This window comes from Salmo trutta, chromosome 16 (genome assembly GCF_901001165.1).
Source record: "Salmo trutta chromosome 16, fSalTru1.1, whole genome shotgun sequence".
NCBI classification, from domain to species: Eukaryota; Metazoa; Chordata; class Actinopteri; order Salmoniformes; family Salmonidae; genus Salmo; species Salmo trutta.
In genome coordinates this window covers 17042713-17114801 of record NC_042972.1, presented here as the reverse complement: position 1 = coordinate 17114801, position 72089 = coordinate 17042713, and the positions used below count along the sequence as shown (strand labels likewise).

General features: G+C 43.0%; 2 protein-coding genes and 1 pseudogene across 4 annotated transcripts; all 3 read left to right on the top strand.

The window, feature by feature from the left end:
• Nucleotides 1-15133: 15133 nt before the first annotated feature.
• LOC115151176 (uncharacterized) lies at nt 15134-34329 on the top strand (annotated as a pseudogene).
• An 8826-nt stretch (nt 34330-43155) lies between these two features.
• Nucleotides 43156-49769, top strand: LOC115150187 (major intrinsically disordered Notch2-binding receptor 1-like). The gene is made up of 4 exons (XM_029693195.1): nt 43156-43507; nt 44711-46856; nt 48401-48634; nt 49107-49769. Exons 2-4 carry the CDS (start codon nt 44724-44726, stop codon nt 49299-49301), a joined length of 2562 nt encoding a protein of 853 aa, XP_029549055.1. The 5' UTR covers nt 43156-43507; nt 44711-44723; the 3' UTR covers nt 49302-49769.
• A 5282-nt stretch (nt 49770-55051) lies between these two features.
• Nucleotides 55052-65917, top strand: LOC115150186 (rac GTPase-activating protein 1). Of its 3 annotated transcripts, XM_029693193.1 has the most exons (18): nt 55052-55226; nt 55581-55668; nt 56158-56360; nt 56617-56777; nt 57014-57083; nt 57268-57321; nt 57505-57582; nt 58224-58344; nt 58492-58637; nt 59042-59209; nt 59419-59517; nt 59701-59899; nt 59993-60098; nt 60384-60519; nt 60786-60909; nt 61286-61391; nt 63106-63183; nt 65719-65917. In XM_029693193.1, exons 2-17 carry the CDS (start codon nt 55584-55586, stop codon nt 63179-63181), a joined length of 1932 nt encoding a protein of 643 aa, XP_029549053.1. In that variant the 5' UTR covers nt 55052-55226; nt 55581-55583; the 3' UTR covers nt 63182-63183; nt 65719-65917. The 3 variants fall into 3 exon arrangements, with proteins under 3 accessions (XP_029549053.1, XP_029549052.1, XP_029549054.1); XM_029693192.1 differs by lacking the exon at nt 65719-65917 and having other exon boundaries at nt 63106-64778; XM_029693194.1 differs by lacking the exons at nt 55052-55226; nt 65719-65917 and adding an exon at nt 55233-55340 and having other exon boundaries at nt 63106-64778.
• Nucleotides 65918-72089: the final 6172 nt, after the last annotated feature.

Here is a 72089-nt window from a genome sequence, read left to right as displayed (position 1 = left end):
TCATTTCACTGCCAAAAATAAAATTAAACCATCAGCGAAATAACAACAATGTCAAATACAGTTTGCCAAGTCAAATAATTAACATCCAATCACATTAAGCGTTACTCTCTCGCAGGAAACCTTCAATCTTGTGCAGACATTTAGAAATGAACTGTGTCCATTTTAAAAATAAGTCATGGGAGTTTTTTGAGTGAGAATAAAGACGACTTTCGAGTAGTAAGACATGTATAAAAGCAACAGATAGCATTAATAAGAAGGGGCTAGAAGCGTCTTAATCAATCAATCAAATGTATTTATAAAGCCCTTCTTACATCAGCTGATGTTACAAAGTGCTGTACAGAAACCCAGCCTAAAACCCCAAACAGCAAGCAATGCAGGTGTAGAAGCATGGTGGCTAGGAAAAACTCCCTAGAAAGGCCGGAACCTAGGAAGAAACCTAGAGAGGAACCAGGCTATGAGGGGTGGCCAATCCTCTTCTGGCTGTGCCGAGTGGAGATTATAACAGAACATGGCCAAGATGTTCAAATGTTCATAGATGACCCGCAGGGTCAGATAATAATAATCACAGTGGCTGTAGAAGGTGCAACAGGTCAGCACCTCAGGAGTAAATGTCAGTTGGCTTTTCATAGCCGATCATGCAGAGTATCTCTACCGCACCTGCTGTCTCTAGAAAGTTGAAAACAGCAGGTCTGGGACAAGGTAGCATGTCCGGTGAACAGGTCAGGGTTCCATAGCTGCAGGCAGGACAGTTGGAACTGGAGCAGCAGCACGACCAGGTGGACTGGGGACAGCAAGGAGTCATCAGGCCAGGTAGTCCTGAGGTATGGTCCTAGGGCTCAGGTCCTCCGAGAGAAAGAAAGAGAGAGAGAATTAGAGAGAGCATACTTAAATTCACACAGGACACCGGATAAGACAGGAGAAATACTTCAGACATAACAGACTGACCCTAGCCCCCTGACACAAACTATTGCAGCATAAATACTGGAGGCTGGGACAATGCTGGCCAAAAAAACTATTCAGATAATGCCTTCATCAAACAACACTGTTTCACGACGCATCAGTGACATGGCAGGAGATGTTTTGAAGCAATTACTGCTTCGCATACAAGGCAGTGAATTATATATGCATTACAGCTGGATGAGTAAACAGACGTGGTCGGCCTGGCACAGCTCCTGCTATATGTCCATTACATTTATGGGGGGTCAATTAAGGAAGACATCCTCATCTGCAAACCACTGGAAACCAGGACAACATTAGAGGATATTTTTAAGTACGAAACAGCTTTGTGATATCAAATGGACTTTGGTGGTCAAGATGTGTTGATATCTGTACTGATGGAGCAAAAGCCATGACTGGGAGACATAGTGGAGTGGTAATGCGCGTGCGAGCAGTTGCTCCCGACGCTACTTGGGTACACTGCAGCATCCACCAAGAGGCTCTTGCTGCCAAGGGAATGCCTGACAGCTTGAAATACGTTTTGGACACTACAGTGAAAATGGTTAACTTTGTTAAAGCAAGGCCCCTTAACTCTCGTGTATTTTCTGCATTACTCACTGATATGGGCAGCAACCTTGTAATGCTTTTACAACATACAGAAGTGCGCTGGTTATCAAGGGGCAAAGTATTGTCACGTTTTATTGAATTGAGAGACGAGCTTAAAGTTTTCTTTACTTACCATAATTTTCACTTGTCTGACCACTTGCATGATGATGAGTTTCTCACACGACTGGCCTATCTGGGTGATGTTTTTTTTTAATCTCCTGAATGATTTGAATCTAGGATTACAGGGACTCTTCGCAACTATATTCAATGTGTGGGACAAAATTTAGGCTATGATTAAGAAGTTGGAGATCTTTTCTGGCTGCATTATTAAGACAGACTCTTTTCAATACAATCCAACATTGCAGAGTTATGTGCATCCTTTCAAGCACACCCTTCTCATTAACCTGTGGTGAGTTATTGATAAAGGAATTGATATGTTTAAAGTAATGACAAAAAAATTCCACCCTGAAACGTATAAGACTATGTGAAATGTATTAGAATTATAAGACTATAATCCAATAATGTATGTGTGAGACAAGTTAAAGGTGAGAAATGTATGGTTGAGAAAACAAAGGACAATTGAACTACACATTACCTGGTTGTAACTCTGAAAACCTACGACAGGAAAGAGGCCCTTTCCAAGGCCCCTCTAATCTAGGGAGGAGAGACACGGCTAGAAACTGCCAGGCTGGTAGAAAAGTGATAAACTGTGGGTGGGTGTGTGTGGGGGGGGGGGGGGGAGTTAGAAAATGACTGTGTATGCATTTTTGACTTCAGAACTCTCGTGAATAAAGAATAATGAACCTTTTTCAGAATCTGAGACTTTGCCTAATTATTATTAAACCCAGGGTCTTACAAACATTGAGAATTGGTCAAAGATTAAATGATTGTTTAGTTATCATCATTGGGATTGAAAATTCTCGTGATGACTTGGTCCTTCAAGCCGGATCTCAATACCTGCCTCTGTCGTCCCAAGGAACTGCTGAAAACCGTGCACGGGTGGATCAGCAATCCGTAAGATTAAGACCTGACCTCTGAAATTGGGGGTCTACTTCAGGCCAGTGGTGAAGTGGTACACGACAGAGGCAGTGATGAGATCTAACCTACATTGAATTCTCAGCTGCAAGGATAAGGTCAGTGGTCTTTATTCACAGATTTTGGGGAAAAGTACCTGGGCTAAATTCTGAGAATTCTTTTTATGGATTCTTGTGTAGTTTAGGCATTGATCTCTAATATCCGAAGGGTGTTTTTATCTGGTGACCTATCTTGAGAAATTTGTGAAGAGAAAAGTTTTAAAGGTAACGAAGTGTTCTGTGCAAATGGAAGATAGGAATTGGGTGTAGAGCCAACCTGTAATGGCCGTTGTAGGAAGTGGACCAAAATGCAGCGGGTACGTGAAGGCTCATATTTATTTTATGACGAACATTACACAAAAACAACAAAACGAAAAAACTAACGACAGCTAGACAGTCTTGCAGGCTAAACATAACAATGCAAAAACAACCTCCCACAATTCCCACAACAAACACACCCCTATACATAGGACCTTCAAATCAGAGGCAACGAGGAACAGCTGCCTCCAATTGAAGGCCCAATCCCAATTAACTAAACACCCTAGATCTAACATAGAAATACACAACATAGAACCTAACCAAAAACCCCAGACAAATCTAAACAAACACCCCTCTACAAAACACATATACCAACAAACCCTGTACCACATAAAACAAACACCCCCTGCCACGTCCTGACCAAACAATAATAACAAATAACCCTGGTCATGACGTGACAGTACCCCCCCCAAAGGTGCAGACCCCGGATGCACCTCACAAAAAAAATATCTACAAAAATAAACCCCTCAAACTAAAGGGAGGGAAGGGAGGGTGGCTGCCATCTCCAACGGTTCCTGTGCTACACCCCCCCTCCCCAAACCTCCTACTGTGGAGATGGCTCAGGCTCTGGCCTTAGTCCCCCACCTAACCAGTCCACCCCTGCTGAATACCTCGGCCTGAAGCGCGTCACTGTAGACCTCGGACTGTAGGGCGACTCTGGGAGCTCCGGACTGTAGGCCGTCTCACTCGGTTCCGGACTGTGAGCCATCTCTAGACGGGGCATTGTCGCCGGACACTCTGGACGGGGCACTGTTGCCGGACACTCTTGCCAGAAGTTCTGGACGAGGCACTGTTGCCGGACGCTCTGGACGAGGCACTGTTGCCGGACGCTCTGGACGAGGCACTGTTGCCGGAAGGCCTGATGCGTGGGGCTGGCTTAGGACACGCCGGACTAAGGACACGCACCACAGGGCTAGTACGAGGAGCAGGGACAGGACGAGCTGGACTGGGCTGACGCACTGGAGGCCTGGTGCGTGGGGTGGTAGTGGAGGTACCAGACTGAAGACACGCACCTTAGGGATAGTGCGAGGAGCAGGAACAGGATGAGTTGAACTGGGCTGATGCACTGGAAGCCTGGTGTGTGGTGCTGGCTTTGGATGTGCCAGACTGGAAACACGCACCTCAGGGCTAGTGCGAGGAAAAGGAACAGGACGAGTTGGACTGGGCTGAGGCACTGGAAGCCTGGTGCGTGGGACTGGTACTGGAGGTATCAGACTGGAGACACGCACCCCAAGGCTAGTGCGAGGAGCGGGAACAGGACGTACTGGACTGGGCTGATGCACTGGAAGCCTAGTGCGTGGGGCTGGTACTGGAGGTATCAGACTGGGGACACGCACCCCAAGGCTAGTGCGAGGAGCGGGAACAGGACGTACTGGACTGGGCTGATGCACTGGAAGCCTAGTGCGTGGGGCTTGTACTGGGAGGTATCAGACTGGAGACACGCACCTCAAGGTTAGTGCGAGGAGCAGGAATAGGGCATACTGGACTGGGTTGACGCACTGGAAGCCTAGTGTGTGGTGCTGGCTTTGGATGTGCCAGACTGGAATGAAATAACACATAGAAACATGTAGAAGCGGAAAAAAAAGTGTTAAACAAATCTAAATATATTTTATATTTGAGATTCTTCAAAGTAACCACCCTTTGCCTTGATGACAGCTTTGCACACTCTTAGCATTCTCTCAACCAGCTATGAGTTAGTCACCTGGAATGCATTTCAATTAACATGTGTGTCTTGTTAACCTCTACGGGCTAGGGGGCAGCATTGAGAATTTTGGAAAAAATATGTTCCCATTTTTAACTGCCTCCTACACCAACTCAGAAGCTAGAATATGCATATTATTGTTCAGGTTTGGATAGAAAACACTCTGAATTTTCTAAAACTGTTTGAATGGTGTCTGTGAGTATAACAGAACTCCTATGGCAGGCAAAAACCTGACAAGGTTTCAAGCAGGAAGTACCCTGTCTGACAAGGAGTCGTGCGTCTTGCATCTTTTTATTGAAAAGTAAGGATCTTAGCTGTAACGTGACAATTCCCAGGGCTCCAATAGGCTCTCAGAGCCCGGGAAATAACTGAAGGTTTACGAGGGAGCCTCAGGCTGAAACACATTATCACCTTTTGTAAGTGTCGACTCAGAGGACCTTTGAATGAGGCGCGTGCACGAGTCGCTCCTGAGGAGAAATTTTATTCGGCTGTTTAGGCTCAATGCATACTCCCGGTCGGAATATTATCACTTATCTACGAGATAAATGGCATAAAAATTGGTTTTAAACAGCGGTTGACATGCTTCGAAGTACGGTAATGGAATATTTAGACATTTTTGACACGCCAATGCGCCATGCGCGGGACCGTGAAGAAGCATTCTGATAGTGTCTAGAACTCACGAACAAAACGTCGCTGTTTGGATATAACGATGGATTATTTGGGACCAAACCAACATTTGTTATTGAAGTAGAAGTCCTGGCAGTGTATTCTGATGAAGAACAAGCAAGGTAAGAACATTTTTCTTATAGGAAATGTGATTTTGGTGGAGGCTGACCTGGGTGGGTATCTAAATAGCTAGCCCTGTAATGCCGGGCTATGTACTTAGATTATTGCAAAATGTGCTTCATCCGAAAAGCTATTTTAAAATCGGACATATCGAGTGCATAGAGGAGTAATGTATCTATAATTCTTAAAATAATTGTTATGCTTTTCGTGAACGTTTATCGTGAGTAATTTAGCAAACTGTTAGTAAATTCCCCGGAAGTTTGCGGGGGTTATGCTTTTTCTGAACGTCACATGCTAATGTAAAAAGCTGGTTTTTGATATAAATATGAACTTGATTGAACAGACATGCATGTATTGTATAACACAATGTCCTAGGTGTGTCATCTGATGAAGATCATCAAAGGTTAGTGCTGCATTTAGCTGTGGTTTGGGTTTATGTGACATGATATGCTAGCTTGAAAAATGGGTGTCTGATTTTTTCTGGCTGGGCACTCTCCTGACATAATCTAATGTTTTGCTTTCGTTGTAAAGCCTTTTTGAAATCGGACAGTGGGGTTAGATTAACGAGATTCTTGTCTTTAAATAGCTGTAAAATAGTCATATGTTTGAGAAATTGAAGTAATAGTATTTCTAACGATTCAAAAATCGCGCCACTGGATTTCAGTGGCTGTTACGTAGGTGGGACGAGTTCGTCCCACATACCCTAGAGAGGTTAAAAGTTCATTTGTGGAATTTATTTCCTTCTTAATGCATTTGAGACAATCAGTTGAGTTGTGACATGGTAGGGGTGGTATACAGAAAATGCATTTGAGACATTTGGCAAAAGACCAAGTCCATATTATGGCAGGAACAGCTCAAATAAGTAAAGAGAAATGACAGTCCATCCTTACTTTAAGACATGAAAGTCAGTTAATCTGGAAAATGTCAAAAACTTTGAAAGTTTCTTCATAGGCAACCCGAAAAAACCATCAAGCGCTATGATGAAACTGGCTTTCATGAGGATCGCCACAGGAAAGGAATTCCCAGAGGTACCTCTGCTGCAGAGGATAAGTTCATTAGAGTTACCTGCACCTCAGATTGCAGCCCAAATACATTCTTCAAAGTTCAAGTAACAGACACATCTCAACATTAACTGTTCAGAGGACACTTCGTGAATCAGGCCTTCACAGTCAAATTGTTGCAAAGAAACCAACACTACTAAGGACACCAATAAGAAGAAGAGACTTGCTTGGGCCAAGAAACACAAGCAATGGACATTAGACCGGTGGAAATCTGTCCTTTGGTCTCATGAGTCCAAATTTGACATTTTTGGTTCCAACCGCTGTGTGTTTGTGAGACGCAGAGTAAGTGAACGGATGATCTCTGCATGTGTGGTTCCCACCGTGAAGCATGGAGGAGGAGGTGGGATGGTGTGGGGGTGCTTTGCTGGTGACACTGTCTGTGGTTTAATTAGAATTCAAGGCAAACTTAACCAGCATGGTTACCACAGCATTCTGCAGCGATAAGCCATCCCATCTGGTTTGCGCTCAGTGGCACTATGAGTTGTTTTTCAGCAGGACAATGACCCGAAACACACCTCCAGGCTGTGTAAGGGGTATTTGACCAAGAAGGAGCGTGATGAGTGCTGCATCAGATGACCTGGCCTCGACAATCCCCTGACCTCAACCCAATTGAGATGGTTTTGGATAAGTTGGACCGCAGAGTGAAGGAAAAAATAAATAAAATCAGCCAACAAGTGCTAAGCATATGTGGGAACTCCTTCAAAACTGTTGGAAAAGCATTCCTCATTTTTATATTTTTATTATTTCAACATTATTTAACCAGGTTGGCCAGCTGAGAACAAGTTCTCATTTACAACTGCGACCTGGCCAAGACAAAGCAAAGCGACAAAAAACAACAACACAGAGTTACACATGGGATAAACAAACGTACAGTCAATAACACAACAGAAAAATCTGTATACAGTGTGTGCAAATGAAGTAAGGAGGTAAGGCAATAAATAGGCCAATAGTGGAGAAGTAATTACAATTTATCAGTTTACAGTGGAGTGATATATGTGTTGATGAGGATGTGCAAGTAGAAATACTGGTGTGCAAAAGAACAGAAAAACAAAAACAAATATGGGGATGAGGTAGGTAGTTGGTTGGATGGGCGATTTACAGATGGGCTGCGTACAGTTGCAGAGATCGGTAAGCTATTCTGACAGCTGACGCTTAAAGTTAGTGCGGGAGATATAAGTCTCCAACTTCAGTGATTTTTGCAATTCGTTCCAGTCATTGGCAGCAGATAACTGGAAGGAAACGTGGCCAAAGGAGGTGTTGGCTTTGGGGATGACCAGTAAAATATACCTGCTGGAGCGCGTGCTACGAGTGGCTGTTGCTATGGTGACCAGTGAGTAATATTGAAGCTGATTGAGAGAATGCCAAAAGTGGGCAAAACTGTCATCAAGGCAAAGGGTGGCTATTTATAAAATATATTTTGATTTGTTTAACACTTCTTTGGTTACTACATGATTCCATATGTGTTATTTCATAGTTTTGATGTCTTCACTATTATTCTACAATGTAGAAAATTGTAAAAAATAAAGAAAAACCCTTGAATGAGTATCCAAACTTTTGACTGGTACTGTATACCTGGAAGTGAGTCGATGATGAAGGTCTGGAAGCCTTTCTCCACCACCATCCCCCCACTCTGCAGGGGTGCTATCCCAGATACGGAGTCCCTGATGGCCAGCTTGGACAGGTTGGTGCCCCCCGGAGGCCCAATGTTGTGGATGAGGAGGAAGAACGTCAGATGGGGGAACTCAGTCCCCGCCTCCACCTGTGTCCCAAAGGATCATATAGATAATAGTGCAATGGGAAATATGAGGACATGAGAGAGCGAGAGATTATATATATTTAGTGTTGAGGACATGATATGATAGCTGTGAAGCCTTCCACTTTGACTACAAATGTCGCATGGGCACACGTATAGACTACCAGATATCTGGTCAACATCAACGGTAACAAGCAATAAGCAAAAGAAGCCTGTCCGTTACACAGTCAAGAGGACTTACCTGGGCAAATTTGTGAAATGTGAGTCAACACTGATGGCTGTGCATCACTCTGAACCTGAAAGAAAATACAAAAGTAGACGCTACATGTTTTTTTTTGCTTCACAAAACCATGTATGGAAAATTGCATCATTATTTTCCATTAGTATTTTTTTACCACAACCCCTGGGGCTGTGTGTGTGTATGTGTAACAGGGTTGGTTATGTTTCCACTTGCCTCTAAATAAATGTGTACTTAATGTTCAAGCATTCGTATTGGTTGGTTCAACTGATGACAATAAGGTGTGTTGTGATTGGCCCCGCTTGCAGATAGGGGGAGATCGCGAACGTCAGGTCTTCCCAGTATGAAAATGTGATGCAAGGGGTAGGTCACGTTCTGAATACTGTTTTATATTTTATATTTTACAATGTGTACAAGTTTGCTGTACGTTACTGATTTGTACATGTGTGGGTATATGGTACCTGCTAGGGATTGAGGGGCTTTATGGAATGTGCTTTGGCATATGATTGCTGTAGATAAGTGTTAGCTAGCATACACCGTTGTAATGGTCACATAAGCCCACTGCTAACACAGTTGTCTTCATGCTACAGCTTTTGCCATCGACAGCCATCAGTATCATTAAGCCCTGCACAACTACCGTGCTGTTTCTCATTTAACAACAGGTATTTACACATGTTATATTTTGTATTGTATTTTTGTATTTTGTGACCCCAGTATGAAAATGTGATGCAAGGGCTTTTGCCATCGACAGCCATCAGTATCATTAAGCCCTGCACAACTACCGTGCTGTTTCTCATTTAACTAGTAAGTGGCAATGCTTTCTTCTCTACAATGGATTTGACCTCCGGCTACTACAATGTGAAAATGCATGAAGACGACAAGAAGTTTACAGCCTTCACTTCTCCTTTTGGGTTATATGAATATAACCGTCTTCCACAAGGACTATGCAACAGCCCAGCTACATTCATGAGGATGATGTTGAGCATTTTTGGGGATCAAAATTTTTCTAGCCTCCTATGCTACCTGGACGATGTGCTGGTTTTTGCCCCGACTGAAGAACTTGGATTGCAACGCTTGGAGTCAGTTTTTGAGCGTCTCAAAGCCCATAATCTGAAATTGTCTCCAAAGAAATGCCATTTCATGAAGAGGTCAGTGCGGTTCTTGGGGCATGTCATCAGTGAAGGAGGTGTGGCCACAGACCCAGAAAAAGTGACGGCTATTACAGGGATGACAGAGAAGGATCTCATGGAGGATAACACGGACGTGCCTTCCCAGGGGAAGATTCGGTCCTTTCTTGGAATGATAGTCTATTACCAGCAGTTCATTGAGGGGTGCTCCACCATCGCTAAGCCGCTGCATGGGCTGACAACGGGGACGAAGGCACCACGCCACGGGAAAGGCAAGAGGAAAAGAGGAATACATAGGAAACTCACAGCAGCAGACTGGACTAGTGAGTGCAAACAGGCCTTTAGTCAGTTGAAACAAGCTCTCCTCGATCAGGTCATGCTAGCCCACCCTGATTTTAGTAGACCTTTCTTGCTGTCTGTAGACGCATCTAGTAATGGATTAGGTGCTGTCCTTTCCCAGGTGCCAGAGGATGGGTCTGCAGCCAGACCGGTAGCATTCGCTAGCAAATCACTTACTTATGCACAGTCAAAGTATCCTGCCCATAGGTTAGAGTTTTTTGCTTTACGGTGGGCTGTCTGTGAGAAATTTAGTCATTGGCTAAGGGGCAAGCCTTTTACTGTATGGACAGACAACAACCCATTAACGTACATCCTGTCCAAGCCCAAATTGGACGCCTGTGAACAGAGATGGGTTGCTAAACTTGCTCCATTCGAGTTTGACATCAAGTACATTCCCGGTCCCAAAAATGTCATTGCTGATGCACTCAGTAGACAGCCATTTGTGCAGCCGAGTGCTCTCAACCGCATCACAAGGGTTCCATACAAGGCCTTGCTGGAAGAAGCTGCGGGAGTACGTGCTGAGAAGGTGCAAGATGTGTTCCGCTGGTCGACCCACCCATTCGACCTCGAAGGCTGCTCACCGTCAATTGAGGCAGATGCCTGTGAAATTGTCATGGACTGCCAAACCTCCTCCTATCCTTCTCCTGGTTCTCTGTCAAAGGAAGCGGTGTCAGCAGTCCTGAGGTCGCAAGGGGAGGCTGGTCTACAGAACTGTGCGCTGCTACTGCCTCAGCTCACTCAGTCACTGGTGCCGTCTGAGGTGTCAGATGTGAGAGTGCTATCCCGTGACGACCTGATATCAAAGCAGCGCCAGGATGACGCTCTCGCCAGAGTTGTCTTCTACGTGGACAGGGGCCGTAGACCTTCTAGGAGGGAACGTGGCCATGAACCACTCGAGGCTCTGCGGATTCTGAAGACCTGGGAGAAGCTCACTCTGAAAATGGGTGTACTGTATCGCGTTACCAAAAGTTTGCTTTCAAAGAAGAAGACGTACCAGTATGTAGTACCCACCTCAATGAGGGCGACAGTTTTGAAGGGTGTCCACGATGAAGCCGGTCATCAGGGGCAACAGCGGACGTTGTACTTGACAAGACAGAGGTTCTTCTGGCATGGTCTGGAGTCGGATGTCAGAGAGTATGTCAAGACCTGCAAGAGGAAGTGTTCAGTAAGGCCCCCGAGCCAGAGGCCAGAGCTCCACTGGAGAACATCATCACGACTGAGCCCCTCGAGTTGGTGTGCATGGACTTCTGGTTTGCTGAAGACTCCAACAACAAGTCCTTGGATGTCCTGGTCGTCACTGACCATTTTACTAAGATGGCCCATGCCTTCTTGTGTCCGAACCAATCAGCTAAAGCAGTGGCCCTTCAGCTATGGAACAACATCTTCTGTGTGTATGGTTTTCCTCGTCGTATCCACTCTGACCAAGGGGCCAACTTTGAAAGTAAATTGATTGCTGAGTTGTTGAGTGCTGCAGGAGTCCAGAAGTCGCACACAACTCCCTACCATCCAATGGGGAACGGGGGAGTCGAAAGGTTCAATAGAACGCTGGGAAACATGATCAGGGCTTTACCTACAAGAGCGAAGCACAGGTGGCCCCAGAAGCTGAAGTCGTTGACCTTTGCCTACAACTGTACGGTCCATGAAACCACGGGCTACGCCCCTTTCCAGTTGATGTTTGGGAGAACCCCACGTCTGCCTGTCGACATGATGTTTGGTACGGTGCTGCAAGACTCAGAGGTTGTAGACTATGACGAGTACATAAAGTCCCTGACGAGAGACCTAAGGGAGGCCATGGAGACGGTACAGGTGTCGGCAACCAAACAGCTGAAGAGGCATGCGGGCCTCTACAACAGGAAGATCAGAGGGGCTCCAGTGGAGGTCGGTGATCGGGTGCTGCTGGCGAATAAGGGTGAACGTGGAAAGAGGAAGCTGGCGGATCGTTGGGAGAACAACCTCTATATTGTTACGGAGAAGAATAGCGACATCCACATCTTCAATATACAGAACATGTCGACTGGCCAGGAGAAAACGGTCCACCGTAATCTGATAATGCCTGTAAACTTCTTGCCTCTACCTGACACTGCCTTGGAGACACCTAATATGGGAGACCGTGAGGATCCGAGTGAGGAGATGGAGGACTCATCCGTGAACGATATACCAGAAATGGACATTGGTGAGAGGACTGGTGTGTGGGTATCAGAACAGACCTCGGGGGAAGGACAGCCGGAGCACTCTGAAAAAGAAACCCCAGATGTGCTGGAAGATGAGCCACTGGCGAGGGACCCTCAGAACTCACCATATTCTGAGGGTGCCACTGGTGGCACAAGCGTGTCAGAGCTAACCTTTGGAGAAGAAATGTCAGAACCCTCTGAAGAAGAAAGGCATTCTGAAGATGCCGCTGGTAGCACAAGCTCCAGCAACAGTCACAGAACCCTTGACCTTGACTATCCACCGACTGTGGAAAGTGACCCACCAGTGGTGGTTGTAGGTGAACAGGTTAAACGTAATAACTCTGTTAGGCCTGTCAGGTCAGGGGCTGGTCGGGTTAAGAAACGCCCAGTGAGACTCATAGAGACCATGCAGACACAGAGGGTTTTTCATACAGAATTCATTAGAATACCTGTGTGGGTGTAGGATTATAATCCAAGTCTGTAGCCCATTTCTTTTCTATATATTTATTTTTTTCTCATTCAAGAGACCCCATGGGGGTCATGGGTCAGAGGTCAAGTAGACCAAGGTTTTTCTGTGAGGTTCTCATTGTCACTGAGTGTACTGAACATGTAACAGGCATGTTTTCCTACGGGGTCTTTGAATTCCCCTAATTCTCTTTGGAGAATAGTCTTTGCACTGGAATATTTGGTGACATATTTATTGCAAGGTATTGCATACCTCATTTTGTTTCTTTATAGTGTGCAAGTGTAATTCAGCAGGGGAGAATGTAACAGGGTTGGTTATGTTTCCACTTGCCTCTAAAGAAATGTGTACTTAATGTTCAAGCATTCGTATTGGTTGGTTCAACTGATGACAATAAGGTGTGTTGTGATTGGCCCCGCTTGCAGATAGGGGGAGATCGCGAACGTCAGGTCTTCCCAGTATGAAAATGTGATGCAAGGGGTAGGTCACGTTCTGAATACTGTTTTATATTTTATATTTTACAATGTGTACAAGTTTGCTGTACGTTACTGATTTATACATGTGTGGGTATATGGTACCTGCTAGGGATTGAGGGGCTTTATGGAATGTGCTTTGGCATATGATTGCTGTAGATAAGTGTTAGCTAGCATACACCATTGTAATGGTCACATAAGCCCACTGCTAACACAGTTGTCTTCATGCTACAGCTTTTGCCATCGACAGCCATCAGTATCATTAAGCCCTGCACAACTACCGTGCTGTTTCTCATTTAACAACAGGTATTTACACATGTTATATTTTGTATTGTATTTTTGTATTTTGTGACCCCAGTATGAAAATGTGATGCAAGGGCTTTTGCCATCGACAGCCATCAGTATCATTAAGCCCTGCACAACTACCGTGCTGTTTCTCATTTAACAACAGGAATAAATGATGCTCAACTGAGACCAGTGGCTGATGTGATTTATTAGGAGAAAACACAACGCAAGGAGAGTACGATATACATCTGTTACATATGTATGTGTGTGTGTACTTGTGTGTGCATTTATGCAATGTGCATGCTTACGTGAGGCAGAGTGTGACCAGTGATGTATCTGGTGAGGCTTCTCTTGCGGCTCTGGGCTCTACGCTGCATGATGTTAGCCTGGTGGCTTATGGAGGCATAGAGGGACTGTCCCCAGGGGCCTGCTGCTGGGGCCAAAGAACAAAGAGGACCCTCTTCAGCACAGAAAGCCAAGGGACCACATTGCCCTTGTTGTCCTGTGAAGGACCATTAGTTAACATATAGTAGCGTACAGTGACTGTACACATCTGATGACTCAATGGGTTTGAACACATGTAACAGCTTAATCATTGGCTACTTACAGCTGAGTGTCACTTTGGATGTTATGCCCTTATCGCTACCCTAGGGATAATACCGGATTAAAATGTACCTGATAAAAATTGGGCTGAGTAGATAATAACAAACCATTCATCTTCTTCAAACTCGGCTCTGCTGATTTTCCAGCAGGGTCGTGATGAAATGGTCTGGGAGTGTGCTGATGAGGGGGGAACTTAGTTAAAAACTAAACAGAAACCGGTCAACTACTGCATCTCAGGCAGACGGATGTAAAACCCTTCGTTGAGCATGGAATAGGACAGGCACAGAAATAAAGGAATTGCACTCACTCTGTCGACCACTTCCAAATGGGTTCTGTAAAGTTCCCCATGAGAGTAGGGAGCTACAGAACGCGGGATGTTTATCGTTGCTGTCCCCCAGGATAGCGGTATGGCATGGAGTTTCATGATGAGTTACATTGTAGAACCCATACAAATTAAAAGGGAGGTGTTGTAGACATTGTATCCGAAATATATGCCTATATTCTAGTTGAAAACAGAGGAAAATAGAGAATACAGTGACTTCCACGAAGAAATGTTCCTGAAGAATTCGTTTGTGCCCTAAAACTTTCACTACTTCTGAAATCCGTTACATCTTGCATCCTCCTGCTACTGTGAACGAAAGTCGCACATACAACGTGAACATTGTAATTGTTCTCTGATAACACAACATTGTGTAATAATATATCAAAAAATGTGTAAAGGAAAATAGACAAAAAACAGTAGGCTAAAGTTTGTACACTGTAAAAACACTGGTCATGGAAGTTGGTCATCCAAACTTCCTTGAAGACTTCCCCAAAAACTATGAAGAAAATGACAAGCTCCACCCCTAAACGTGCGTATCATCAAATCTGTTCAATGATTGGTTGAAAACACCATCTGTGAAACACCGACTGTTAATCTAAAAAAAAGTGACTTTGTAACCTTGGTGCCTTAGTATATTGTTGTTTTGTTATTTGCCGTGTCATACCTCAAGTTATTACTTTCTCTACCATAAAAATATTTTAGAAGTAACTTTTAGGGTTGTTTTCTGTAGCGCAATGCTGTGCGATGTTTATCCATGATCAGTTTGAGTTGTTGTCCTGATTCATTCTTTCAGACATAGCCTAAAATCTTTTTTTTTCTGGAGAAATGCGCGTTTTTCGGCTATTTTCTTCCATTGCACCAGGGAATTATCCCAAAAATGAACGACCAGGATATGATTACTGAATGCTCCAATGACGTCTTGGTTCAGTTTGCCGAATATTTGCACATATGTACAGGATATGTATGCGGGGGTTTTCTGGAATCATAGCAGCAGCCCTTCTGTATGTGTTTTACCTAAAGCCTATGCTTCTAACTCGACAAGTAAGTTTGTAAAGGTGATTATTATTAGTTTGTGTCATAGCACGTTGGTTGAAATGGCCAAATACTGCACTGAGAATACTAACAGCAATATTCAATAACAGTGCAGTCATAAGCGCACTATTTGGCAAACATCAATGTAATATTAGCACTATTTCAACCAATGCGTTGTAACTGTTTAACAACGTAAAATCTGGAGTAGTCCTTTTGAATACACCTCGGTAAAAATCTATCGTTCTGCCCCTGAACAAGGCACTTAAAATCTAATTGTATTGGTCACATACGCATGTTTAGCAGATGTTATAGCGGGTGTAGCGAAATGCTACCTACCCACTGTTCTCTGGGCGCTGAAGACGTGGATGTCGATTGAGGCAGCCCTCCGCACCTCTCAGATTCAGAGGGGTTGGGTTTAATGCGAAGACACATTTCAGTTGATCAACTGACTAGTGTTAGGGTTGAACTGGCTATTTGTATGCATAACCTTTATAATATACCGGGGAAGCTATGCTACAATATTAAGTATATAAAATACGGGTAAATTAAATGTTGAAGACAAGAACTACAACCGGCAACAGGAAGTGCGTCACGAGGCTGGGACCAGCCTGCACGCCGACGATAGGAGGAGCAAGTTTAAACCACGCTCCTCCTCGCTCTGACAGGCCAGCATTGAGCAGGAACTAATTCTGTCAGAGAATAAAAGAGAGAACAAAGGAGGAGTCGTTCTCTTTCCTGTTTGCCCTGCGAGGTGTCACAGAGAGACCGTATACGAACGACACATTTACCATACACGTGTTTGCATTAATTAAAGTACAGCTAAATCATTAGTTACTATGTGCTGACTATTTTGTTCTGTTACCAGAAACGAACTGTCACAACTTTAACACTAGGTATCCCCTTTCCATATTCATATAATCTATGCACTGATAGTTGAACTGTCTTCCTTTCCACCAGGACTATGATGCCAGAAGACTGTTTGAGGGAGACGACCGGGATAGGGAGAACAACCAAAGTGACTGTGTCAGCAAGAAGAGATTGAGATAAACGTCAGCTTCAAATGAGAACAAGTGTTTGTTGTTTAAAAAAACTAAACCATAACATACAGTATGTGTAAATAAAAGCTTATTTGGCTTTCATTGACTTTCCAAAACAATTCACTGTGTTTATTAATTTACCAGGAAAAGAAGCCACCCATGAGCAGCGATGTGGCTGCTTTTGCGTCACGGGCAAAGGTGGTGTACCCCATCAACCAGAAATACAGAGTAAGATCCTTTATTTAACTAGGCAAGTCAGTAAAGAACAAATTCTTATTTTATAATGACGGCCTACCCGGACAACGCTGGGCCAATTGTGCGCCGCCCTATGGGACTCCTGAACCCGGCTGGTTGTGATACAGCTTGGGATCAAACCAGGGTCTGTAGTGAGGCCTCTAGCACTGAGATGCAGTGCCTTAGACCACTATGCCACTTGGGATATCTGTTTATATTACAGACTTCATACCACAGAAGCTATAAAAAGTTCTAACCAAATCTATCCAGATTGTAACCCTAATTGGAATGTAAGTTTGCCTTCATTCCAAGAGCATGGGATGGGGTTCAAGGGATAGTTCAGCACAAATACATATTTCAATATTTCTATTTCCCTTTCCTTGAAAGCAGTCTATGGCTGAACTTTTCATTTTAAGACCACATTAAATAGGACTGAATACATCTGGCAAACTTTGACTTTGATGCGAACTGTCCCTTTAATGTCAATTCCCAACGACAGCCCTTAGCGGATGGAGCCTCCATCCCATCGCTGCACGAGCAATCCAAGCTTCCCATCCTCCCCAACGGAGTGTCCTCATCTGACTCTAGCGGAGTCACTGAGCCATGACCAGGACAGATAGATATTCAGTTAAAGGAATAATTCAGAGAAATTACATATTAAGATGTGTGTTTTCTTACCTTGAAATCAGTCTACACTCTTAGAAAAAAGGGATCCAAAAAGGTTATTTGGCTATCCACATGCGAGAACCCTTTTGGGTTCCATGTACATCCCTCTGTTGAAAGGGTTCTACATGGAACCCAAAAGGGTTACTCAAAGGTTTTTCCCATGGGGTGTATAAGAGTGTATAGACAATCCTCACTTTAATGTAGATAAACTATCCCTTGGACTGGATCATCAAAGTTCTAGCTGTGTATGATGATGTCATATTTCTGAGTACCTTTAATGCGTTCTACTGTAAGTACAAGCTGTGTTTCTAGTGTAGCTGTTATCATTGTAGATTTAAGTGCAGGATCTGCCTATACTGTCTGGCTCTGCAGGAACGTGCAGCAACACTGTTCACATGTCCTGGAGGAGAAATGTGTGCTGGGTGACCTCTTTCTTTCATCACACACTTGCAAACAATTTATAATGCTAACTGTTCATAATATGCATTGACTGACTGGTCTGTTGTGACAAAGCTCTTAAAAGAAAAGGAGAAAAAAAGCAAGAATGGACTCTACCTACATGTGTATTTATCCTACTGTTTTACCAAACTAAGCCAAATATTCATAATGTGTTATGAATGCACTTATGCCTATTATATCCCCATATAGCATTATAGGACATGATATAAGCTTTTTTTGTGCATTTCTATCGATAATACTTGCTATGCAATGTCAAATCAAATAAAAATGTATTTGTCACTTGTGCCGAATACAACAGGTAGATCTTACAGGGAAATGCTTACTTACAAGCCCTTAACCAACAATGCAGTTTTAAGAAAATACCTAAAAAAGTAAGACATAAAAATAACAAATAATTGAAGAGCAGCAGTAAAATAACAATAGTGGGGCTAAAAACAAGGGGTACTAGTACAGAGTAAATGTGCGGGGGCACCGGTGTCGAGGTAATTGAGGTAATATGTAAATGTAGATAGAGTTATTAAAGTGACTATGCATAGATAATAACAGAGAGTAGCAGCAGGGTAGAAGGGGGGGGGGGGGGGGCAATGCAAATAGTCTTCGTAGCCATTTGATTAGATGTTCAGGAGTCTTATGGCTTGGGGGTAGAAGCTGTTTAGAAGCCTCTTAGACCTAGACTTGGTGCTCCGGTACCGCTTGCCGTGCGGTAGCAGAGATAACAGTCTTTGACTAGGGTGGCTGGAGTCTTTGACAATTTTTAGGGCCTTCCCATGACACCGCCTGGTATAGAGGTCCTGGTTGGCAGGAAGCTTGGCCCCAGTGATGTACTGGGCCGTACGCATTACCCTCTGTAGTGGCTTGCGGTCGGAGGCCGAGCAGTTGCCATTCCAGGCAGTAATGCAACCCGTCAGGATGCTCTCGATGGTGAAGCTGTAAAACCTTTTGAGGAGGACCCATGCCAAATCTTTTCAGTCTCCTGAGGGGGAATAGGTTTTGTCGTGCCCTCTTCATGACTGTCTTGGTGTGCTTGGACCATGTCAGTTTGTTGGTGATGGGAATGCCAAGGAACTTGAAGCTTTCAACCTGCACCACTACAGCCCCGTCGATGAGAATGGGGGGGGGGGTGCTCGAAGTCCAGGATCTAGTTGCAGAGGGAGGTGTTTAATCCCAGGGTCCTTAGCTTAGTTTTTATTTAACTTAACTAGGCAAGTCAGTTAACAAATTCTTATTTACAATGACGGCCTACCAGGGAACAGTGGGTTAACTGCCTTGTTCAGGGGCAGAAGGACAGATTTTTACCTTCTCAGCTTGGGCATTCGGTCCAGCAACCTTTCGGTTATTGGCCCAATGTTCTAACCACTAGGCTACCTGCCGCCCCTGCCAAGCTTTGAGGGCACTATGGTGTTGAACGCTGAGCTGTAGTCAATGAATAGCATTCTCACAGTTGTTCCTTTTGTCCAGGTGGGAAAGGGCAGTGTGGAGTGCAATAGAGATTGCATCATCTGTGGATCTGTTGGGGCGGTATGCAAATTGGAGTGGGTCTAGGGTTTCTGGGATAATGATGTTGATGTGAGCCATGACCATCCTTTCAAATCATTTCATGGCTACAGACGTGAGCGCTACGGGTCTGTAGTCATTTAGGCAGGTTACCTTAGTGTTCTTGGGCACAGGGACTATGGTGGTCTGCTTCAGACATGTTGGTATTACAGACTCAGACAGAGAGAGGTTGAAAATGTCAGTGAAGACACTTGCCAGTTGGTCAGCACATGCCCAGATTACACGCCCTGGTAATCCGCCTGGCCCTACGGCCTTGTGAATGTTGACCTGTTTAAAGGTCTTGCTCACATCAGCTGCGGAGAATATGATCACACAGTCGTCTGGAACAGCTGATGCTCTCATGCATGTTTCAGTGTTATTTGCCTTGAAGCGAGCATAGAAGTTATTTAGCTCATCTGGTAGGCTCGGGTCACTGAGCATGTATCAAATGTTGGTGGGTCAAAATCTCAAGACGATATCTCCCTTACTTCTCCTGTTTCCTTGTGGTAGCTCTTTCTCCAAATTCTCAGAATTATACTCAGCGGTCGGTTTCCAAGATAAAAAGGATTCAGATTTTTACATCAATGTCTTCTCCTGCAGGATATACTGATATACTGTGGCACGAAAAAATATGTGAACCCTTTGGAATTGGCTGGATTTTTTGCGCTAAATTGGTCATCAAATTTGATCTGATCTTCATCTAAGTCACAACAATAGACAAATATAGTGTGCTTAAACTAATAACACAAATTATTGTATTTTTCTTGTCTATATTGAATACATAATTTAAACATTCACAGTGTAGGTTGGGAAAAGTATATGAACCCCTAGGCTAATGACTTCTCCAAAAGCTAATTGGAGTCAGGAGTCAGCTAACCTGGAGTCAAATCAAATGAGACGAGATTGGAGATGTTGGTTAGAGCTGCCTTGCCCTATAAAACACATTCACAAAATTTGAGTTTGCTATTCCCAAGAAACATTGCCTGATGTGAACCATGCCTCGAACAAAAGAGATCTCAGAAGACCTAAGATTAAGACTTGTTTACTTGCATAAAGCTGGAAATTGTTACAAAAGTATCTCTCAAAGCCTTGATGTTCATCAGTCCACGGTAAGACAAATTGTCTATAAATTGAGAAAGTTCAGCACTGTTGCTACTCTCCCTAGGAGTGGCCCTCCTGCAAAGATGACTGCAAGAGAACAGCGCAGAATGCTCATTGAGGTTAAGAAGAATCCTAGAGTGTCAGCTAAAGACTTACAGAAATCTCAGGAATGTGCTAACATCTCTGTTGACGAGTCTACGATACGTAAAATACTAAACAAGAATGGTGTTCATAGGAGGACACCACGGAAGAAGCCACTGCTGTCCAAGAAAAACCTTTCTGCACGTCTGATGTGCACCTGGATGTTCCACAGCGCTACTGGCTCAATATTCTGTGGACAGATGAAACTGCAGTTGAGTTGTTTTGAAGGAACACCCAACACCTTGTGTGGAGAAACAAATGCACAGCACACCAACATCAAAACCTCATCCCAACTGTAAAGTATGGTGGAGGGAGCATCATGGTTTGGGGCTGCTTTACTGCCTCAGGGCCTGGACAGCTTGCTATCCTTGACAGAAACATGAATTCTCAAGTTCATCAAGATATTTTGCAGGAGAATGTTAGGCTATCTGCCAATTTAAGCTCAACAGAAGTTGAGTGAAGCAACAGAATAGCTTCAACAGTAGAAAATACACCTTCTGTAGTGGCCCAGTCAGAGTCCTGACCTCAACCTGATTGAGATGCTGTGGCATGACCTCAAGAGAGCAGTTCACACCAGACATCCCAAGAATATTGCTGAACTGAAACAGTTTTGTAAAGTGGAATGGTCCAAAATTCCTCCTGGTCGTTGTGCAGGTCTAATCTGCAACTACAGAAAACGTTTGGTTGAGGTTATTGCTGCCAAAGGAGGGTTCACATAAATCCAAGGGTTCACATACTTTTCCCAGCCTGCACTGTGAATGTTTACACGGTGTGTTAAATGAAGACATGAAAACATATAAAACGTTGTTTGTGTGTTATTAGTTTAAGCAGACTGTGTTTGTCTATTGTTGTGACCTAGATGAAGATCAGATCAAGTTTTATGACCAATTTATGTAGAAATCCAGGTATTTCCAAAGGGTTCACATACTTTTTCTTGCCACTGTATGTTTACATTCTGAAATAAGGATTGTCTCTTTAGTGATATTTCTCTCTCTTGTCATTGTAGGAACTGGATGCATTGAAGAAAGAACTGTCAACCAGGCTATTTGCCTTCTAGAGAAACAAAGATCTAAGTTCAGACACTTGTAGTCTGGAGGAGACCCAAAAGAACCCAGAAAGACCTATTGGAGCCCGGCCTTCAAATGGTACCCAAGTAGACTAGCACAATCAAACCTTTCAACACGCATAGTATGTAATTCACATTATACAAATTGAAACACCAAATCTGAACCATATTATTTGCTCAGGCAAGTAAGACGTGATTTAAAATGGGGGGAATTAAGTTTATGGGGAAACTTTTAAAAATACATCTTGAAGTTTGTGGGAATTTTTTTCAGAAAAAGATCTTAAAGTTTGGTGGGAACCTGTAAGTACTGTATGTGTCGCTCCACAGACAAAGGGCTTTAGCAAACAGGTGGCAGGTGGCCAGAGACTGCTGGGCAGGTCCAGTATTCTCCCTAGAAATGAGACCCAGGATGTTATCCACACCCTCATCCACTGTCTCCTATTGGTGGAAAACCAGTTGACTGAGACTCAGGCCGCAGACATGAAGGTGAGATACTGTAAGAATGAGTCAAAATAAGGGAGAGACATCATCTCTACTCAATACATTTCTATCTGGACGTTCTGTAACGTTGCAGTCTTCTGTATAGGCCCCAGGTTTCACTCATCATGGGTCGTATTCATTAGGTACCAAACTGAAGAAAATGGACTGAAACAAGGAGGGATAACCTGGACTTGATCAATAAGAACCACTTGTTTTTGCTTTCCATTATAAAACATTTTGCTACAGTGTGCCTTAATGAATACATCCCCATTTTTAATACTGTTTGTTTGACCCGCTCTAGGTATGGCATGCACGTATCCAGTATTATAGGCTTCTCAGATCTAGCTACACAAGTCAATTTAAATTTGATCAAATTTATTCATAAAGTCTTTTTTACATCAGCAGTTGTCACAAAGTGCTTATACTGTAACCCGAACTAGACCCCAAAGACATTGCAAAAACAAAAGCAATGCCAAGGCGGTAAGGCTTGTTTCTAGATCCATATCTCTCTTCCCACCGGCTCTCCCAGAGGACACAGGAGAAGCTGCTGTGGTGGGAGGAGCTGAAGGGTGTGCTGCGGGCCTAGCAGGCCCTGCTCTGGCAGGAGGCATCCCTCAGACAGGGCCTAGTGGCCCGAGGCCTAGAGCAGCTGAACAGTGACGGACACCTGACCTTCGCCACCATGGAGAAGACCCTGGCCGAGCTGCAAGCTGCCCTGACCGATGGGCTCCAGCACTGCAGTGAAGGTGACTCATGACGCAGACACAGATGCATACTAGTTTTTCGTTAATCTGTAAGTGCACTGCTAACCGTGGGATTCCTGACACATTATTGTTATTGGCCATCAACTCCAAATAGCCAACCGGTGAAGCAAAGAAACTGGTGTGTGTTTTTAACAAAAGAGTGACCTCCTTGAATTCAATATCAGGTCAAATATTGTGTAGTAGATTAGCATTCTAGTTCATGTGAAATCAGTACCCAGAGGGTAGAATTTGGAACATAGTGTCATAATGACGTCTTTGCAACCAGTTATGCCCACTGGGAAGTTGTGTAATTCTGTAATACCCTGCTGGACGTCCCTCCTGAGGAATATGGTGGCAATCTTTCAGTATTATGTGGCCTAGTTCCTCATCTTAAATGAACTGGTCTTAAAATAGCCTATTTTACAGCCTCTTCTCCATTGCTAACAAGATTGAATCAAATAAATGTATGGAAGTCTCAAGTGATTAGTCACCAATGCAAACCAAAATAAAATATCATTGTATAGTAATACAGTTTTGACATAGGGAAAGGGGGATACCTAGTCAGTTGTTCAACTGAATGCATCTCCCACATTTAACCCAACCCCTCTGAATCAGAGAGGTGCGGGGGCTGCCTTAATCGACATCCATGGCACCTAGGAAACAGTGCTTTGCTCAGGGGTAGAAGAAAATATTTTTACCTTGTCAGCTCTGGGATTCAATCCAGCAACCTTCCGGTTACTAGCCCAATGCTCTTCTAACCACTAGGCTACCTGCCGCCCCATCATAAGTACATTTGTAGTAATGAAATGTACTACTCGACTATAAATGGTAAGTGCATAATGATACACAGAAGAATTAAGTGAATTGTGTTAAACTGGTCATATTCTGTGCCGAATCAGCAACTTAGTGTAGTAGCATTGTGATCAAAACTACATGTAACTTCATTTTTGATACAGAATGCAGGGGTAAAGACCAAGGAGCTTGAGTATGAAAAGTGCAAGAAGATCGACTCCAAGAAGAAGAAGCTCTTGAGGAGTCAAGCGAAGGAGAGAAGCCGTGTCTTGGATTCTGCACAGACTCACAGTGACCCACAGGAATTTGTGAAGGTCAATATCTCTCTTTTAGTAGGCTCATTCGTTCCGTCATGTGGCCAGCGCCACAACAATAGTAGTAGTAAACTACTGTTCACGTTGATCTATTCAATCACTTCACTATAAAGGCTACTTTGGATGAGGGCCACCTCTGTGTAAGTCTATAACAGTTATCCAGTCTCATTACATTACATTGTTAATTGCTCCTGATAGCTGCATGCTCCAGGTTTAACAGTTACATTTTCCTCTCCAGTTGTATCAAGAGCAGGTAGCCAGTGGTTAGAGTGTTGGGCCAGTAACTGTAAAGGTTGCTAGATTGAATCCCTGAGCAGACAAGGTAAAAATCTGTTGTTCTGCCCCTGAAAAAGGCAGTTAACCCACTGTTCCTAGGCTGTCATTGTAAATAAGAATTTGTTCTTAACTGACTTGCCTAGTTAAATAAAAAAATATTCTGAAACAGCAGAGCAGTGACTTGGAGCTGCAGCAGGATGGTAGAGTGGCAGAGGCAGTCTGGGGTCTTTGGAGGGTAGGTTGTCATTAATGGTACACTACATGATCAAAAGTATGGGGACATCTGCTCAGTTGAACATCTCCTTCCAATATCATGGGCATTAATATGGAGTTAATCCCCCCTTTGCTGCTATAACAGCCTCCACTCTTATGGGAAGGCTTTCCACTAGATGTAGGAACATCGCTGTGGGGACTTACTTCCATTCAGCCACAAGCGCATTAGTGAGGTTGGGCACTGATGTTGGCGATTAGGCCTGGCTTGCAGTCGGTGTTCCAATTCATCACAAACCTATTTGATGGGGTTGAGGCCATAGCTCTGTGCAGGCCAGTGAAGTTCTTCCACACCGATCTTGACAAACCATTTCTGTATGGACCTTGCTTTGTGCACAGGGCATTGTCATGCTGAAACAGGAAAGGACCTTCCACAAAGTTAGTAGCACAGAATTGTTTAGATGCTGTAGCATTAAGATTTCCCTTCACTGGAACTAAGGGGCCTAGCTCAAACCATGTAAAACAGCCCCAGACCATTATTCCTCAACCAAACTTTATAGTTGGCACTATGGATTGGGGCAGGTAGTGTTCTAATGGCATCCGGCAGACCCAGATTTGTCCTTCGGACTGCCAGATCGTGAAGCTTGATTCATCACTCCAGTCCAATGGCGGTGAGCTTTACACCACTCCAGCCGATGCTTAGCATTGCGCATTGTGATCTTAGGCTTGTTTGCAGCTGCTCGGCCATGGAAACCCATTTCATGATGCTCCCGACTAATAGTTCTTGTGCTGTTGTTTCTTCCAGAGACAGTTTGGAACTCGGTAGTGAGTGTTGCAACCGAGGACAGATGGTTTTTACGCACTTCAGCACTCGGCGGTCCTGTTCTGTGAGCTTGTGTGGCCTACCACATTGTGGCTGAGCATTGTTGCGCTTAGACATTTCCACTTCACAGTAACAGCACTTAGAGCTCTAGCACTTACAGCTCTAGCACAGCAGAAATTTGTTGAACTGACTTGTTGGAAAGGTAGCATCCTATGACGGTGCCACGTTGAAAGTCACTGAGCTCTTCAGGAAGGCCATTCTACTGACAATGTTTGTCTAGGGAGATTGCATGTGTTGTGACTTTACTTTCATTAATCTGTTAGTTATCTAATCAACTAACTTTTTAATTGTTACCCGATTAAATTAATCATGTAACAATTAACTCATTCGAATTTGGGGCACCACGAGAGCAGTTCTTTAAAGAGTTACAATCTACCGAATTAAACTCTAAAGGTCTTATCACATCCATAAACAGTCAACTTATTAATCATAACCTCGTATCATATCATCATTCTGAACAGTATCTGCAAAAACCTGTATCTGCAAAAACCTGAGCCTTACTTATGATTCAGTACTACACAAATTGGTTTAATTATTTATTTACTAGCTAACTAAATGGTAACACAGGATAAACATACACACTTAATACATTAGAAACAGGTCACTAGTGGACTGACACAATATGGCAGCTTGTTACAAAAGAGGGGGGCAGAGAGGGACAGAGACATAGTACGTTTAGAAACTACTCTCACAGTAATCATATACTTTGCACACGAACCACCGCCCGTTTGGAGTAAGAAATCATGAATGTATTTACATGTAAATGCCTTGGTTCTTCGTGTATTTCTGTCGGAACCAGGCCGCCTTGGAAATGGATTTCAGCCTCTGCTGTCGTCCGGTATCCGGTGACAGAGTTTATTCTGCTTCCATTCGCTCTGGAAGATGCTTATTTGAAGATAGGCTAGCCAGCCGTGTCGATGGTTCTCAGGGTGATGAGAATAACATACTAAGGTGATTTGAGAAGAGTAGTAGAATGGTCCCACTTAAATTTGCTTCTCTAGATACTTTACTTAGGACAGCTAATCAGCAGTACCAGTGATTGTCCGGGAGGTGACTTTATCGTCTCTACCTCGCGTTGAGATTGAGTTCGAACCACTTTGGATGTGAGCTGCAGCTCCACGTCTTTCTAGTCTGATATGTTCATTCTTAACCCATTTTTTTATACAGTTCATTCAAAAGGGCGGTTCCGTCAGGCTGACACACTCTCTGACCTCACTCAAGGGGGCGGTGAATACTTACTTGAACAAAGTTATAGAAACAATTTCCTCTTATAGTTTCTAAAATCACATCCCTCTCTTAACAAAAACACTCATCATTTTTCATATTTCATGCACAACGCATCGGAAGGACACTTCACACTTATAGTGTGTATACTTTTCAAGTTACAGTATATCCTTTATAACATTTTTAATGACATCACAAAATAACAACCGAAATGACATTATTATTATTCTTTAGATCGCCTCTGACCATTCCCCACATTCTATGTTAGAAATATTTTTCCAGTATTTGTTTTAGAACGTGTTAGAGTTTTGGCGGGAAAAGTGTCTGAAACAAAGGCACATTCCTGTGTTGATCATTGGAGAGGGAGATAGGTGAATGTTCTGTCCTTGATTTACAACAGGGTGTGAGCTGTCAACTCCCACCAGTTCCCTTCTCCCCCATCTGTGGGTGAGAGAGGGTCTGCTGGAAGTAATTTGTTGCCAAGCTGATCTGACCCATTTGGATCCTTACAGGACAGTCATGACACATGGCTGGCTGTGTGTTCGATTTTATACAACTGTCAGCAACGGGTATGGCTGAAATAGCCAAATCCACTAATTTGAAGGGATGTCCACATACTTTTGTATATATAGTATATTTCATGTAGAACCCACCTAACGTCACAATATGACAACATGACGTCATAGTCGCAACACAATCAGAACGATTGGGAACTATTTCGCGCTGGGAAGATTTTTACATGACACCACCCAACTTTTTAACCTATTGTATGCGTTTTGTATGCGTTTTGTACTGTTTACTTCATTCGACCTGGTCAAAGAGGTTGAGGAGTCCCCTCGTTTTTGTCTATTGATATACCCTAGCCAATACCCCCAAGCAGTCAGCATTCGCCTTGTAGCACTGGTCTTTCTTATTTCTCATGGTATATCACACATGCTTTAGTATCTCCAGAGGCATCATGCCAGACCAGGATCAGAGGCTATGGTTGGATCAAGATGGTGACCTGGCTGCACTGCTGCAGCAGGCAGAGGCCAATGCCAAACGGCAACTGGAGGGCCTACGGGCTCAGCTGGAACAAGATGGACAGGTAGGAATTCTTCCAGACCTAGAAATGTAATGAATAGAGCTGACTCAATTTCTTATTTTACCTGACAGACATCCTTTCTGCTCAATACATTTCTATCTGGACGTTCTGTAATGTTACAGTCTACTGAACAAGCCCCAGGTTTATCTCATCATGGGTCGTATTCATTAGGTACCAAACTGAAGAAAACGGAGTGAAACAGGGAGAGAATACCTGGACCAATAAGAACCACGTTTTTGCTTTCCATTATAAAAAGTCTTGCTACTTTCTGCCTTAATGAATACACCCCTGGTTTTAATACTATATTTCTGTTTGACCCGCTGTTGGTATGGTGTGAGGAGGTGGCCCTGGCCTTCCTCAGACACCTAGATGAACAGCAGTTGAAGATCCTCAGAGGCATGGTGGTCAGACAGAGGTACGTGCTGAATTTATTATTATTTTTTAAATTTAACTAGACAAGTCAGTTAAGAACAAATTCTTATTTACAATGACAGCCTACCCTGGTGACGCTGGGCCAACCTTGCACCGTCCAATCACAGCTAGATGTGATACAGCCTGGATTCGAACCAGGGACTGTAGTTTGAAACTGAGATGCAGTGCCTTAGACCACTGCACCACTCAGGAGGCCACAGGTGAACCAGGGAGCCACATCAATCCATGCTTTTGCCTGGCAGGTGTGCCAAAGTATATAATAGAATATTCATAATTGACAACTTAATAGATTTAATACAATATGTTTAAGTGTGTTTAATGTACATTATATGATTCAGTGTCTTTGAAATCAATGACAAGATATGCATGTGGACATATTGACCTATCACTATTCTGTTCTATTTTGATCTGTTCTATTCTAACCCAGCCACGAGGGGATGTTGATCGAGAATAAACAGTAACTACTGCTGGCTGCGGTGCAGAGGCACTTTTTGGCCAGACACTTCTGCCTAAGGGTCCTGAAGGAGATGAGGCTGTCCAAGCTCAAGGTGCTGTCTCAGAGTGACTTCAGGTCCCTACTGGCTCTAGTGAACCAGACCCAGGCAACAGTCAGCCCAACAAAATCCAAAGCTTAGCATCAGGTCCAGTAACACTTCCACTTACAACAATAATAAACTATACTGAACAAAAATATAAATTGTTTGTCCCGTTTTCCATACGCGTATTTCTCGCAAATTTTCTGCACAAATTTGTCTACATCCCTTTTAGTGAGTATTTCTCCTTTGCCAAGATAATCCATCCACCTGACAGGTGTGGCATATGAAGAAGCTGATTATTAAACAGCATGATCATTACACAGGTGCTAGAGACAATAAAATGGCCACTGTAAAATGTGCAGTTTTGTTACACAACACAATGCCACAGATGTCTCAAGTTTTGAGGGAATGTGCAATTGGCATGCTGACTATAAGAATGTCCACCTGAGCTGTTGCCAGAGAGTTGAATGTTAATTTCCCTACCATAAACCACCTCCAACGTTGTTTTAGAGAATTTGGCAGGTTGTCCAACCATCCTCACATCCACAGACCACTTGTAACCACACCATCCCAGGACTTCCACATCTGGCTTCTTCACCTGCGGGATCGTCTGAGACAAGCCACCCCGCCAGCTGATGAAACTGAGGAGTATTTCTGTCTGTATTAAAAATGTACTGATTGGCTGGGCCTGGCTCCCCAGTGAGTTGGCTCCACAGGCCCACCCATGGCTGCGCCCCTGCCTAGTCATGTGATATCCATAGATTAGGGCCTAATACATTTATTTCAATTGACTGATTTCCTTATATGAACTGTAACTTAGTAAAATCATTGAAATTGTTCCATCTTGCGTTTACATTTTTGTTCCGTTTATTTCTTACAACAATACAACCTTCAAAAGCATAAGGAGATGAAGACGTTAGTTTTGTCCAGAGTTTCTCAAGCCATTCCCAGGCGGTGCACATTTCTGTTCCAGCGCAAACATGTCTAATTGCCTAGCCCTTGATTAGTTGAATCAGGTGTGTTAGTGGACACTCTAAGATCCCCCTAGGAACTAATTGACAAACTGCTTTAGAGGCATTCACTGAGTATACAAAACATTAAGAACACCTGCTATTTCCATGACATAGATTGACCAGGTGAATCCAGGTGTAAGCTATGACTCTATATTGATATCACTTGTTAAATCCACTTCAATCAGTGTAAATGAAGGGAAGGAGACAGGTTAAATAAGGGTTTTTAAGTCTTGAGACAATTGAAACATGGATTGTGTATGTGTGCCGCTCAGAGGGTGAATGGGCAAGACAAAATATTTAAGTGCTTTTGAACAGGGTATGGTAGTAGGTGCCAGGCGCAACAATTTGTGTCAAGAACTGCAACGCTGCTGGGTTTTTCACGCTCAACAGTTTCCCGTGTGTATCAAGAATGGTCCAACACCCAAAGGACATCCAGCCAACTAGACACAACTGTGGGAAGCATTGGCGTTACCATGGACCAGCATCCTACTGGAATGCTTTCAACACCTTGTAGACACCATGCCCCGACTAACTGAGTCTCTTTTCAGGGCAAAAGCGGGGGTGCAACTCAATATTAGGAAGATGTTCCTAATGTTCGCTATACTCCGTCCAACTATGGCTCTGTTTGAGACTGTCAAGTTGTCCCTGTCACCTTGTCACTGTGCTCTGTCACTCACCTCCCTATGTCTCCATCTCTCCTTCCAACAGGATCTCAGTGCCAGAATCGCCAAGACGCACCTGGGACTGGAGACACAGCTGATTGGCCATCGTTTTCAGCAGGAAACTGGAGACGGAGGCGGAGTTCCTGCAGGCCAACATCCAGCTGCTGGTGGGACACGCCCTCAGCCAGAGCCTCTGGCAGCAGATGGATCAGGACCCTCCCAGTTCCCCGCCCCAACCTGACCACAGCAGGAATGTACCAGATCCTCTGACCTCATCCAGAAACAACCCCTCGGCCACTGTTTCCTAAACTCGGTCCTGGGGACCCCAAGGTGTGCACGTTTTGGTTTTTGCCCTAGCACTACACAACCGATTCAAATAATCAAAGTTTGATGATGAGATGATGATGTGCGTCTATATCTCGCTGGGTTTTTGTAGAATCACTTTGTGACATCTGCTGATGTAAAAATGGCTTTATAAAAAACATTTGATTGATTCATTTAGTTAATTATTTGAATCAGCTGTGTAGTATTAGGGCAAAAAACAAAATGCACACCCCTTAGGGTCCCCAGGGCTGAGTTTGGGAAATGCTGCCCTAGTCCCTACCCCCTAGGCCAGACATGGGAAAACTACGGCCCATGTGATTATTTTGGATTAAAGTTGAATGAATAAAACCAGCTAGAAATGAGAAGTGACCTAGGCCTATATGTGTTTTAATAACCACCCATTTTGCCATAGATGGGATATGTGATCTATTCTCATTGTTTATGCTTTGTGTATGTGTAGAGCCAGCTGACGGTGGTGGCCTCAGCGTGTATATGTGACCAGGGATACGCTTAGTGCTCTGGTCACCAGTTACTACTCTCAGATCCAAGGCATCACCAAGGGCCTTCAGCAGCAGCACTCTAACAGGGCCAGAGATGAGATCTAGATTATATTATAAACTGGGTGGTTCGAGCCCTGAATGCTGATTTGCTGACAGCCATGGTATGTCAGACCGTATACCACAGGTATGACAAAACATGTATTTTTACTGCTCTAATTACGTTGGTAACCAGTTTATAATAGCAATAATTCACTTTGGGGGTTTGTGGTTTATGGCAAATATACCACGGCTAAGGGCTACACACAATACTCCATAATGACAAAGCAAAAACAGTTTTTTGGAATTATTTGCAAATTTATAAATAAATAAAAAATAATATTACAGTTACATAAGTATTCTGACCCTTTACCCAGTACTTTGTTGAAGCACATTTGGCAGTGATTACAGCCTCGAGTCTTCTTGGGTATGATGGCTATATTTGGGGAGTTTCTCCCAATCTTCTCTGCAGATCCTCTCAAGCTCTGTCAGGTTGGATGGGGAGCATCCCTGCACAGCTATTTTCAAGTCTCTCCAGAGATGTTTGATTGGGTTCAAGTCCAGGCTCTGGCTGGGCCACTCAAGGACATTCAAAAACTTGTCCCGAAGCCACTCCTGCGTTGTCTTGGCTGTGTACTTGGAGTCGTTGTCCGGTTGAAAGGTGAACTTTCGCCCCAGTCTGAGGTCGCTCTGGAGCAGATTTTCATCAACGATCTCTCTGTACTTTGCTCCATTCATCTTTGCCTCGATCCTAACTAGTCTCCCTGTCTCTGCCACTGAAAAACATCCCCACAGCATGATGCTGCCACCACCATACTTCACCGTAGGAATTGTGCTAGATTTCCTCTAGACGTGACACTTGGCATTCAGGCCAAAGAGGTCAATCTTGGTTTCATCAGACCAGAGAATCTTCCCTGTAGCTCAGTTGGTAGAGCATGGTGTTTGCAACACCAGGGTTGTGGGTTTGATTCCCATGGGGGGCCAACACAGAAAAAAAATACAAAATGTATGAAATTGTATGAAATGTATGCATTCACTACTGTAAGTTGCTCTGGATAAGAGTGTCTGCTAAATGATGTAAATGTAAAAATGTAAATGTTTCTCAAGGTCTGAGTGACTTTAGGTGCCTTTTGGCAAAATCCAAGCAGGCTGTCATGTGCCTTTTACTGAGGAGTGTCTCCTGTCTGGCCACTCTACCATAAAGGCCTGTTTGATGGAGTGCTGCAGAGATGGTTGTCCTTCTGGAAGATTCTCCCATCTCCACAGATGAACTCTGGAGCTCTGTCAGAGTGACCATCGGGTTCTTGGTCACCTCCCTGACAAACCCCCTTCTCCCCCAACCGCTCAGTTTGGCCGAGGCTGCCAGCTCTAGGAAGAGTCTTGGTGTTTACAAACTTCTTCCATTTAAGAATGATGGAGGCCAATGTGTTCTTGGGGACCTTCAATGATGCAGGCATTTTTTGGTACCCTTCCCCAGATGTGTGCCTTGACACAAACCTGTCTCAGAGCTCTACGGACAATTCCTTCGACCTCATGGCTTGGTTTTTGCTCTGATGTGCACTGTCAACTGTGGGACCTTATATAGACACGTGTGTGTCTTTCCAAATCATGTCCAATCAGTTGATTTTACCACAGGTGGACTCCAATCAAGTTGTTGAAACATCTCAAGGATGATCAATGGAAACAGGATGTTCCTGAGCTCAATTTCAAAGTCTCATAGCAAAGGGTCTGAATACTTATGTAAATAAGGTATTTCTGTTTTACAGTTTTTTTATACATTTTCAAACATTTCTAAAAACCTGTTTTCGCTTTGTCATTATGGGGTATTATGTGTAGATTGCTGAGGATTTTTTTTATTTAATCCATTTTAGACTAAGGCTGTAATGTAACAAAATGTGGAAAAAGTCAAGGTGTCTGAATACTTTCCGAATGTACTGTATACCACACCCCGTCGGATCTTATTGCTTAATTCTACTCTACTCTATTTGAGTTGAATGGGGGCGTTTCATGCAGACAGAGTAAGCGCACTGTCTGTAAGGGCTAAATCCTAAATGGAGATACTATGGCCTTTTCTCAATTGCATAATCCTCGCATCCTTTCTCCTTGTTGCCTTCTCAAAACTCAATGGATGAAAAAAACAGAGGTCCCTCCCCTCTGACCGTCTTTTACAATTGGTTTTGAGAAGGAGACGAGGAGCGAGGAAGCAAGGAGTATGCAATTGAGAAAAGGCCACTGTATGCATAACTCAAAATGTAATGTAACTCACGCGTCTTCAATTGATTGAATTTGGGCCTAAATTAATACGGCTGTCACTGTCACAAAGGGGTGGAAACGACGAGAGAGCAGCCCTCAGATTAACAAGGCCCTGCTGAAGGAGCTGGTCAACTGGGGGAGAAAGCCCATGTCCACTGAGTTTCACCAGAGGTACTGTTTCTCTACTAATCAATTGTTGTTAACATATTTTATTCCTTTGTATTCTCTCTTATGTCTTGGCATGCCAACAAACAAACATGAGCTGGCTACATTTTAAGCATGTGCTGATTAAATACTGTATGTACAGACCTGGATTCAAATAGTATTTGTAAAATACTCTGAGTGTTTGTTTGATTGAGCCTGCCTGGGGTGGGCAGGGTTTGCACTTTTCGGAGTATTCCCATTGGTTCCATTGCAGCCAGGCAACCTCAATCAAGTGCAGCTAAAGTTCACATAAAAAAGCTAAATAAAACAAATATTACTTGAATCCAGGTCTGATACTGTGAATATATTATACAGAGAAAGGCTCACTCTTTTTCATTGTACGCTACAAACAATACTTATATAGAGTTGAACTGCAGAAGAAGAGGATGTTGGAACAGTATGACTTGGAGCTGGAAGTTGCGTGTGAAACTTTGAGAGCAGGAAGTTATCCCAGCAAAAAAACATGGAGAAATTCAAAGGACAGTTACAGGTAAGAACCACTCTATACAACCTGAATGACATTGTGGTTCTTGATTATGATCATTTAGATGTGAAAGCAGAGAATGTTCGTAAGAGTTGGCAAACATTTTATTTGAAGAATGATATATAGTTTACTAATGGTTAACAAACTATTTATGAAAAAACAGTAAATTAGCAGCCTTACCAACAGTTGCATAATGCATTTTTGTGTTTGCTCCATCAGGAGGCAGAAGAGGCCTTCATAGCTAAACTGTCTGCCTTAGCCCGGATCCCACTATCCTGCAAAGAGCTTGATACTGAAGATGACATCATAGGCAAGGACTTACAGCATGCTATACTACACTACACTGCACTATAAAAGTAGAAGCTACCACACAGTTTTCTTCTTTATTTTATGATACTGTTTGTGAGTACTAATTGCATTATCAATGTCACATTTTTACAGAGGAGGAGAGTCCGACATTGAATCCAACATTCTGGAAGTGGCGGGAGCGTGAAACTCTGCTCACCAATCCAACACTAGACAATTGGAACACAACAATGTTTAATTAATACCTGAAAGTGTAGCTCTGTGATGGAGGGGGGGGGGGGGGGGGTGTACTGGGCATTTTCGCTGTTTTCACGGGTAATATAACCCTTTTTAAAGCTCTTTATGTAAAATCTTTTTTTTTTATCATCCCAAATGTAATGCTGCCATTTTCTGGTGCATGTAAATAAAACAGAAAAAAATAACTGTATATTACTTGATCTGTATCACTGCATATACACTGAACACAAATATAAATGTAAAGTGTTGGTCCTGTGTTTCATGAGCTGAAATAAAAGATCCCAGAAATATTTCATATGCACAAAAAGCTTATTTCTCTCAAATGTGTGCACAAATGTATTTACACTCGTTAGTGAGCATTTTTCCTTTGCAAAGATAATCCATCCATCTGACAGGTGTGGCATATCAATAAGCTGATTAAACAGCATGATCATTACACAGGTGCACCTTGTGCTGGGGACAATAAAAGGCCACTCTAAATGGTGCAGTTTTGTCACACAACACAATGCCACAAAAGTTTTGAGGGAGCTTGCAACTGCCAGGCTGACTGCAGAAATGTCCACCAGAGCTGTTGCCAGAGAATTGAATGTTAATTTCTCTACCATAAGCCACCTCCAACTTCGTTTTAGAGAATTTGGCAGTATGTCCACATATAACCACACCAGCCCAGGACCTCCACATCCGGCTTCTTCACCTGTGGGATCAATCTGAGACCAGCCACCCGGACTGGGTTTGCACAAACTGTCAGAAACCATCTCAGGGAAGCTCATCTCCGTGCTCGTCATCATCACCAGGGTCTTGACCTGACTGCAGTTCGGCATCGTAACCGACTTCAGTGGGCAAATGCTCCCTTTCAATGACCAATGGCATGCTGGAGAATTGTGCACTTCAAGGAAGAATCCTGGTTTCAACTGTACCAAGCAGATGGCAGATAGCGTGTATGGTGTCGTGTGAGCGAGCTGTTTGCTGATGTCAACATTGTGAACAGAGTGGCCCATGATGGCGGTAGGGTTATGGTATGGGCATGCATAAACTACGGACAAGTCCATTTTATTGATGGCAATTTGAATGCACAGAGATACTGTGATGAGATCCTGAGGCACATTGTCGTGCCATTCATCACCTCATGTTTCAGCATGTTATTGCACGGCCCCATGTCGCAAGGATCTGTACATAATTTCTGGAAGCAGAAAATGTTCCAGTTTTTCCATAGCCTGCATACTCACCAGACATGTCACCCATTGAGCATGTTTGGGATGCTCTGGATCGACGAGTACGACAGAGTTCTCCAGTTCCCGCCAATGTCCAGCAACTTCGTACAGCCATTGAAGAGGAGTGGAACAACATTTCACAGGACACAATCAACAGCCTGATCTATGCGATGGAGATATGCCATGCTGCATGAGGCAAATGGTGGTCACACCAGATACTGACTGGTTTTCTGATCCTCAGATTTTTTGCATTTGTGCAGATGGTTAGTCTCTTTATAGTGGTCTAGGGGTTAGCAAGACTGAAATATACACCTTTTCATAATCAACCAACCTATTTAATAATCAACCATCAAGTGCTTACTTTGACATAGGTGACCAAAATACAATGAGAGCAGTCAACTGCAATCTAAAGTGACTTCACAGTTACTTCACACGAATTGCATGCGCTATAGTCACAGCACCACTAAGGGATCCAGAGTGTCAAAGTCACGAGGACAGACGTCTAATAGCAGTATGTCTATGCATTTCACTGGTTACATTTCTTCAGCCCCATCCCAAAACAATCAAATTACAGACTGCCCCTTTTAGTATAGTTCTGTACTATTGAGGGTGTTGTGACAGTATTACCCAGTATCTACACTGAAGACAAAATCACTTGAATAAATAGGTCTACAGGAAAACATAATAAAGCATCACGATTGCATGGGGATTGTCACTACTATCAGGTTACAAAGCTCAGCAGTAGTGTTACTTTCAAAAAGCATGAACCCAGGATAAAGGGACTGAGTGAATGTGGTCTGGACTCTGTGGAGGAGGGTCATTGTTTCAGAGACACTGTAGAAGGACAGAGTACCTGCCTTGTGATCCAGGTCCACTCCTACTCTGGAGAACTGAGGGCGTGATACTTTAGTCACAACATTATTGTGTCTGAAACTATAACTACCACTAGAGTAATATAAGGATCCAGGATTTGTCATTGTTTCCGAATTTACTGTCATCACCTGCTATTCTGATGATGTCTTTAGATAAGACGGCTGTATAAATCTGCCCTTCACTCCTCTCCACCTCCCAGTAACACCCTCCAGGCAGACCCTCTCTACACAGAACCTGGAAAAAGCTGGTGAATCTGTCTGCATGGAAAGGATGGAGTTGGTTTAATTCTGTATTTGTCAACTTTCTGTTCCCCTCAGACAAAGCGAGGTATGTGTGTGCTGTGTTTGGGTCCAATGTGAGCTGACATGAATCTAGAAAAAGAGCAGAGACCAATGAGAGGAGTTAGAGTATCTGACTTAACTTATTGTTTTATCTACCCTCTTTGATTATAGATCAAATCAGAGCAATACCAAGAGTCAGATACTGTGTCTAACTAGTATTTGGCTATATATTTCTATCTTATGGTTTATGAGGAGTGTCAATAAAAAGAGATTAAGTTACTTCAAGATAAAGACACTCACATTATACGAACTGTTCTCTGGTCTTTGGCTTTGGAGGCAGTAGAACATCCACTGTATTCACTGCAGACACAAACACATTCACAGAGAGAATGTTATGATCATATTACACATACATAAAGCAATGGCTATAAGACCTCATTGGTCTAAAGTGTTTCACAATTTGTTTTAGTATTATTTTCAACCCACCTCTATAGGATATATCCTTTAATGAATCCTTGACAACGATGCTGGGTAAGTCTGAAGTTATACTGGGGCTGGAGAGAGACTGATAACTCTAGAGAGAGAGGGAGAAAAAAACTGTCAATCTGGCAACTGCTGGTCTCCTGCCATTGTCCTTGAGAGAGTTTCTCACAGAATGGACAGTAAAGTATCTATTCTATTCTTTCCATATCACCTGTATCAAGGCATTCTAGTTACCTGGAGGAAATGGATGTGATCCTCTGTGTTTGAGAGCTGCTCCAGCTCAGCGCTTCTCCACCTCAGCTATCTCCTGCTCCAGTTGCTCTAGGTGTCCCTCAGCACGACTTATTTGAGCCTTCTCTTGGGCTCTGATCAGATCCTTCACCTCAAAGCGCCTTCTCTCAATGGAGTGGATCAGATCAGTAAATATCCTCTCACTGTCCTCCACTGCTGCCTGTACAGAGCGCTGTTAGGACAGAGAGAGAGAGAGAGAGAGAGAGAGAGAGAGAGAGAGAGATAGAGAGAGAGAGAAGACAAGACCACTGTTAACTGGGGGCCAATAGGACCCTGTTCCCCACATTGGGGCTCAACGGGATTGGAGAGTGGCCTCTCTCATCGGCTGACTGGAGGAGAGAAGTGGAATTGTCTCCTCTGATCAATAATACTCATCTTGAGAGATTTCACAGCCTGTTGGAGCTCTTTCAGCACATTTACTCTCTCCTGGACTCTCTGCTGGATCTTCTGCTGACTCATGTCCAGGTACCTCAGTGGACAGCAGTCTTCATTGAGATATCACGATATTTGATAAATAGTTCAATAGTATAGTAAAGTGATTTAAGGCCCATAGAGGGTAGGGATTCAAATGTTATGGAAGTTCCTTAAAAAATATATATTATCTATGTTAATAGTTGAATGATTATTGTTTTTACAGTACATGTATCAGGGAGCTTAGACTGACTTTTGGATAGGATTAGGGTGTCACCTGCTTGTCAAACATCTCATTTTAAAATCATGGGCATTCATATGGAGTTGGTCTCTCCTTTGCTGCTATAACAGCTTCCACTCTTCTGGGAAGGCTTTCCACTAGATGTTGGAACATTGCTGCAGGGACTTGCTTTCATTCAGCCACAAGAGCATTAGTGAGGTCAGGCACTGATGTTGGGTGATTAGCCCTGGCTCGCAGTCTGCGTTCCAATTCATCCCAAAGGTGTTCGATGGGGTTGAGGTCAGAGATCTTTCCAGGCCATTTTGTTCTTCCACACCGATCTCGACAAACCATTTCTGTATGGACTGCTTTGTGCACGGGAGTATTGTCATGCTGAAACAGGAAAGGGTCTTCCCCAAACTGTTGCCACAAAGTTGGAAGCACAGAATTGTCTAGAATGTCATTTTATGCTGTAGCGTTAAGATATCCATCCACTGGAACTAAGGGGCCTAGCCCGAACCTTGAAAAACAGCCCCAGACCATTATTCCTCCTCCACCAAACTTTATAGTTGTTACTATGGATTAGGGCAGGTAGAGTTCTCCTGGCATCTGTCAAACCCAGATTAGTCTGTTGGACTACCAGAGAACACGTTTCCACTGCTCCAGAGACCAATGGCGTCGAACTTTACACCACTCCAGCCAACGCTTGGCGTTGCGCATGGTGATCTTAGGCTTGTGTGCGGCTGCTCGGCCATGGAAACCCATTTCATGAAGCTCCCAACGAACAGTTCTTGTGCTGACGTTGCTTCCAGAAGCAATTTGGAACTCGGTAGTGAGTGTTGCAACCGAGGACAGATGATTTTTACGCGCTTCGCGCTTCAGCACTCAGCGGTCCCGTTCTGTGAGATTGTGTGGCCTACCATTTCGCGGATGAGCCTTTGTTGTTGCTCCTAGAAGTTTCCACTTCACAATAACAGCACTTACAGTTTTTTTGCCTTACAGAAATTTGCCATACTGTTTGGTTTCAAAGGTGGCATCCTTTGACGGTGCCACGTTCAAAGTCCCCTTACCTGTTTCTCAGTCCTCTCTGCTGCAGCTGACACTGCATCATTATTTATGCTGCAGTAGTTTATGTGTCGGGGGGCTAGGGTCAGTCTGTTATATCTGGAGTATTTCTCCAGTGTCCTGTGTGAATTTAAGTATGCTCTCTCTAATTCTTTCTTTCTTTCTCTCTCTCGGGGGACCTGAGCCCTAGGACCATGCCTCAGGACTACCTGGCATGATGACTCCTTGCTGTCCCCAGTCCACCTGGCCGTGCTGCTGCTCCAGTTTCAACTGTTCTGCCTGCGGCTATGGAACCCTGACCTGTTCACCGGACGTGCTACCTGTCCCAGACCTGCTGTTTTCAACTCTCTAGAGACAGCAGGAGCGGTATAGATACTCTCAGTGATCGGCTATGAAAAGCCAACTGACATTTACTCCTGAGGTGCTGACCTGTTGCACCCTCGACAACTACTGTGATTATTATTATTTGACCATGCTGGTCATTTATGAACATTTGAACATCTTGGCCATGTTCTGTTATAATCTCCACCCGGCACAGCCAGAAGAGGACTGGCCACCCCTCATAGCCTGATTCCTCTCTAGGTTTCTTCCTAGGTTTTGGCCTTTCTAGGGAGTTCTTCCTAGCCACAGTGGTTCTACACCTGTATTGCTTGCTGTTTGGGGTTTTAGGCTGGGTTTCTGTACAGCACTTTGAGATATCAGCTGATGTAAGAAGGGCTATATAAATACATTTGATTTGATCATGGCCTTTATGTTCATCCATTGTACAAATATAACAAACCCACTGCTGATCGGTACGGCAGTATATATCCAGCAGTTTGTCATGACGAGAGAAGATCTTCTCCTGTAGATGTGGGGTGGCTTTGACCAGATTGTGTTTCTTTAGTCCAGGAATATCACAGTGAGGCTGGAGGTGAGTCTTACAACAGCACCAGACATACCAGACAGGACATGAGGGCTTTCTGCTTTCTGGTCCCAGTGCAGAAATCACATGCCACATCTCAGGTCCAGCATAGTACAGAGCAGGAGAAGCCTGAAGTCCTGTCTTCTTCAGTTTTTCCACCACGTCAGCCAAAATGTTATTTTTCCTCAGAGCAGGCCTTGGATTGAAGGTCTGTGTGCAATTGTCATCATCCTGATCTCAGCAGCCTTCAATACAGCTCCTACAGTAACTGTGTCCACAGTGAATAGTAACCGGCTCATTCAATAGATCCAGACAGACAGAACAACAGAACTGGTCCTGGTCCAGCAGAACTCTCTGTTGTGCCATTGGACTGTTGTTGTTCACTCTCACACAGACAGACAACTGAGCGACTCAGATCAGTTTTATTTTCTCAGAAACTGAAGAAAGTTTGTAGGAGGTACTTCTTGTCTTCTTCTTCTTGTAACTTTCCGATGCATTGCTGCCTTTCACAGGTTGGCGTAGGTATTATACATTTATATATCTCATATTCCAGCCTCACACCAGTAAGTGCAGGCCAGTGGTATAGAGAAAAGCCAAAAGCTGTCAAGCTATTTCGCACTGCCGGTCATAATGAACCCAAGAGAGTTTCTAGTGAAATTGTAGCCAGCTCACAGTACAATTCCCTCCTATTCTCTTTATACCACCTGCATTATAGCAGGACATGCTGTACAGACTCCACCTCCCAACATTTCTCACACTTCCCATCTGGATGTTTCCCTACTAAAGCTAACCCACCTCCCAATCCACAATGACCTAACCTCAGCCTTGTTATCAGGAACCCCATCTCCTTTCACTCCCCAGGTACCCACTGACCTTCCTCACAGAGTTCTGGATAGAGAAAAACAATCCTCCGTTCTCCTTTCTCTCCCACTCATGTTACCACTTCTGAATCATCCCCTTTGCTATGATGCGCTTACATTCCATCCTCCCTAACGGGACCACCACATCTACCTCCTCCCTCTTCAGAGCTGCCTTAGCTTTCTTATCTGCTGCTTCATTTCCCCCTAACCCCTACATGGGCTGGGACTCACAGAAAACATACCTTACTCACCCTTTCTGCCCCACCCCATAAAGTGCCATCAGTAGCTCGATTAACAAATCTTTGGACGTGCCCTAGACTTCCATTCGCTCAGTACAACCAGGAGAGTGGCAGACTCTGAACACAAAATTACCCTGTCAGGCCCCACTTCTTCCACCCACTACAGAGCCCATATTTGTGATAGCATTTAATCAAAAAAGACTGAAAGTCCATCAGACAGCTGCTTACCCTGGTGTATCTGAAACTGGGAAACATGTATCCCAAACCCTGCTCTCTCACTACCCGGGACCCCACGCCCACTGTAAATGAGCCTCAACCACCCCAGAAGAATCTCCAAAGTCCTCAGCCTGCATTTCATCCAAAGTTGTCATGTCAACATCCATCATGTCAACATCCCCCTCTTTCAGACCCCCCATTCCTGCATTTGGGTCACACACTAGGGGGACTTCCTGGTTCTGAGAGAGATCGAGATAGAGAGAGGTTTTGTGGAGTGGCACATTTTTCTAACTCTGTATTGCCCACTATGCACCACCACACCATCCTTGCAAGGAAATCTGGGCAAACTGTAAAGGCACTTAGCTGATTCTGGTGGATGAATTGCTATGTTGGCTCACAATGTGTAACTCACTAGGACTGACATCTAATAAAGCAGTTGGTGGCTGACCTGACTGGAGTATCTACATGTAAACTTACTAGAAAACTCAATGATAAGAGAACTGTAAATTAAAGTCATCCATTACAATACAGTAATTACCTTGTAGCAGTGGTTAGAGATAGTTTATAGTTCTTTACTATTGAGGGTGTTGCAACATTATTACACAGTATCTATATGTGAAATGACTCAATAACACCATGGTAAGATATCTGTTGGAGAGAGATCTGTTGGACAGAGCTCATTGTGGCCTTGTGTCCCAAAGAGATGAAGAGAGGATTATTACCTATTAAGTTAATTACACAGTGTGATGAAAGACAATTATTAACTATTAAGTAAATGACATGGTATGATGAAGAGACAATTATTAACTATTAAGGTAATTACACAGTTTGATGAAGAGATGGTTGTTAACTATTAAGGTAATTACACAGTATATTATAATTTTCTTCAAACATTGTACAAACAATTGCCAGAAATTACCTGCTACTATCATGTTATTTCTAGGCAAAAACATCATAATTTATGTACTGTAGAATAAAATCTTATATAAAAGCGCTTTCCTGTACCATCCACTCATTTTATGGATCGAAAGGGATTCCATCCTCGGTATATAATAGATTTATTCCTATATGGCTGACAGGTGAAACTGACAGAGATGTAGAAGCTGAAAGCTTTCCTCTCCTCTCAGTCTAATGGGGTTTTAAGTATTGGCCTTTATGGATGCTAATGTTTGCTAATGATGACAGATCCACGAGGAGAACTGGCCGGTCTGTGTGTCTCTCTCTCTTTGTGTGTGTGTGTCTGTGTGTGTGTGTGTGTGTGTGTGTGTGTGTGTGTGTGTGTGTGTGTGTGTGTGTGTGTGTGTGTGTGTGTGTGTGTGTGTGTGTGTGTGTGTGTGTGTGTGTGTGTGTGTCTGTGATCAGGTCGTCCACGCCAAGCTAGATGTTGTTGAGGAGTCTGAATTATGAAATCATACATTTTTAATCTGTTTTCTCCTTTACACACTCAAACACACTTTTGTCATCTGACAGCCTAAAAGAAACACTCCCACACTCCATGACACACAGAGATATATTGTGCCAACCTTTATTTTAGTCTAGTGTATGATTAATATGATTAGCCTACATGTAGCCTCTAGTTTGTGTTGACATTTCAGGTGTCATAAAGCTATTCTATTCGGGGAGATCATACTTAGTTGAATGGTTGCTTTTTTGAGGCTCCTTTGGGGACTTAGGGACTAGTGAGAGGATGACCTGGTTTCTAATTTTCTACTCTCAGCCTGGTCTGTAGATACCCGTTTTATCAGAGCTCATCCAGGCAGATGAGAATTAACTGTGCAGTGGATTGGATCTTTCTTTCCAAAGGAATATCGTCCTTTTATTAATTTGCAGACAATATGCTACCTGAGGTCGTTTTGCGATTCTCAAAGTCAGTGCTGTTATTCTAACGGAGGTGCTGCTGTTGAAATTCAACTATTCTCTGCCCAGAGATAACAGGTAGGCTAGCTAAGTCTCCTACTTTGTGTAACTGTTATTTAAAACCTGACTGTTGATCAAATATTGTTTCTAAATAGGCTAGCCTACTTTAAAGGCTTTTCAACCTTTTCAACAAGCACAAGTGAAGATGATTTCATGTTCTCATGGGATGGATTATTAATTGACACAGACTGGATTGACTCCATGACTGTTTTTGATTCTGCTCTCCCAATTGCTAAACTTTTAGTGCTTCTGAGATAACTTAAAAACGACTACATTTTCAGATTAATGTATGTCATATGTGCTGTTATATTTGTTTATTAAGATGTCTTTTAAAACGCTGCTATTTAAGTTTGGCTTTTCATTTAGCCTACATTTTTTTTCTGGTTCATTTCGAGTTAACCGGTGTACAGTATATGATAGGCTATGCAGCATCTCCTCGTCATATCATCTGGTCAGTTATTTTAAGGCTCAAATTAAGGTCACCTGCTGTAAAGTGTGACTCTCAGTCAGATAGATAATTTTACATCACTGAAGTAAAACACCAGGGTCCACATATTTTTGATTTGAATTAAATAAAATTGCAAGAGGGTGTATGCTTCGTTAATTAGCTATAGATTGTGATTTCTTGTTATTTTGATACATGATAAATAATATTCTACTAATATGTTCTTTAGGCTAGCTGTAACGGCTGTCATATAGAGGGGACCAAGGCGCAGCGTGTTGAGTGCTCATAATTACTGTTTATTAAACTCAGAACACTAAAGAAAATAACAAAGAGAAAACGATCAGCCAACAGTTCTGTCAGGTACTGAAGACTACACAGAACACAACTAAACAGAATTCAACTGCCCACCAACACAATAGAAAAAACCCCAACTTAAATATGATCTCCAATTAGAGACAACGCGAACCAGCTGCCTCTAATTGGAGATCATCCCAAAAAACTCCAACATAGAAATAGAAAACTAGAACTAAACATAGAAATAGAAAACATAGAAAACCACCCAAAACACCCCCTGTCACGCCCTGACCTACTCTATTATAGAAAATGACATCTAACTAGGGTCAGGACGTGACACTAGCACACACTTTAAACTCGCTCAGTGGTATTCAAGTGGTAATAAATTAGTGGTAATAAATGAGTGGTATTTATCCTAGGAGTTATTTCCAACCACTTTGATTGTTCTCACATCTCCTGTTGATTTTATTGTTGATATGAAGGTGATATTGGCTCATGGCCAGCCTGCAACAGGAGTATCCCCTGGTCCTGCTGGGTATTCTGGAGGAGCTGTCCGCTATGCGCCACTGGCTCTCCTTCCAGGACCTGTGTCGAATGGTCAGCACCCGCTTCGACCTGCAGCACCTCACAGAGCTTAGGAGCCTGCTGTTCTCCGCAGCCTGCCGCGACCCCTGTTTCCCTGCCACCCTCTTCAGAGACAGGGTCACCCCCAAGGGACTGGGGACATCCCCGATAGGCGTGGCAGCTGACATCGTCACTATATTCAACCTCATTCAAATGACGGGTGGGGCTCCCGATGAGGCCCAGGCTGCTCAGCCAATAAAAGCAAAGCCCACCCCTCACATCGACCAATCCCCAGAGCCCTCTCTGCAAAGCTCTTTGCCTATCACTGACGAAGTGAGATTCTCCAGATGTGATAGGGTGCGCACGCTTTCAGACTCTCAGACCATCTCAGGCCCCATCGACTCAAGCTTGCTCTGGCCCAAATCAAATTACTCGTTCCGCAAGCGCGCCAGTCTCCCTCCCGATCCCCTCTCTCTTGTCTCCTCATCCCCTCCGAGCCGTGCCAGGGCTGTGTCTTTCGACTGGCGCCACAACACCCCACTGTTCGCTGGCAGCGGCAGCATCCCAGGCATGCAGAGCATCTATCTCCCCCTGGAGACGGACAGCGAGTCCTCCAAGGATTCCCTGAGCGGAGACTCGGCACCCAGAGATCCCGGATCGGAGCCGGGATCGGAGCCGGGATCACAGGCGGGATCACAGCCGGGATCGGAGCGGCATTCTTGCGTGAAGAAGAGAGACATCTTCAAGAAGGACTTCCACAACCAGTCGCAACTTGTTCCCCAGGTGACCATCAGTACTGAGTCTCAGACTCCAAGAGGAGGAGTAGGCCGAAGAGGGAGGCAGGAACTTTTTTCCAACCGCAGCTTTGAACTGCTATCCAACCCGTATCCTTCCCCCACTGTTGGTCGGTCTTCGCCGGAGCGCCGGGCCAAGCATGAAAGCCTGGACGACCTCCAGGACTCCACGTACTTTGGCCCAGGGGATACTATTCAAGAATGGTCCCCCCTCCACCTCCAACCCCCTAGGGCCCAGAGGCCAGGGTGGGCCGACAAGAGCCTGAGTCTGGATGACAGGGTGGTGGGCTTAGCGGGGGTGGGTTTAGATGGCTCCGAGGGCTCTCTTCAGGTGAGACTCACTCCCAGCCCCACCACAAACAACATTGGTGGGGGGTTGTCCCCTCCAAAGGGATGGGAGGGGAACATCATTCCCGCACTTGGAGGAGGGGGGTTGACGGCCTGCAGCAGGGGCACCCAGACCGACACCATGCCGGACTCCCGGCGCCTGCGAAGCCTGGTGCACGCCGACCGGCTGTCCTTCATGACCTCGATGGATGACCCCGACATGATGGGCGAGGATGACATCAGCGCCATCTTCCGCTTCCTGGACGACATGAGCATGTGCGGCTCCACGGGGGTCCTCCACCCCCACGACGTGGGCCCCTCGGCAGCCCAGGACACCCCAGAGGCACGGCGCGGCCGCCTGGGCCAGCTCCAGAAGCTCTTTCACTCCCTGGATGGCAGCGACGATGGTGGCCTCAAGGCCAGCGTATGTAAACTCCTCCTGAGAATGGGTCAGATCGAGCGACGCCTGGAGTCGCTGTCCGAGGTCAAGGCTGAGATCTCCCAAGTTCTCTCCTTTCTCCAGCGACTGGATGAGAAGATACAAGAGCAGGCCATTAGAGGGGGAGGAGGGAGTGGAGGTAGGTGGCTGGGACCGCCCAGCGGTGGTGGGTCTTCCCTGGGTAGCTTGAGCCATTCGCTCACTCCTGGGTCTGGTGGCTCCTCAGAACCCCAGCCCCTGTCTGTGTCTGGGCATTCGTTTGGCAGCCTGGACTGGAACCAGTGGGGCAGCAGCCAAGGGAAGACAGAGACAAACGGAGGTCTGAGCGAGACCGAAGGGGGGAAGAAAGGGGTGCTCTCTCGGCTGGCCTCCTCCAAGCCTGAGGAGAAAAGTGGCGTAGACTCCAAACGTCCGAGCGTCGTCTCCAACTCGTCTGCGCGGGATTGGACGGTGTCGTTCTCGAAAAGTAAAGATGGCAAGGCCCAGCCCGGGAAAAAACGGCAGGTGATGTACGACCTTCGCCAGTGCAACATTGTATGTCAGTGTGTGTTTGTGTGTGTGTTGGTATGCACGCATCAATTTGTTTGGAAATGTTTGGATTCGTTTGGGAGTAACTGAGTATGTGTGTGTTATTGAGTGTGATCATTTTGTTAAGTCGGGAGGTTAACTGTGTTTGCTGTAAAGCAGTCTCAGGGTCCAACCTGTTATCTGCTCTGTATTTTCATGTGTTGGAGTTTGGGCCTAGCCTGGTAAAGGAGACTGGTTGCTACTTCTCACGTTTCATTTCACATTAAGTTATACAGAATGTGAGCTATTGTAAGATCAGTCAGGTTCAGTTGTAGAAAAAGTACTCAATTGTCATACTTGAGTAAAAGAGTAAAAGTAGAGATCCCTTAATAGAAAATGACTCAAGTAAAAGTGAGTCACCCAGTAAAATACTACTTCAGTAAAAGTCTAAAAGTATATGGTTTTAAATTGACTTAAAAAAGTAAAAAGTTAAAGTAAGTGCTAAAACAAAAATTCTGTATATTAAGCAAACCAGATGGCACAATTCTTGTTTTTTTATTTACAGACAGCAATGGGCACACTCCAACACTCAGACATAATTTACAAATGCTGTATTAGTAAGCCCGCCAGATAAGAGGCGGTAGGGATGACAATGCATAATATTTATAGGTGTATCTATTGGACCATATTGTTGTCCTGCTTGAGCATTCGATATGTAACAAGTACTTCTGGGTGTCAGGGAAAATGTATGGAGTAAAAAGTACATATATTCTTTAGGAATGTAGTGGAGTAAAAGTAAAAGTAGCCAAAAATATAAATAGTAAAGTAAAGATACCCAAAAAAAACTACTTAATAGTATTTTATAACACTGGTCGGGTTTCACAAGGCTAGTTTGGACCTGTGTGTGTCAGAATAAGGAAATCTAAGCTCTGTGGATTTTGGGGTTTTAGGCAGAGATGGGAAAAGACTAATACTCAAATCTAAAGCAGAACTTGAGTCAGACATGTAATTAGCTGGCCTGTTGGTCAGACTGTGGTTTAGGTGGTCAGTTGAATACATAGTCGATTAGTATAACCCATGGCTCTTTTACTTTCAATGCAGGAATGTCTTTCATCGTACACTCTTCGAAAAAAGGGTTCAGCTGTCCCCATAGGAGAACCCTTTTTGGTTACAAGTAGAATCCTTTTGAGTTCCATGTAGAATCCTCTGTTCAAAGTGTTCTACATGGAGCCAAAAAGGGTTTCAACTGGAACCAAAAGGGTTCTAGCTGGAATCAATAAGGGTTCTTCAAATGGTTCTCCTATGGCGACAGCTGAACTCTTTTATGTTCTAAATAGCACTTTTCTAAGACTGTAATCAGTAATTTTCCACTTAGGATAAGAAGGCAAGAGAAGGTCTGCTTGTGTGTATCCAGTTTGATCACGTTTATTCCAATATTACAACTTTTGTTTCTGCCTTTACATTTGCTCTATTGTTCTCTCTTCCTCCTTCTCATCCATCCGCATTCTCTCTTTCACATCTCTGACTCGCCCTCCATGCAGATGGACCAATCAAACAACTCCGCCCAGAGTCATAAGCTCCCCCCTCAGAAACACTCCCACCTGGTGGAGCCAGTGTTCAGCTCCTCTCTCTTGCGTCAGAAGGGTGGCGGGTTGACCAATCCTGGGTTGTCCTCTGGGCTGCCCTGTGACCCCAGATTGGCTGGGGGGAGAGGAGGAGCCCCGATCTGGACCGTGGAGGACAGAGAGGCCAGAATGTCCCCTCTGGAACTGCAGGTACATTAGGACCTTATTGGCCTTTTGGTGACACTTTCCTTTAATTAAACCACAGACCACATTTAAACTGCTTGCGCGCCCAGTTTGAGACCCCTGCTTTCCAAGAGGAAATATTTTGTTGTTATTATGAGCACTTAAAATGTCTTATTATAAGCTTAAATGTATTAATATGCTGTTTATTCAACAGACTGAAAACAGATGTTATTCAGTCAGGGTCATTATGAGATGATGCTTATAACTGCATCATAATGCATTCGGTAAAGTTTCACAGAGCTTTCTCCTAAAATGATATAAACCAGGATTAGTCATTAAATCTTTAGAAAACATATATTCAGAAAATGTATTTTCACTGGGATTCAAATGGAACTCCCAGTGAATAAGACTTTTAACAAAGAAACTCGAACAGTTATCTATCTGACTGTCTAACATCTGGCATGATAGAGTGGTGGCGACCTTATGTTTTGTCTTGTAGGCCCAGGAGTCTCTAAACCCCAATAATCTGGAGTTTTGGATGGAGGACATCTACACGCCAGGTTACGACACACTACTGAGGCGCAAAGAGGCTGACCAGCGCAGAGCCAAAGCCTGCAAGCTGGGGGCGCTCATCTTCACAGCCATTACAATAGTCCTTGTCATCGTCATCCCCATCGCCACAATGAGCTCCTGAGGCTCTGATTGGATATCAGACAGGAAACCACCAAACAAAGACTGACTTGATTGGTTGATTAGTGATGACGAGATGCAGGGATTCTGAAGTCTGAATGCAGTGTTTATCTTATATATAACAATTTTTTTCATATAACGATGTAGGGGACTAGTATGCCCTACATATACCATGCTTTTGCACCACTTCTCTCAGGAGAGAGTAATAACAAAAGACAAAGCTAAACTAATGCAAACTCTTTGTGAATCCCCATGTTATCACAGTCAGTTACGCCCTTGAGTGCTATTTTGGCCTTATCCTTTTGCCCGCAAACCCTACAGGGCTCATTTCTTTCAAGCACAACTGAAAAAATTCTAAATTGTAAAAAGCACAGCATTTGTGTGGGTCTACTGTCTGACTTTGAATGCCTTTGTTTCTCATTAAGCAGTATGGTGCAGTAAGTTATGTTGAATAAAACAACTTTTGATTTCATAGTGGTTTTTCAAGAGTGGGAAATCTGGGATTTCCGCAATTTTTCGCTGGCTAAGGCAATGTATTTGTTTCAAGAGATATGCCACCCCTGTTTACAGGGCCGGTCCTTGCTGTTCTGTGCCCTAGGCAAGACCAAAAAATGCCATCCCCCAAAACTAGAATAGTGCCAGTAAGCAAAATCACATTGAAAAGACATCTAAAATATGTATTTTCCAGACATAAAAGTTAGGTTCAATTTAGGTCTGAAGGAAAGGTGAAAATATGTATTTTTCATACGTTTAAAATACATATTTTCCAGGACGTTGAAAAGGCATATTTTCCGGACGTTGACAAATACATATTTTCCTGATGTTGAAGTAAGGTTTATTTTCGGTTCTACTGAAAGTTGAAAATACTTATTTTCCGGATGTTGAAAATACGTATTTTTAGGATATGTTGTTTGTTAACATGACAGTACATTTGTTTTAGGTTATGCTATTTGATCGGAGAAACCTGCATGATGTTAAAAGTGTCTTAGGTTAGGCTATTTGACTGAAGAAACCTGCATGATGTAAAAAGTGTCCTTGTCATTAAATTGTCATATATTTTATCACCAGCCTGTAGGCTACAGAAAAGGCAACGTGCTCTTTCTACCATATCCGATATCTGCTACACAGGGGTGCAACTTTCACTGGGGACGGGGGGACATGCCTCCCCCACATTCTGAACTTGCATTTTTGTTCCCCACAGTTTTACCATTGGAATGTGATACAAAACTAGGCAACGGTGTGCTTTAGGACCATGCGGATGCTTCCGAGCGGTCGGGTAGGCTGTTTGGAATGTTTATTCGACTGGTTAAAAACAATACAATAATTATAATTTTGTCCCCCCCACTTCTAAAACCAAAGTTGCGCCCCTGCTACTACATGATTTATGTTTTACATTGGTGGAGCACCGCAGCAATGCATCTCTCCAACAGAACCCCGGAGAGGCATGCTGGGAATGGACAAGCAAAATATTTTGCGCCGCTGCCTTTGACAAAGTCGGCACTGCTTATCACAGAACGGTATCAATGTTCACCTAAAAAGCCCATATGCTACTGGTTGAAAGAAATTGCCATTGTTTTGGGGCCAGATTATGTGAGGCTTTATGTGTTGTTGTTGGAGGTGCATCTTGGTCAGTTAGCTCAGAAAATGCCGCCCTCATCAGTCTGCCGCCATAGGCGGACGTCCAATCCTGCCCAATGAGCGGGCCTGGCCGTGCCTGTTTGTTTAGTTGTTGTTGATGTTTTGGTTCTTGGGGATATGGAAAAAGGATTCCTCTGCTGCCAGGAACCACTTTGTGAATAGGGGATTCACTGTGTAATCTAATTTGTGTGATACCACTCTACCATGTTACTGTATGTACACACACACGCACGCACATCACATCACATTAATAAAATCAAGGCCTGTATAATACACACAGCCAAAGTTCCTATGACGTGATTGCCAGGGAACCTCACCCACCCACACACGCAGAATGTTGAGAGCATTGCTTCCTCTTAAGTGGATGTGTGTCGACGAAGTGGTCCCCTCGAGTCTAGTTGCAGATCCATTACCGTTGTTGTGTTGGAGCCACAGGAAAGCTGTTGTGCTCAGCACAACGCTGCCAGTCTGTGGGGATTCAGTAATAGTAATGACCTGAAACTTCTCCACACCCTTGGATCCCAAACGTATCAATGGGACCCATCTAAAGCTTTTGGGTCTTTTCCTGTGACCCACTAAATACAGACAAGCTAGATCCCGATTTTAAGGAACAACACAAAAGGGGTTTCCTGCAGTCAACCATCTTTGCTCATACCGGATGCACATCAAAAGCGTTATTAGGCGCCTTGTACACAACACAGTTTTTGTTTTGCGTTAAACAATAGACTTGATGTTTTGTTACAACGAAAGGCAGAACACATTGCCCTTTCCTGCAGTAAAATGACTAAATCGCCTTCTAGAGCCCTCATGGTGGAATGTTATTAATATTTTCAGTGCTTAAAAACCTCTTAAGTATCTGACCCCTTTTTGTCAATTTTCACCTAAAATGACATACCCAAATCTAACTGCCTGTAGCTCAGGACCTGAAGCAAGGATATGCAAATTCTTGATACCATTTGAAAGGAATTACTTTGAAGTTTGCGCAAATGTAAAATTAATGTAGGATAATATAACACATTAGATTTGGTAAAAGATAATACAAAGAAAAAAAAGATGCATATTTTAAAAAATGTTTCCATCATCTTTGAAATGAAAGAGAAAGGCCACAATGTATTATTCCAGTTTAGGCGCAATTTAGATTTTGCAGCGGACATGCAAAGTTTTAGACTGATCCAATGAACCATTGCATTTCTGTTCAAAATGTTGATTCAAGTCTGCCCAAAGGTGCCAAATTGGTTTATTGATACATTTTCAAGTTCATAACTGTGCATTCTCATCAAACAATAGCTTGGTATTATTTCACTGTAATAGCTACTGTAAATTGGACAGTGCAGTTAGATTAACACAAATTTAAGCTTTCTGCCCATATCAGACATAGACATATCAGATATGTCTATGTCCTGGGAAATGTTCTTGTTACTTAGAACCTCATACTAATCACATTAGCTGCACGTTAGCTGCACGTTAGCTCAACGTCCTGAGGTTGAGACCGATCCTGTAGAGGTTAACTTGTAAATCGGGAGGTGCCAGAACAAAAAGTGAGCGTGAGAGATGGTTGAACTCGGGAGCTCTGAGGTCCTGGATCGCATGAGAAATAAAGCCACACATGTATATCGTCACATTTATGTAGTGGCATTGAGCAGTAGAGTAGAGGCACTTACAGAAGTTGCACATAAGAGGAACATTGTTTAGTAGCCTAGGGTCTGGGAAAAATGTCCTTTTATAAATGCATTTCATGCAATTCTACATGACTGGAGGCTTTGGCAGAATATTTTTTCATACCGCACAAATTATTGAAATGACAGGCTACTTTGACACTAACAAACTGAGAATCTGAGATCAATAAAAATGACCTTGTTTTGAATACATCAATAGCCTAGGCCTAGGTGTGTGGAGACATATTGGCTACAATATGATAAGGAAACTATAGTCCTTAAAATGCTCTCCAGTTTCACTGACTCACCCAATGATGAGCAGCTCTCTCGCTGGTGATAGCCGATGCGCTGGTGCCAAAAGCCTACCTTACTCTTGTTTTACTTTGTACACCAATATTTGGAAGTTCATCAAATATTTTGGTAGCCTACAGCAGGCTCATGTCTATCAGAGCAGAGAAAGGGAGAGAGAGATCATATAAAGTGATTGTCATTCTAGTTCTGTGAGAGACTCATGCGTGCTTCTCACACAGCCACTGCCAGGCGTTGGTCTCAAACATGCTGTAGGTTACAATGTTGCGCAAACCATAAGCCCAGGTCAGCCCAACTCTTAGAATATCAGGCCCAGGCTGAAAATCAACTTTTTCACACTGTGCTTTTCAGGGGGAAGGAGAATTAACAAAGAGGCAACTCGAATGAACTTTGATCTATTTTAATAGAATTTATACATGCCATGAGGTACCGGATACAGATAGGTTCCGGAGAAAAACAGAGATGTGCCGACCCTGTTCTGGCAGGATCCAGCTCAAGATAAGCACTTTCACAATTAAAAACATTATTTTTTTTAAATATCAGATTCTGTGTCAAACAGTTTTGTTATACATTATTTCAGTCTTCTGTGATGTATATAAAGTGTAATATTGGAATGCAAATTCAACATGGAATATATCTACAGAGGTTAACCGTTTGTCTGTTACCCTCAATATTGTTATTCCTGAGTCTGATAGTGACCCTGACAGGGGAGATGAAGGCTTTTTCTCCTGTACCCTCTTTACTGTAAAATACTTGATCCAGCCACACTGTGTTACAGGTAGTTTCATGTTTCACTCTAATCAGTTTAACTCATGTGTGAACACATGCTTGTAGGTGGCGGGAAGCCCTATTAGCATCATACCTGTGGATAGTATGCATTAGAGTTGCAGGATTGGTCTGTGTTAAAGTGCTACAGCGGATGGAGTATTGTGTGTACAAAGAATGCGTACAGATTTAAGTGATGTAGGGCAGAAGGAGTGGTGCGTTTTAATAGAAATCTGTTGGTAAAACTCTTCACTGGCATGATAGGTGGTGGCTTATTTCCCAAAATGCCTTCTCTGGGTTGTTTGGTAAGGCAAAGTTATTCCATATTCTCTTTCCATATCACAGTCTTTGTAAGACGGATGCCAAGCTTCCTAGAGAGAAATCTCACTAACTTCTCTAGTCAGTCCAAGACAAAGTAGACTGATTTGAGAGGAGAGAGAGAGTTCCGGCAGTTAATTGATGCTTGATTAGTGGAATATTTGCCGAGCCACGGAAAGGGGCCTCTAGCTGTTGTATAAATAATAGATATAGACAAAGAGTCAGTATTTTTGACTGACAAGTCCAATGATCTCAAATCAAGACTAATGGATCTACAGTAGTGGAAGAGCAATGTGAAACACAAAGAAGACAATTATGAGTGAGCGACTAGCATAGCAGAGTTAATGCTCGTGGTGTGTGTACAGGTGTGTTTGCCTATTTGTATGTCGTCCTATTTTTTACAAACACATACAATTTTGATCCAAATGTGTTTGTATGTTAGCGTGTGTCCGCAAGTGAGTGAGTGTCTGTCCTCCTCATTATATGGCACAGTAAAGCTGATGCAGGGCCCAGATACACCAGCATGGTTTGATTAATGATTCTGTGGGGTATGTCCCATGTGTGACAGACAAAGTAAAGGAGAACAGGCAGCAGTGTCTGAGTAAAGACCTGATAATTCACAGACACTCCACCCTATATCTCTTTGGTGTCTTACACCCCAGAGCCTTGAAGAATGTAACATGGAACATTTCTCTCTAATGCATTCTCTCTTTTTTTCTACCAACACTGGTTACAAGGCAGTTATATGTTCCCTATTCCAGGGTTTCCCGAACTCAGTCCTGGGGACCTCCCTGGGTACACATTTGTTTTTTTTGCTCTAGCACTACACAGCTGATTCAAGTAGCCAACTCATCATTAAGCTTTGATGATTTGAATCAGCTGTGTAGTGCTAGGGCAAAAAACAATACGTGCTCCCAGGGGCCCCCAGGAGCGAGTTTGGGAAAACCTGCCCTATTCGAATGTATTTAGCCTCTCGTTGTAAGCGTAGTTACACTCCAACTCTCATGGTGGCGATAATGCCCAAATAGCTGCCATCTGCATAGTCAGAAAACCCACCCGAAGAAACGCCTTCTTTCTCGGCGCCTGGTTTTTGAAACGCTTGGAAAAGTTGGGACCAGACAGGTGTGGTAGCTTGCGTTGCTAGAGACAACGTAACCCACTTATTGTCACGATTTATAATAGATGTTGCCTTTGATAGCAGCTGGAAACATCAGCCGTGGGACACTGTTCCAGGAAGGACCAAAGTCCGTAACTATCTGCTCATGTTTATTTTCAATATATTTGTATTTTTTATTAAAGTTAGCAAACGTTAGCTAGCTATAGTAACTAATACCATGCTTGCTTTCTAAAAAGTGGAGGTGAGTCCGTTTCAATCTGTTTTGCTAACTTTGGCAGCTAGGCTAGCTATCTATTATTTATAATCTTGCTAACGTTATAACTACCTACCAAATAAATAAAGTCGGAGAGAAAAAGCTATTCTAGAAACAGAGTTTCTAAAACATACTGTACTGTCTTTGCTAGAAAATCTTTGAAGTCCCCTGCTGGGTTTCTGTCACGTGACCGTTCCCCCATGTCCTTTTGTCACCTTGCATTATCAGGACATGGAATCGACAGTGCTGAACCTGCACAACCATTTCCAGAATCTGTGTGCATGCTCCGATATTCTCAATGAGGGCCTCGAACCACGTAAGTGACCAGTGGAGCATGCTTTTGGTGGATTGTTGAATCAGTGCCCATGCCATTGCATATCAGAGATGGCAGGTTTTCAGCAGACCAGAAACTCGCAGGTTGTTGCTGGTTGAAAACCCATGTGTAATGACATTGAACGATTAACTAGCAACTGGAGGTTCGCTGGAGTGAGTATTCCAGGTGCCCTTGCACAAGACACTTAATGACCCCAAAATTGAAAGGGGGTGGAGGTAGGTTTGAAAAACGCTAACTCATCTAAAATGGATAACAAATTACTTATTGCTCATTCACTTAGACAAGGCGGAACCCTTGCCCATCTTTGTAGCCACCTACCTGAAAGAATGTTGGCATCATTGCCCCCCCTCTTCACCCCTCACCAGAAAAACCATAGGGGAGATTGACTTCAAAAGAGTAAATTTGGTCTGAATGAGATAAAAGCAGATCTTCAACCAATAACCATCCCCTTGGCCTTATTTCTTTGATCAGAGTTCATCCAAATGGCTCTGAACTTCCAGGACTGCAGGAGGAAGTGGCTGCAGTGGGAGGAGGAACTGGGAGCCTGCAAGGAGGTGCTGACCAAAACAGAGACTGAGAGGGGGGCTCTGGAGATAAAGCTGAAGCACGCCCGCAACCAGGTGGACGTGGAGATCAGACGGCGCCAGCGGGCAGAGGCAGAATACGAGAAACTGGTTGGTAAACAGTTTATAAGACTGCTACAGTACAGGTCGCAGGTGATTCTACGTCAGAATTGTACATGTTGTGGTGGCTTCTATTGCGTTATGCTGCTCATTTGTGATGTTTATTGTCAAAAAGAGGACAAAGTTTGAAGAAATCTATGGTTAGGTTAATTAGTTACTAGTTATGAGTTGGTAAGAAATTCACAAAACCACACACTGTTTGGGTGGCTATGACATTGTGGGGTAATTTCCTGATCTCTGTGTGTAGGAGCGTCAGATCCAGCTGATCCGAGATATGCTGGTGGCGGAGAGCTCCAGCAGCAGCCTCCACCTGAGTGAGGAGCAGCGCTCTGCCCTGGCCTTCCTCAACGCCCACTCCCAGGCTGCTCAGGCTGCCAAGAACAACACCAACCTCAACACCAGCCACAAGTACTGTACACCCCTTTAGTAGGCCCTCATCAGCCGTGTCTGGCCTGCATTCATTGGAGCACCCAAAGGAAAATGTTTTGAAATGCAAAACAAAAATATATGTTTCTTTTAGGACTTCATTGGATATGCCTACCTGTTTTGGAACGTTTGATTCAGTTTTGTGTTTAGTGAATATGACCCAGATTGTTCAGGTTCAGAACAGGGATCGTAACCAAGCCTTCCGTCATGTCTTTCAGGTTAACCACCATAGATGAATCTGCTTCCTTGTTGTCAGACATTAGCTATGACAAAACAGATGATTCTCTGGTAATATTGCGTTTTACATTTTCACCTTGTCCCCAAGGGGACATTTGTCTTGGACATCATAGTGACACATCACAAAAATACATGAAAACAATATGCCAAAATAGAAAAAGTGACAAACAGATATAGCCACACTAATAGTACCTATATAAACTATTGGGTTGTCATCGCTCTATATTTCCTGTAGGATTGGGACTCTTCTATGATGAGAACAGTGCGACTGAGAAAACTGCAGAAAAGGGTGAGTGGAGAGTTACTGTTTAGTTTAGAGCTTGACAGATCCTCAATGGAAATGTACGTACATTTTTTGTTATCATTTTATATCTAAAGTGTCTGTAGTCAAGGATAGTGTGGGAATGTAGTGCTACAAGGCTCAGTCATTTGGAAGTATTGTTAGCTCAGTCATTCCTATTTGTTTCCACAGCGTTCCTCCAGAACCCTTGCTGAGCCTCCCCAGCACGTGGTGAAGAAACCCCGCTCCACTGGCCGTACTTTCGAGAGGGTACATACATTCAGTCTGAAACTGCAATCCCAGAAGTTGTTTATGTGACTTCAAAATGAGGGGTATTGAACAAAATAAATTAATAAGTGATTGGATCTTCTCTAACCAATCGACGTTGATAACGTCATCATGTAGGCTGGCTCCGACCCAAATAATCGGTTTCTGGAACCAATCAGAACAGTCAGAATGTGTTCGCATTCTAGACATGTTTTATTTATTCTTATTTAACCAGGTAAGTTGACTGAACATTCTCATTTACAGCAACGACCTAGGGAATAGTTACAGGGGAGAGGAGCGGGGGATGAATGAGCCAATTGTAAGCTGGGGTTGATTTGATAAATCCAGAAGAGTAATATACTTGTTGAACATACAGTAGCTATAGCCATTGTGGGTTTTCATGGTCATCACTCACTGCTAAGTTTGTCAAGGTCCCAACATCGGTGTAAAGCTATTCTGCTACAGGGTTTTTGATGTTAGCATGCACGCGCATCACTCAAACGTTTGCGTGTAAACAAAACATTGCTCTGTAGACCTTTATCAGTTGCTTCAAATTGTTTAAAACAAAATGATGCTTCTGTTTTGCTTTCTCCTTTTTCAGCATTATTTCATGTGACTCAAGTTTTATATATGTATTATTACAGGTGAACGAGTCCATAGTGACCAAGACCACCATCACAGTGCCCGTCAATGGAGGTCCGGTAGAGGCCGTGTCCACCATGGAGACAGTGTCTGGTTACTGGACAGGCAGCAGGAAGAGGACCGGTGAGACGGCACTAACAAGCCTACAGTACCTTATTCTTGACAGCCATGTTCAGATGCGCATAATGTATCAAGATTTAAAATTTGAAGAAAATTAGGTAGTTCTTCCAGTTTGAGGGGTAAAAACTTGACGTTCTCTTGTTTTTCCAGTTGCTCAGGGCTGGGACACTACTTCTATTGACCAATCAGAGACAGCTAGCAAGGTTCCCAGCACCCCATGCAGTAAGGCTCCGCCCCCAACCAAAACACCCAGAGCCAAAGTGGGGGCCCGAAAGCACGAGTTCCTTGCCAAAACGGTACACGTTCTGTTATTACTTTTGTTTGTAACACACTTTTGTCTGTAATACACTTGTTGTTTCGTGGGAATCTAATTTGCATAATAAAAATTCCCATCAAAATCCATCAGTTTAAGCTAGAGAGATATGTTTTTTTCCATTGGATGCATCTCAATCCACCGCATCTGCCTATGTCACACTTTCGCATCAGGTGACAGAGCTAGAGCGATGTTTGTCAGACCATGAAAATCGGTCTTCTCATGAAACGTCTTTAGCGTCCGAAAGGTTTGGCCTACAAACCTGTGTCACCAGCCTCTGTCTCTCCTGTCTGTCACCAGCCTCTGTCTGTCCCGTCCCCTCTTCTACCCTCTGTCTGTCCCATTTGTCACTAGCCTCTGTCTGTCCCGTCCCCTCTCCTCACACAGGTGATCAGGTCAGAGTTCTGCGTGCCGTGTGGAAGGAAGACCAAGTTTGGGAAGCTCTACCTGAGGTGCCAGGACTGCAGGCTGGTGGCTCACCCAGAGTGCCGCGACCGCTGCACCCTGCCGTGTAACCCTATCTCTACAGGCAGCACCCCCATCAGGACCAGAGAGGTATTACACCTGGGGAGTTATATATTCTTAGATTGACAACACTTCATATTTGCAATGCTTATACAGCAATAACTAATAATGATTTTGTATTTATGATTCCGGGTCCTGGGTATGGTTAGATGGATTATGACTGATTTGTATCGCACCACATGTGTTTTGAATGCCTTCTCCAAATGTCCCATGCCATGAGTGTTTATCTTGTGTTGCAGCCAAGCACCCTTGCAGACTACGCTCCCTCCTCCTCTCCCATGATCCCTGCCCTGGTGGTCCACTGTGTCAAGGAGATTGAGCACAGGGGTTTACACGAGGTGAGCAGCCATTTCAGCTCTTAAATGTTGGCACTTTAGCACATACAAAATTCACTTTACTTTTTTTTGTTTTACAAATGTTTAGTTTTTACCTTGATAATTTTCATTGAACTGATGTCATCGTTCCTATCCTGACTGCCAGTTAATATTCCATCCCATTCTTTCTCTCTCCCTCCCTGTCAGACGGGTCTGTACCGTGTGTCGGGCGAGGGGCGCACAGTGAAGGAGCTGAAGAAGAGCTTCCTGCGGGGGAGGACAGTGCCTGCCCTGGCCAAGGTGGAGGACATCCACTGTGTCACGGGCCTCCTCAAGGACTTCTTGAGAAACCTCCCGGAGCCCCTCCTCACCTTCCGCCTCAACCGCGACTTCATGGAGGCTGCAGGTCCGTCTTCAGCTGTTAGCTGACGCATTGGTTTCTTCACCTTGTAAGTAGTCTGGAGCTCTTCTTATGTCACTCCTCTTGTCTTGCACACAGAAATCCAGGACAATGGCAATAGCCTGTCGATGATCTACCAGACCATCAGTGAGCTGCCCCATCCTAACAGAGACACTCTGGCCTATCTGTCCATCCACCTGCAGAGGTATGGCAGAGCTTCAATCCACCTCATAGTTACTCCATCAAACCGCCATTTAAGGCACAATCTGTAACTTGCAAAACCAGTCAAAAGTGGTGCCCCTGCCTGCACGTGTTTGTAAACTGTAGTGGTGGATGTTGGGCAATGTAACTGTCAATGTTATTTAAATTCTGTAGTAACTGCCCCCCATAATTAAAGACGAGTTTAAAAGCAAGTCCTGATTTCACAATGCACCGGAGGAGCTTGAACCTGACTTGAATCTCTCTGAAATGGTTGACGATGTTCTTTCAGGGTGGCCCAGTGTGTACTAGACACCAAGATGGACATCACCAATCTGGCAAGAGTGTTTGGACCCACCCTGGTGGGTCATGCCATCCCAGACCCAGACCCCATGACCATCCTGCAAGACACCAGCAGACAACCACGGGTATGTAGAGATCTATACAAATATATATTTAGACATACATATGTAAAATAATACTCAGACCCTAAGCTGAATTTAAGTTATTTCTACATTATGTGGACACTTATTTATCGGCTGTAGTTGAACAGAATATTGTTATTATGTTACAGTACCCTTTTGAATACGCAATAACAATGATTCTCTCCACACAGAAAAGTACTGTTCTTTCTACACAAGGCTATTCTTAAGTGGTGAAAACAGTTTTTAGAGATTCCTATTGATGTACACAGGTGATGGAGTGCTTGTTGGACCTTCCTTATGAGTACTGGAGCCAGTTCACAGTGGAGCAGCACACCCATCCAGACAATGTGGTCAAAGACGATGCTAACTGCTACAACACTCCAGACCACAAAGGTAAGCAGCTTTGAGAACCCGTCTCTCCTGGCCTATAGACATACAGTAGTGTCAAAGAAGGTCTAAAATACCAAACATACAGTATCCTTTACCATTGCTATGTTAATAGTTTAAAAAGTTACTTAATTCAGTACATGGCATGCTCTTAGTTTCACTTTGGAGCTACAGTACAGTTTCACACTGGTGTGTGTGGGTGTGTGGGTGTGGGTGTGTGTGTGGGGGTGGGAGTTATAAAATGACTGTATGCATTTTTGTGTGTAATGCTTGAATGTGATGTGGAAATACGGGGTGGGCAATTTTCCAAAATGATTTCACAATATTGGCCAGTCTGAAATAATAATTTTCTCCTAAATATGTTAATTCTCTGACCACACAGTGAGCATGCTGGGACCAGTGACCACTCCAGAACACCAGATGACTAAAACACCCTCCTCCAGCTCCCTGTCCCAGCGCATGAAACAGACTTTCTCCAGCACCACAATGTAAGCACCACACTCTAACCATAGGGCACATCTCAAATGGGTCTAATGTGTTTAGGGCTGTCCCCGACAAAAAAAAATCTTGGTCAACCGAGAGTCGTCTGGTCAAAATTTGAAAACTTGTATTTTTCCATATATAAACAAATCCTATATGTTTTAATCAAATCAACTATATGCACTGATCTTGTCTGATACTTTAAGTGCACTGTTTGATCAAACAGTGCACTTATAGTCACACTGCACTTCTAGTCCCAATAGTCACACGCATGACTAGAGGGAGTCCGACCGCAATTGATTTGATTGTGCCGGGCTGGACTCAGACTTGCAGCTCTGTGTTAAAAAAAATGACAGTGAGTGACTGTGACCAGCATCCGTTGTCTCTCTCTCCCTTAACCGTGCTGCAGCGACCACCACAGAACATCAACAGTGCTTATTGCTTTGTCTGTGTTGCTGAAGCTGCAACATAATTACAGTCATTTCTGACTGAAAAGTTATGTTACCGAAATCCCTCATTTGTTTAGGAAAAACATTCCCTATTCCCTCAACACTCTCTTTACACGTGACACATATGCATCGCATGCACGTGACCAATAGGGCCTGAACTATATCATAATCGCATCAATAAATTGCTTATAACAAACTCTGAACACGTAGCACATGTGACAGCAAAATGGATGCAGAGGACGTGACAAATAAACTTGAAACTGGGCAATGTTTACTGCTTCCTCGGGAGGTAAAGGGGAAGTCAGATGTGTGGAATGAATTTGACTAGTTGTGGGAAATACTGGAGATCAAGAAAAATAAGTTAAGGAGCAAGCTTTGAGTGCATATTATGTGTGCCGAACAGATTCTGTGTAGATTACAATATATTTTTCTCACCATTTGTAACAATGAATGTAATTTCCAAAATGGAACTTTATTTATTTATTTAATTATTGTTTACGCTAATTATTCTTGGGTCGCTTATTTTAACTAAAATGCTTGATTGCATTTCAAATCATGAATGTCTCATATGCTGTGTGATGACATGAACAAATAAATGATTGATTGATACAGTAGCCTATATAAGTATTGAAATATAGGCCTCAGTAAGTTATGGTATTAAGTTGGTTTCCTCTCTCCTCACTTTTCTTAGACAATTAAGACAAGGGCTGTTTTCTCATCTCCTAACTCCGCTGCTGCCTCCGCCACATTGTTCTCAACACAGATATGCTGGTTTACTTTGCTATTATGCACATAGCAACATGGTCTAGGAAAATGCACTGATGTTTCAGAACAAGAAAAATAGAAAGCACATTTATTATAAAATAATATTTTTGTTAGTGTTGCACCATTGTTCTTATGTAATATAACCATATAGAATTTCAGTAGCACATGTCATAGAGTGATGGACTGTGCCACCCCCACGGCCTCCACAATGGATTAGTCCACTCAGACAGGCGCGAATCAGGCAGGTGTCTTGTACACCATGATTTTTTGTTGTTGTTGCTACTGCTCAACTATGGAAATCTCGGTCAACCAACAGCCTATTGACCAAACAATCGACCAGTCAACTAAATGGAGTCAGCCCTGAATGTGTTTATTGGGTGATAAATCTGCCTGAATGTATTTTTAATATTCTCCTTAGCTTGGATTAGATCTGTTCTTAATTTGCTTAATCTGTGGTTATATCAGAGTGATGGAGTTTAATGTTTTTTATTCTTATATACATTTACAGATTTGGAAGCAAGAGCAAGGCATCCACTAGCTCAAGTCGCCAAGAAGGCTTCTTTGCCTCCCCTCAGCTGAAGTAATGGTAAAACCACGGTATTATGGTGAAAAGTAACATTATTTTAAACTCTTTTTCTAACGAACCAATAATGAGGTTATGTGGTCAAGGAACAAAGCTGTTCATTTTTACATAGCCACTGTACATGGGAAACCACTGCAATGTCATAATGCTTTTTTACCATTTTATATCAAACATATTTTAATGTATTTTCTGTGCAATATTAGATTTTGCTTTAAACACTGTCATTCTTGTTAACACATTACTACTGTAATATGGGAAACTACTGCCGTATATTTTATACCAATTTATATCAAACTTATTTTAAACTTTATTTTCTAACGAACTATGCAATATTTGATTTTGCTTTAAACACTAATGACTTGAAATAGCTTTATTTAACGTTAAACTAAAATCACTATTACACAATCACTTAGCCTAAAATATCAACATAAAAAGGATATTGAGGTTTGAATCTCTATTTAATGGTATACCTTTATATTTACGATAATTAATCAGTATGGTCTGATCTGTCTAATCATGGAAGAAAGAGTAACTGTTAGCCAGTGTGAAGTTGCTGCTACATCAAACCAAGGACCTTCGGTGATCTGACATGGGCTCAAATACTTTTATCAAATCTTTAAGTACTGTTATCATTTACTTTAGCCTGCCTGGAGTGCCAAATGGACAGGATTTGCAGTTTTGCCACTATTCTATTAGTTCCATAGCTAAAGTATTTGAAACCAGGTCTGGTATTGACCAGTATACATTACAGTACGTAAAGTGTTGTGTAATGCATAAGTTGATGATTAGGTTTATAAATGACGCATTGGTAGTGGTACTCTTTTATTCTGTGATTGTAATCACAGAGTCGGAGGGACACTAGCATTGGATTGGAACAGAATTTTGTAAATCATTTTTACAGTCCTGTAACCGTTAATGTGATCTGTATTTTGGAATACAATGGTTGTTTTTCTTTATTGATGATTTAAGTAGTTTTTTTGTGGTAAAATAATCATGCTAACCTTATTAGATAACACATAAGAGGGGATTATGTAAACTTTCTAACCAAAGATGGCAAAGAACATCAGAATGTCCCTCAGGCTATTTCTGTAGAATTTGAAAAATGGTTGTAATTGTCCTGTTATTTATACACAATTCTCACAAAAAAATGTACAACTTGATGGGAAGGTGATGTAAAAAGAGTTGAAGATTTCAATACAATAACACTGAAGTGATTTCTCTTTCAGGTGTGTTCGTGTCAGTCACAGAATACACCTTTTATTTGTCATTAGCTGAGTATTGTCAAGGGGGTGCACCATTTGACACACCATCAAAATGCACTGTTTATACTATCTTTCCCCCTCTAAGAAATGCAATTTGTTGATCATGTGAATATAAAGTTCGTACCAATTTTTTTTTTTGTATGCTCAGTTTCTTGTTCATGAGGACAGGATTAAAGGGATATTTCACTCAAATCAGTTTTTCCAATAGTTTCAGATCTAAAAAAAATTGTCTGAAGTTTACTTCGTCTCATTCTACCGGTTGTATAGATTCAGGCTATATCTCAATCCCAAATAAAAGGAAGAGATTAGTGCCCAATTATATTATTTTCCTTTCAACTGTTGTACTGGCTTATTTTATCCTTACTAGCACATATTTTGAAGACTGCAACTATTTTTGAGGAAAGTTATTGGCTACTTGCAATGATCGGGATATGCAAAGTCTCATTAATGTGCACCACATCCCATTTGAAACCAATGTACTTCCGCCAGACCTCATGCGTAATCTATGCATGGCGTATTTCACATCTAAGATGTTTGGAGGGGAAGAGAGAAGGCGTGATGGAGATGGAAGGGGGTGGAGAGAGAGTTTGGACCAGCAAATCACTTTATTTCCTCCAATTTGGTATCAAACACAGGCTGCTGCTACAGAGTGCCTGCTACTGCTGTGGTGCCCCATTAAAACAGAATGTATTGCTGCCTTAAGAGCAGCACACATGACATATTTTCTCCTCTCGCTCTCATTTGCACTTCTTATCCCTGGCTAGCTGTTTACGGTTAGAATTTTTTTCTCACTGGCTGCTGTCAGACAAGCTCGTCAGAGTGGCTCATTACAGGCCCAAATGGGCGGAGATATCACCTTGCCTACCTACCCATCAGCGCCTGGCATAAACGCCTCTTGTCACCTGAGAGAATGCCTCAGACAGTTACAGTGAGGGAAAAAAGTATTTGATCCCCTGCTGATTTTGTACGTTTGCCCACTGACAAAGAAATTATCAGTCTATAATTTTAATGGTAGGTTTATTTGAACAGTGAGAGACAGAATAACAACAACAAAAATGTTATAAATTGATTTGCATTTTAATGAGGGAAATAAGTATTTGACCCCCTGGATTGTGTGATCACCTTGTTTGCAATCCACATACATCAGGTGAAATAGAAGTATTGGTACCATGAGTGTGTTCAGAATTTGTTATTTTTATTTATTTATATATACATGAATATTGACCATGAACATCACCATACTCCCATTGACTATAATCAGCGATCCTGCTTTCAGAAAACATCGCCTGCAGTACCTGGACGGCTGTGAACTTGAAATCCTCAATGACAGGGGCCAGTCGTTCTCCCCTGATCCAAGTCTATGGAATACGCCTACACCTTGCCATCTACTGGACAGGTCATGTTGCTACTTCTACACTGTCAGTGAAACAGAGCTGAGTAAAATACATTAATAAAGGTAAATAAGATTTCAAAAATGATAGAGCCTTCATATAACTTGTAAGTAGTAAGTACATGCATTTATTTGACACTACTCAAAATAACAACTGACCACACATGTACAAAACATTAAGAACAGCTGCTCTTTCCATGCTCTTTAGACTGACCAGGTGAATCCAGGTAAAAGCAATGATCCCTTAATACTTGTTAAATCAACTTCAATCCGTGTAGATGAAGGGGAGGAGACAGGTTAAATAAGGATTTTCTGACAATTGAGACATGGATTGTGTATGTGTGCCATTCAGAGGGTGAATGGGCAAGACAAAATATTTAAGTGCCTTTGAACAGGGTATGGTATTTGTATTTTTATGGATCCCCATTAGCTGCTGGAAAGGCAGCAGCTACTCTTCCTGGTATTAGGGGCCAGGCGCACCGGTTTGTGTCATGAACTGCAACACTGCTGGGTTAACAATAAAAGGCCACTGTAAAATGTGCAGTTTTGTCACACAACACAATGCCACAGATGTCTCAAGTTTTGAGGGAGAGTGCAATTGGCATGCTGACTGCAGGAATGTCCTCCAGAGCTGTTGCCAGAGAATTGAATGTTAATTCCTCCGTCCAATGACGCTTTAGAGAATTTGGCAGTACGTCCAACCGGCCTTACAACCGCAGACCACATGTAACCACGCCAGCCCAGGATCTCCACATCCGGCTTCTGCACCCGCGGGATTGTCTGAGACCAGCCACCCAGACAGCTGATGAAACTGAGGAGTATTTATTCTTCACCTGTGTTATCATCTGAGGGGGAGTAGTTACAATCATATCGTCCAATTATGTTTCAATTAGTATGCTGTCTGCAGGTTTAATGCTAAATTCATAATATATTAGCCAAACAAAGTATATATCTCTGTGTAGTGTTGGCTGTTCTCTAAAAAATTATTTGAGATCCTGAATATAGTAAATCAAAGCTCTGGTAACATTTGTGTCCTCTGCATTGGTTGGTGTTGTCTATACGCTTGTCATTAGGAGCCAATGGAAGCTAAAAGCTTATCTAAAGAATACGTTTGAAAGTATTATTGAGGGAATAGCTAAACAAGGAAACCCAACACTTCTCAATAAGATCTATACAGAGCTCTACATCACAGAGGGTGGAAGTGGAGAGGGCAATAAGGAAAATGAGGTGAGAGATTGAGACAGCATCCAGCAGAAAAGCAACACAAGAGATACCAATCAAATGCAATGACATCTTTAAACCCTTACCTGGACAAGACAAATCTATCAGAAATATGCCGACAACGGGAGTCCCTGGCATTGGAAAAACAATCTCTGTGCAGAAGTTCATTCTGGACTGGGCTGAAGGAAAAGCAAATCAGGAACTTCAGTTGATATTTCCACTTCCATTTCGTTTTTGGAAATCAAAGAATCAGGAATCTCCAACTATGACAAGTACAACATTCTGTTTGTCTTTGGTCTGGATGAGTGTCAACCTCCTCTGACTTCAAAAACAACAAAAAATGGTGTGATGTCACAGATTAAACCTCAGTGGATGTGCTGTTGACAAACGTCATCAATGGGAATTTTCTCCCCTCTGCTCTCCTCTGAATAACTTCATGACTTGCAGCAGCCAATCAGGTCCCTCCTGAGTGTATTCACCAGGTGACAGAGGTACGAGGATTCAATGACCCACAGAAGGAGTACTTCAGGTGCAGATTCAGTGATGAGAACCTTACCAGCAGAATCATCTCACACATCAAGGAGTCTCCATATCATGCGCCAGATACCCAGTCTTCTGTTAGATATCAGCTACAGTTCTTGAAGACATTTTGAATTCAGATAGGAGAGGAGAGATTCCCAAGACTCTGACTGAGCTGTACACATACTTCCTGGTATTTCTGTCCAAATTAATGAATGTGAAGTATCATGGGAAAAATGAGACAGATCCCCACTGGAATAAAGAGAGCATCATGACAATAGAGAAACTGTTTTTTCAACAGCTGGAGAAGGGCAATCTGATATTCTAATAGGAAGAACCTGAAAGAGTGTGGCATTGATATCAGAAAGCGTCAGTGTTCTCAGGAGTGTTCATCAAGATCTTCAGAGAGGAGTGTGGTCTGTACCAGGAGAAGGTGTACTGCTTTATTCATCTGAGCATCCAGGAGTTTCTTGCTGCTTTATATATGTTCCTATCATTCACCAATAACAATGTGAGTCTAAAGGCTGTACAATAATCAACCTCTACACTGCAGCTGACACTGTTCTTTCAGAATAGTTGAAAATGAAAATCCAAGTAAATTATGGAAGTGTCTGAAGCTGTTAGGTTATAGTAACAGATTAAAGACCAACGCTCTCAATCTTAGCTTAGACATTGGAGGAAAGGTTACATCAGATAAGACCATGGTTGCAGACAGTCTGAATAGCTTTTTTACAACTATAGCTAATACATTAGTTAGCAAGTTACCTAGTCACTCAGGTTGCTATGGGGAGAGTCATGTCCAGCAGTTTTACTCACAGCAGGGGATTCAAGTAGATTATTTTTTATTTGAAAAGGTGTCTGAGTAAACTGTGCTAGAGAGGCTGAAAGAACTTGACCATTCCAAAGCAACGGGCCTTGACAGCATTCCCGGCAGATTTCTAAAGGACGCTGCGGTAATTATCACCCCCTGTGTAATTCACATTATGAATCTGTCTATTGAACTAGGGTGTTTTCCCAGTGAACTAAAACTTGCAAGGGTCATTCCCTTATAAAAAAAAGGGAATAAGTTAGATCATGGAAACTATCGGCCTGTCTCAATACTGTGTGCTTTATCGAAGGTCATGGAAAATATTATGTTCAAGCAGATTGATTTCCTTGCATTACCTATTCTATGAGCTCCAATCTGGCTTGAGGAAATCCCATTCCACTGACACCTGCCTACTATATCTGAATGACCACATAATGAAGGAAGTAGACGGAGGGAAATTTTGTGGTATGTGTAACAGATGTATATCGTACTCTCCTTGCGTTGTGTTTCCTCGTAATAAATCACATCAGCCAGTGGTCCCAGTTGAGCTTCATTTATTTCTGTTGTTAAATGGGAAACAGCACATTAGTTGTGCAGGGCTTAACGATATTGATGGCTGTCGATGGCAAAATCCCTTGCATCACATTTTCATACTGGGCGAACAAAATACAAAAATGAGATGTTAGATCTCCAAAAGGCGTTCGATACAGTGGATCATGAGATTCTGTTCATCAAGCTAAGAGCCATGGGCTTTAACAACTTAGCAGTAAAATGGGTTAGCTCTTACCCGCAAGGAAGAAAACAGATAGTTGATGTGAGTGGGACCCTTTCTAAACCCAAAATCTTGAACTGCGGGGTACCCCAAGGGAGTGTGCTGGGTCCACTTTTATTTCTGTTGTATATTTGCTATTGTATATTTTATTTATATTGTATATAAATGACCTTTTCCTATATGCAGATGATTCTGCACTGTTGGTTTCCCACAAAGACAAAAATGTGGTTGAGAAGCGCTCAGTGCTGAACTTCTGAATGTCAGTAAATGGCTATATGACAATAAGCTGTCACTTCACCTTGGAAAAACAGAGTCCATCTCGTTCGGGTCCAAAGTGAAACTGAGGAAATCCCCAGATTTTAAGGTGGTAGTAGGTGTCATAGTAGTGACAGCAAAATACTCTGTTAAGTATCTTGGATGTGTGCTAGATAACCATCTGACAGGGGAGAGCATGGCACAAAATGTTATCGCCAAAGTGAACCATAAAATTAGGTTCCTGGCTAGAACCTCCAAATACCTGGATAGGAATGCAATGGGACATTGGCAGGGGCTCTTGTTCAGTGCCACTTCAACTATGTATGTTCTTCCTGGTACTATAGTGCCCCCAAGATATAAAAAAATAAATTGCAGACATCTCAGAACAAATTAGTCAGGATTATTATTAAACTTCCAGCACTTACGCATCTTGACTATTGCCACTTTGAAAGCCTTTGATGGCTAATAGTGAATGAGAGAGTCGCTCAGATAAAATGATGTCTTGTACATAAGATTGTCCACTGTATGGTCCCCAGACACTTATGTAACTACTTTAACTTAGTAAGGGATAACCATAACTATTCCATTAGGAGTGAAACTGACATTGTTTCTTTTAGATTTAAAAGTGGTATGGCGAAAGAAACATTTTTATACTCAGCTGCCATTCTTAGGAATAATCCTCCAAAGAATTTGAAACTTATAACCTCCATAGGTAGTTTCAAGTTCTCACTGAAAAAATGGCTAAATAGTAGCATGTCTCAAAAGTGAGTGGTAAGATTAAAGTAGGTGGCGGAGAAGGAAATGCCCGGGTCGGAAGTTTACATTCACTTAGGTTGGAGTCAATAAAACCTGTTCTTCAACCACTTCACAATTTCTTGTTAACAAGCTATAGTTTTGGCAAGTCGGTTAGGACATCTACTTTGCGCATGACACAAGTAATTTTTCCAACAATTGTTTACAGACAGATTATTTCACTTATAATTCACTGTATCACAATTCCAGTGGGTCAGAAGTTTACATACACTAAGTTGACTGTGCCTTTAAACAGCTTGGAAAATTCCAGAAAATGATGTCATGGATTTAGAAGCTTCTGATAGGCTAATTGACATCATTTTAGTCAATTGGAGGTGTACATGTGGATGTATTTCAAGGCCTACCTTCAAACTCAGTGCCTCTTTGCTTGACATCATGTGAAAATCAAAAGAAATCAGCCAAGACCTCAGAAAAAAAACTGTAGACCACAAGTCTGGTTCATTCTTGGGAGCAATTTCCTAATGCCTGAAGGTACCACGTTCATCTGTACAAACAATAGTACGCAAGTATAAACACCATGGGACCACGCAGCCATCATACCGCTCAGGAAGGAGAAACGTTCTGTCTCCTAGAGATGAACGTACTTTTGTGCGAAAAGTGCAAATAAATCCCAGAACAACAGCAAAGGACCTTGTGAAGATGCTGGAGGAAACAGGTACAAAAGTGTCTATATCCACAGTAAAACGAGTCCTATATCAACATAATCTGAAAGGCTGCTCAGCAAGGAAGAAGCCACTACTCCAAAACCGCCATAAAAAAGCCAGACTACGGTTTGCAACTGCACATGGGGACAAGATTGTACTTTTTGGAGAAATGTCCTCTGGCATCATGAGGGAGGACAATTATGTGGATATATTGAAGCAACATCTCAAGACATCAGTCAAGAAGTTAAAGCTTGGTTGCAAATGGGTCTTCCAAATGAACAATGACCCCAAGCATACTTCTAAAGTTGTGGCAAAATGGCTTAAGGACAACAAAGTTAAGGTAATGCCCTGAACTCAATCCTATAGAAAATGTGTGGGCAGAACTGAAAAAGCGTGTGTGAACAAGGAGGCCTACAAACCTGACTCAGTTACACCAGCTCTGTCAGGAGGAATGGGACAAAATTCACCCAACTTATTGTGGGAAGCGTGTGGAAGGCTACCCAAAACGTTTGACCCAAGTTAAAGAATTTAAAGGCAATGCTACCAAATACTAATTGAGTGTATGTAAACTTCTGACCCACTGGGGATGTGATGAAAGAAATAAAAGCTGAAATAAATCATTCTCTCTACTATTATTCTGACTTTTCACATTCTTGTGAAGGTGTATGTAAACTTCTGACCTCAACTGTGTGTATATATATATATATATATATATATATATATATATATATATATATATATATATATATATATATATATATATGATTGATTGATTATATATTAAGGGTATGTGAGACAAGGAAGATGTACCTGTTCATAGTTTATTAGGAACAGAAATAGTATTAATTATTGGATGCTGTGAAACAATCAAAAATTGTCTGTCATTGTCTGTTGTCATTACAATCGCCGCCTAACCTGGTTGTATTCCCCCTTTCCCTCTTCAAAAGGACCGCAATGGAAGTAAGTTGTTAAGCTTTATTGTGTTATCCTTGATGATTTTGTTAAATTGTATGTGGAGGCGTCACCAGCTGGATTTTACAAATTGTCAAATAAATTAAATCAATCAATCAATGCAATGGACAAGGCTTTACAGAGTAAGAATGGCTGGCTGGAGCTGTCCCTCCTCTTCCTTCTGGGCCTCTCACTGGAGTCCAATCAGACTCTCCTCTGCGGCCTTCTGACATGGACAAGAAGCCTCTCACTGACCAATAAGAGGATAGTCAAG

Coding starts and splice junctions, on each gene's coding strand:
- LOC115150187 (XM_029693195.1), top strand. CDS start 44,724: ATGGCCAGCCTGCAACAGGAGTATCCCCTGGTCCTGCTGGGTATTCTG. Junction 46,857..48,400: donor AGCCCGGGAAAAAACGGCAG/GTGATGTACGAC, acceptor CCCTCCATGCAG/ATGGACCAATCAAACAACTC. Junction 48,635..49,106: donor TGTCCCCTCTGGAACTGCAG/GTACATTAGGAC, acceptor TTTGTCTTGTAG/GCCCAGGAGTCTCTAAACCC.
- LOC115150186 (XM_029693193.1), top strand. CDS start 55,584: ATGGAATCGACAGTGCTGAACCTGCACAACCATTTCCAGAATCTGTGT. Junction 60,099..60,383: donor CTGTCCATCCACCTGCAGAG/GTATGGCAGAGC, acceptor ATGTTCTTTCAG/GGTGGCCCAGTGTGTACTAG. Junction 60,520..60,785: donor ACACCAGCAGACAACCACGG/GTATGTAGAGAT, acceptor TGATGTACACAG/GTGATGGAGTGCTTGTTGGA.